Source organism: Dipteris shenzhenensis, chromosome 3 (assembly GCF_047967505.1).
Source record: "Dipteris shenzhenensis isolate YYH24624 ecotype China chromosome 3, Dip_SZ_1.0, whole genome shotgun sequence".
In the NCBI taxonomy this organism is placed as follows: Eukaryota; Viridiplantae; Streptophyta; class Polypodiopsida; order Gleicheniales; family Dipteridaceae; genus Dipteris; species Dipteris shenzhenensis.
Window position 1 is genome coordinate 26127307 of NC_141598.1, and position 72089 is coordinate 26199395.

At 40.6% G+C, this 72089-nt stretch overlaps 1 protein-coding gene and 1 pseudogene across 2 annotated transcripts; one reads left to right on the top strand and one right to left on the bottom strand.

Moving 5' to 3' along the window:
- Positions 1-3672: 3672 nt before the first annotated feature.
- On the top strand, positions 3673-16139 carry LOC147903569 (ABC transporter F family member 4 pseudogene; annotated as a pseudogene).
- Positions 16140-24388: 8249 nt separating this feature from the next.
- LOC147903570 (putative polygalacturonase) lies at positions 24389-42136 on the bottom strand. 2 transcript variants are annotated; one of them, XR_015543798.1, is made up of 7 exons: positions 41314-42136; positions 26554-26674; positions 26234-26408; positions 26027-26097; positions 25166-25864; positions 24982-25047; positions 24389-24942 (listed from the first exon to the last, which is right to left on the bottom strand). XR_015543798.1 is itself a non-coding variant. In XM_087399905.1 (5 exons), exons 1-5 carry the CDS (start codon positions 41740-41742, stop codon positions 25209-25211), a joined length of 1452 nt encoding a protein of 483 aa, XP_087256031.1. In that variant the 5' UTR covers positions 41743-42136; the 3' UTR covers positions 24389-25208. The 2 variants fall into 2 exon arrangements, 1 of the variants encoding a protein (XP_087256031.1); XM_087399905.1 differs by having other exon boundaries at positions 24389-25864.
- Between the last annotated feature and the right edge of the window lie 29953 nt (positions 42137-72089).

Consider the following 72089-nt stretch of genomic DNA (forward strand, 5'->3'; position numbering starts at 1 on the left):
TGAATGATGACATGCTAGGTGCTAAACATGGTCATCAAACAATTGTGTGAAGCTAGCAATCAAACCCTACTACAACCATTCAAGAAAAAGAAAATGCTCTCGTTTGAAGACATGGCACTACCACCTGTTTGCAATGCAAGGTTCTAAAGAATTAATACTGTTGACAATAGTGCCATAATAGTAACTTGAGTTTTTTAGGCAATTGCTGCCTTCTCATTCCTCCAAATATCCATACACCATCTTGAAGATCCGACATATGTTGAATTCCCTAACATTCTCAAAACATGATAGCCTAGTGAAGAAGAGTTCCAGTAATACTACTTAGGTAATTTCATCATCGATATACAACTATAATTTGTATACATCAAAATGACACATGCTACTACAAGGAGCTCATTCTTCAGTGCAAGAGAAATTGTGCGATCATTGTAACTTTGAATGTAGAGGACATAATCAAATTACAAGAATTATGGCTATTTCCACTCAATATAGCAAATCATAGTTGGAGCACAAATTATGATTACTAAAAACATTGTGATTGCAATAGTCATTGCATTAGATGCTAACAATGAAATGGGCAATGTGATGAAAAATCCATGATTATCACGGCAGAATATGGTGTATTACCATTGTCAACATGTGAATGATAACCTCCTCTAGTTGGGTCAATTAGTGATGAGGTTAAGGTGATAGTTTTCTCCTTTTGGGTTACCCATACCCATGTGTTACCCAACAAAAAAGATGTTTGTCAAAAGCGACTCAGAAGAAAATCTTGGATCAAGCACCCTATGCACCTCCTTGACGAGACTCAACTGCTCACAATGATCATGATTCTTTCATTCTTTGGGCTACTACTATACCCCAACCTTGTATTACTTTGATACTGATATTGTCATGCTCACTCAGGTGGTAGGTTGCAATTTATCACATTTCTTTCAATCATTCATTACGAAGAAAATAGTTACTTAATGATGTTGTAGAGGTATTACTAGAAAACTGGTATCATTATATGAATGTGTGGTAGTATGGACAGGTTTTACACTAGCTGCTCTGATATCTTATGGAGGAAATCACTTTTCTACGAGTATTGCATTAGCAAGATACCTACGTAGTAGAATAGGAGTAGAATGCAATGTGACATACTACTTTTAGGTGGTTGTAGTAAGTTCCTCTTCCATAGTGAGGTGGAAATGCTAGTTCAACAGTACCAGTATAAAAGTAAGGATATGTGTACTCGTGGAAAAGGAAAAATTGGTAGCACAAGATACTCATGATTTGTAGTAATGTTGTGTGCTATCCTGGAAATTTACTTTACTTGAAACCAGTGGTAACACAACAAAAAGGATCAGCCTCCACATACAACACAAAGATTTTGTGACAACCATGATTTCATGGCAAATGGTCGGCAATAGTTTTTATTCAAATAAATAGGGTCCCTATTCTTGCAAGAATAGGCTTGGAAGAAGAGGTTTGATGAATTTGGTGACAAATCCTTCATTGCACAAGGTAAGAGCAAGGGCATAGGAAAGAAGAAGCCTAGCAACAACAAGCCCAACAAGAAGAGAAATGACAAATCTAATAATGGAGAGGATTCTTCAAGCAGTGGAAGTAAGAGAAAGCAGAAATGCTTCTACTATGATCAACAAGGGCATTTTGCAGAGGATTGTAGAAAGAAGAAGCCAATCTAAAGAGAAAGAAAAGTGTCCAATCAAGAATCATAGGAGTCAAAGCCAATAGCAAATGTGGTAAGAAGAATAGGAGAGATTTCGTTGGTGACAACTCTGAGTGTTGTCAAGATTAGCTATATAGGTAAAGTACACCATATTAGCAATATGAACACTTTGCATGGAGCATTGATACGCATCACATTTTGTATCATGTAATGTACCTCACAAGCTCGCCCATCTTGTAAATACAATCCTTCACATCCTTTGATGCACTACGAGAAATGCTAGTAGGTAGTATGAACTGAACACACGAGGAATGGTTGATTAGTGGTTGATTAGTCGCTTCTAATTCACTCACAAATTTGAAAGGAAAAAGATATTATGCACATAAAATACTTACTTGGAGCATCTTGTGCCAATCATGAGATTTCAAGCCATATTTTACTAAAAATGTGGGTATATACCAATATTACCATTGGGAAGGAAATATCGGTTTATATTGGTATCATGTAAGTAATCTATCTATTTAATTGATGTTGTAGGTGAAGATTTATCTCTATTTTAAGGAAATGCACCCAAAGATCGAGATTTAATAATGGGCATTTGAGAACTTAAAGCCTTATTTCATGCATAAGCTCAAGGATCACTACACATGTTGTTGCATTGGACACCTTCAGATGTAATTTTTAAAAGATTCCTTGAATCACATGAGAAGTCCTGCTTTTGGATTGCATGGATGTGCATGGCAATATGCTTGTGATATTTGCATGGTGGATGGACATTCAAAAGGATGCAAGTCTACAAATAAGTCCTACAAGGGTGTCACATTAGTTTGGGAGTCTATTTTGCTCCTATTTTGTGTGCAAAACTAGTAACTTCTGCCTTCCATGCTCTGAAGTGTGTCATGGGAGAATGCACAGATTGTGGACCTTAGAAGTTGCCAGTATGTACAATTGAGAAACCATTCAGCAAACACCCATTTGAAGACATAGAAGTAGGATTTAAGAAGCAAGATTTACTATTGATGGGAAGAAGAAGAAAAGGAAGGTTTTAACACACAAAGACATGTCTACTAGGGTACTGATTGATTGGAATTTTCACCTGGTGGATTTTATCGAACACAATTTTTTATACAAATGGCAAGCAAAGTGATATAAAGAATGTTTGACAAGGTTCCACAAAGATGTGGTTGTATCATCGGTAGATTTCATTGAAAACTATAGCTTCAAGGAGCAGAATGAGATATAGTCCATGCACTAGTATTCCACCCAAGTAACAATCTTTGTTCACATTTCTAATTGTTGTATTGTAGTTGACATCCACAAAACCCATCACTTCTATATATTTGATGATAAGTAGCATGATGCTCTTGTTGTGTAGCATTGTTTCATGATGCATCATGAATGATTGAAGGATTTTGGTCTAATGCTTAAATGACATTGGGTATGGTATGATGGAGTACCTCCCAATTCAAAGATAAAAGGCCTTTCTACTTTGTAGCTTGGTGCATCTACAAGACTGGATTGCAAATGATGTGGAACTTCTTTGGCTTCAGTCACGGGAAGGGTGAGCATGGTGGTGTAGGAGCTATTGTTAAAAGATCATTGACTCACAAGCAACTAAAGGTGGATGGTGTAAAGCTGCAAAGTGTTGCTGATGTAGTGTGATTTTTGAAGCAAAACCTACTTGTGTAGCTGAATGCTCATATAATTCCTAGGCTCATGAGGTGACTAGATTGTTTTGGGAAATAAAACCTAGTGATGTGAACAGAGAGAAGAAATCGAACTACAAAGCTATACCAGAGTCATGATCAATACATTTAGTTTTAGCGTTTTGAGATTGTGATGACATAGCTCTAAGAACTAGGAAACTATCATGCTTTTGTAGTGATTGTATGTAGCAACTTGGGGGGAGATGCACCAGTCAATCACATATCCACTTGGAATTACATTAATTTTGAACCATTGACAGATGAATCAGTGTTAGTATTGAGAATGATTTTGACATGGGTGTTATTGATGATGCGACATATGGGGGGCATTATGACACACTTGGTGATGCGTTGCTAGTTGGAGATAATTTTGAAGTTAGTGCAAAAAATAACAATGCAGAGAATGATGACTTTTACATTATCCAGTGCACAAAAGAGAAGAAAATTACCATGAGAGTTGTTAAAAATCTTGGGGAAACATCATTGCCCGAGGCTCCTTCATAGTGAAAGGACTCTTCTATGAAAGGAAGTATGTGCAAACCTATGAATTGTTGTATACCAAGCTCGAGGTATTTATATACTTGCATCTAGTTTGGGACATCAAGTCCCCAATGGTCTAGGACAAAAGCAATAGCAACTTATTGAGCTTCTCACCTAAGGTACATGAATGCGTGTATAACAACATGCCTGACACTTGTGTCCATCCTTTGCTGACTCATGGATTGAGGGCCACATTGACATGAGCTAAAGGAATTTGATCCATATCCACATAACTAAAGAAATGTGAGCTACTATAGATAACAAGCTATAGAATCATACAATATAATTAGAAAATGTCCATCAAATTATAAAGTCCAACCTGATGAAGCAAAGGTATCCAAGGATGGATAAATGCAAAGGCAAATTATTACTTTAAAACTCAAGTTATATAGAAAAGACAAATGTATAGTCAGCCCCTAAAGTCATATACCCGGGTAGTATACAACCAAGTTTTACTCTTCTACATTTCGAAAAGAGACCACCATTGTATCTAAGGATGGATAAATTCAAAGAAAATTTACTACTTAAAGCTCAAGTTCTATTGAAAAGACGACTGTATTAGAGGGGTGGTCAACCTCTAAAAAAGACTCGGGTATAATATATCCAAGATTTACTCTTATGCATTTCCAATTGGCTTCATGCAGAATCGAAAAGTGGTTTTGAGGTTGAACTCAAAGCCAAAAAAAGACTGGTGAAAAAAAAAAAACAGAGTAGCCGAAGTTCCAAGAGGTCAAGTTCAAGATCTCTAAAGAACTTTATATTTGCACAAGGCTTCCAGGATAGTGGCTCAACACAAAGCATAGTAACAGGAGCATTCAACAACATACTTCACAAACTATGGATTAAAATTTGAAGGCCTTCCCACAATTTCTGCTGAAATAGATCCATCTTGCGAATGACACTCTCGGGTCGACATTGTGGAACACTATGTTCCTCCTCCAAGCAATCAATCTCATGTACAATAATCTTGGGTTACCGAGAGACCCATTGCAAAACGGCTTCATCTTCCTGAGACAATAGACAAAAGAAATGTCATTGCTACCATTGCTTTCCATCTCTGTTCCTTCATTGGTTTTGCATGCAAATTTCAGCGAGCTTTGTACAACATCACTTCGATCAATTTGGAAATATTTATAATATTGGATATATATAGATATTCGAAAAGAAATGATGTGGCATAGCACAGATCATAGATGATGGCACAGTGAATGGGGGTAGACACATGGCGATCAATGTAGGGGGACAGAGGCGATTAGACAGTGTGCATGATGACATGGCATCACATAGACCAATGATATAGCATGGCACATCGCACAGATGACATGGCACAAACTGCACCAAGTTGACGGCCACGATGAAACATGTGGCAAAAATTGCTCCCCTCTCTTTCACACACATACGTGCAATCGGGCCAAAACCAACATGGTGCGCATTGAGCAGACTGGCAGTTCACAGTCTGAGTAGACCGGTAGTTCGTGAGACAGAGCTTGGATTCTCTATGAATTACATGGTATGGGTTCATGTCCTTCATGGGGGGGGTTGCGCAGCTCTACAGTCTACTGCCGTGCCAATGCTAGAGTTGTGACCACCCAGGGTAGTTGTGAGTAAAGACAAAACCACCCTGCAGTCTACCATGATGTCACGCCACTTGTCATAGCGTAAGTAGGCTACTATTGAAAATATTTAATAATGATGGTCAATGCTTGATTGGGTGTAGCCAATCGAAAACTATTTTTGGGGCCACGACATGATGTGTTGGTGGGTGAGATTTTGAATTTTGTGCGCACCCGCGCTTGTCGAAAGTTTTCCTAGCATCATGATTGCCATGCTGGCATAATAATGAGACATAATCTTATCATTGTCAACAGCGCAGAGTTCAACACATGGCACTACATCCATTTACTTATGAGACAGAGACTGTTGATCTACCCTCCTTTGCATAAGTCTTTGGCCTGACTACTATTAGCCGGAAAAGAAATCAAGATAAGAGGCTAGAAGATAGGTATGGTGACGCTCGAGGGCCATAGAGGAATAGGGAACGTGAGGGGAGAAGTGTTAACCTGGGTGGGGAAAAGGGATTACACTCATATTTATGCCTTCTTACTTTGGTCAAATTTACAGTTCCCCCCCCAGGCAGGGAATGCATAGCATTTCCATGCCTGGGACCATCACACACAAAGAAGGGCTTGAGATAATGCTTGTTGATCACCTTCTTGCCATATGGTTCATGTAGCTCCTGAACTTGTATAGACCCATTGCTACGTTCCTTGATGACTTTGTATGGACTAGTCCATAGTGGCAGAAACTTCTTATCCATTTGGTGGTCCAATCTATTATCAAAGCATAGCACAACATCCCCCTTAGCAAAGTGTCTTTCCCATCCCTTGCAAATCTTAGCATCCAAGCAGGACTTTTGTCAATTCTTTTGGATCTCTGTTTGGTGTAGTGCAAGGCATCGGGTTTCATCTAACTTCTCAAGATGTACCAATCTGGCCTCTACATGTTCATCTTCTCTCATCCTCAGTTCTTGTGCCAATCTCAAAGCCGAAATCTCTATCTGTAATGGTAAAACGGCCTCAGTAGTGTACACTAACTCAAAAGGAGTGTGACCTATAAACGTTTTATGAGTGATGTTGTAAGCCCACATGGCTTCAGTGACCTTCTGATCCCACTGGCTCCTATTCCCTGCGGCCATTTTTCCCATGGGTTTACAAAGGAGGCCATTGGTCTGCTTCGTTTGACCCATGGATGCTGGATAATAGATGCTAGAAGTGTGCTGATCAATACCCATGCGATCCATGAGCAATTCCACTGCTTCATTTAGGAATGGACTCCCATGGTCAGATACTATTTTCGTGCGTGTCCCAAACCTTGTGCAGATACATTCAAATATGAAATTTGAAACTGCCTTACCATTTGCACCGGGGAGGGCGATAGCTTCAGCCCACTTAGTGACATATTGAGTGGCTACCAAAAGATACTTCTTTTTGCAAGTAGTCATGGGCAAGGGCCCGACAAAATCTATTCCCCACTTCTGAAACAGATGGATGGACATCACTGGGTGAAGTTGCCTAGGATGCAAATCCTTCCTACCAAAGAATTGGCTTGGTTCACAAGTTTTGCAATACAAAGTGACATCCTTGAACAAGGTCGGCCAATAGTATCCAGCATGTAAAATCTTCTTAGCTGTATAGTCACTAGCATAGTGGCCTCCACAAAATCTATCATGATAATGCTTCAATACCTTGGGTACTTCATCTGCATCAATGGTCCATCTTAGTACCCCATCCATGCCTTGACGGTACAACACCCCATCAAAGAGGGTGTAGTGCCTACTATCTTTGCGGATCTTCTTTCTCTCATAGCTAGTACTTTCTGAAGGAAAGGAGAAAGCAGTCAGAAACTTGTAGATACCGCCATACCATGGATCCCCAACTTCTATGGCTACTACAAGGGTTACATCAAGGCACTACTCTAAATCAATCAAAGCATTCTTCAAGTTGGAACAACCTCCTTATACAATTTTGAAAGAAAAATCATATTCTTGTAAAATTGCCAACCATTTGGCCAACCGGCCCATGGGATTTGCTGATTGAAGAACCTGCTTTGCAAGACCAGTGCTAGTGAGCATAATGAAGGACTTTCCAGCCACATAATGCTTAAATTTCTGAATGCAGAACACCAAAGACAAGGCATGCTTGTTAGCCTCTGAGTAGCGTCGTTCGGTGTCGAGCAATTATTGAGAAGCAAATCGAATGGGATACATAACCGATCCTCCCCTTGCTAGAGAAGAATACCTGCCAGAGTGTGCTCACCAAACCTAGGATTGATATAGAAAGTCTTTGGCCAATTTGGATTGCGTAGAATGGGTTTTGAAGCTAGAACATTCTTGATTTGTGCAAACCCATGATCACAATCCTCATTCCAAGAGAAATCAGCCATCTTTCAATAGCATAGTCATGGGTCATGTCAAAGTAGCATATTGATCAATGAAGCGGTGATAGTATCCTGATAGATTGACAAATGAGCATATCTAATGTTTGGTTGTTGGTGGGGAGAGCTTGAGGATGGCTTCTACCTTCTCGGGGTCAGGCTTGACACCCTCAGATGAGACAATATGTCCAAGTAACCTCCCTTGAGTGGCTCCAATGGTGCATTTCTCAAGGTTAAGACTACCATTCGCATCATTGACCCTTTGGAAGGCCAACCTAACCTTCATGACGTGCTCCTTGCATGACGAGAATATACAAAAATCATCTAAAAACACCTCCAAGAGATCCCCCAAATAAGGAGCGAACACCATCTGCATAAGTCTTTGAAAGGTGGCAGGAGCATTGGTGAGGCCAAATGGCATTACTTTGAATGCAAATGTCCCCCAGGGTGTGGCAAATGTGGTTTTAAGCACATCTCTTTCGGCAATTCTGATTTGAAAAAACCCGGAGTAACCATCATAGAAAGTATACATCTCATGACCACTTACCTTCTCAAGAATGAGGTCTTGAAAGGGCAGAAGAAGATGATCCCTCTTGGTGGCCGCATTGAGTTTCTTATAGTCGATGTAGACCCACCACTTGTTGTTTTTCTTTGGGGTGACTACCACTAGTGAAACCCATTCAGTAGTGTGAACCAGAACAATAAACCCAGCTTCTACAAGTTTTTGCAACTCTGAGCACAAAGCATCGGTCTGTAGGGGCCCTAATCTCCGATACTTCTGAGCCACAGGCTTTGCATCACAGGCTTCAGCTCTATCTTGTGCTCTATGGCAGTCACATGGCAAAGGTGGTGGTAGCTTGTTGCAAAGAGGTCAGGGAAACCTTTGAACATTTCTAGAAACTCATCTTTCTCACTTGGAGTGAGGTCTGGGGAAAGCATAGATTCAAGCTGTTGAGGACTTGCTGTTACCTTTTCTGCAGGTGGCAAGGTCGAAGACACCCCCATCATGTAAACTTCCTCTCCTATAAGAACTCCTCCCCCCTATCTAATTCTTCCATTGATTCAGACACCGAGGACGAGAGAGTATCACTGTCTTTCTCCTCTTCTTCTTCTGGTTCTGTGGCACCTAGTTGCACCGGGATCTTCTCCTTTCCTTAGAAGCACCAAAAGACATGTGTCCTATCTTCCAATAGCTGACTGCATCACTCTTTCTCAACCATGGTGTCCCGAGTATGGCTGGGTAACTCCTGCCTATATCTTCGATGTCCACAACATAGAAATTGACGGTGGTGGTCAACCCATTGACAGTGATGGGCAAATCCTCAATGACTCCCAGGGTGGTGAGTCATAGACCATCTGCTACCTTGATTCGAGTGGAGGAATGCCTTGTGCATTTCAAATTCAATTTCTTCATGATTCGGGGCACCATGATATTACATGCGGCTCGCCCATCAACACACACACTTTTGACACGATAATTATCTATGATGACATCTACTGTATATGGGTGCGGATCAATTTCTTTAGAGATAGAAGAGACCTCTCGTACCTTTACCTTTTTCTTACTCCTCCTTGTTGAGAGCCCTTGCTATAGTTCCGGTGGACTCAAGAGGTCCTAAAACTTCTATGTTGCTCATCATTCGCACTCTGGTGGAGTTTACAAATAGTTCTGTTTCCAAAAACGTTCTTCAGTCCGTGTGTTGGACCCAGTGAGACCACGGTTTTCAAAACCGTTTGTTCCATTGCATTCCGGATGCTTAAAAACCCTTACCTATCAATTCTTGCACGATTCGGTGGAGTATTTTTAGAGTTATAGATCTCTGTGTATTGGATTTCATCTCTCTGTTATGCATTTTTCATTCTAAGGTTTTGAAACCTTAGATTTATGCCACATGGCTATGGATAAGTGTTGACTCCCATTTCTCACTCATCGGTTGAGATTTTGGAGTTCCAGCAGAAGAGAAATATTTGCGGATTGTCTTGCTAAGTTCGATTATGCAATGACACCCATATTTTGAGGCATCCCAGGTTCTATTTTCAGTTGCGGTCATTGCCATGGGACCATGATTTCTTGAGCATACCTTACGTAGATCACTCTGGTTGCAGTTTGAGCTGTGTGCACTCATTCATGGTGTGCATTGGGTTGCAGTGGATGATTTATAGGCCATTTGGATGCATTGTGATCCTTATTGGATGCGCTGATAGGCCCAGATTGACTTGTGGGATGCTATTTTTTATGGACGCTTTGCACATGGATGCTATTTTATGCTGAGGGATAGCTTTGACACATTGTAGGTGATGCATTGATAGCATTATGCTCTCTTATTATTGATGTATATGCCCGTGGATAGTGTTTATGCTTGAGCCATTTGGCACTTATTGGCATTTTGGATTGCCATTGCAGTTGGCATTTTCTTTTGGGCTAGATTTGCTCATATGGATGCATAGTACATGCACATGAGTCAGTTGCATCTTTTGATGCTTTGAGCTTTGAGTTTTGGTGATATTTCACTCTATTGTGGCATACACATTTGGGTGCACCTAGTATTTGGTGTGATTCTCTCTTGCAGGCACTAGCAATTGGGATTTTGCTTCGTTTGCATCATGGCATCCTCTTCCATGTCTGAAAAGGAGTTTTTCAGCATTAAAAAGTTTGATGGAACAAAATTTTCTTTGTGGAAAGAATAGATAAGGGATGTGCTTATTCAAAAGAAACAGATTAAAGCCTTGGCAGGTATTGAAGCTAAGCCTAAGCTAAGCCTATAGATATGTCTGAGGATGATTGGAATGAGTTGGATTCATTAGCAAAGTCTACTATTAGACTTCATCTTGTAGAGTCAGTTTATTTCACAATAGTAAATGAGCAGACTATGGAAGATTTGTGGAAGAAACTGTGTGCCACTTATGAGAAGGAAACTGCCTCTAATAAAGTTTACCTCATGAAGAGGTTGTTTGAGCTACAGATGAAGGAAGGGGTCTCCATTGCTTCTCACTTGAATGAATTCAATATTATTTTAAGCTAGCTTTAGGCTCAGAAGATAAATTTTGATGCGGACACTAAGGCAATATTTCTTTTATGTTCATTGCCATCCTCATGGGATACCCTCCGTATAGCTGTCAGTACCTCTGCACCTGGTGGAGTATTGAAGTTTGATGATGTTGTGGGTAGCTTGTTGGCCAAGGAGATTAGACGAAAGTCTATGGATGGCAACAAGCAAGATGCAGCCTTAAATGTGCAAAGGGCAAATCATAGTTCAAGGGGAAGTCCCAAGAAAAAGGAAAGTCTTGTAGCAAATCCAGGGCACGAAACATTGAGTGTTACCACTGTGGCAAGAAGGGCCAGATGAAAAAGGATTGCTACAAGCTAAAAAGAGAGCAAAAGGACAACAAAAAGAATGCAAATTGGGGTGCAAATCAGAAGGAAGAGAGTCCAAGGGAGGACAAAGGAAAAAAGAAGATCGAGGACATCAATGCAGTCAAACATGATAGTGACAATGACATTCTCTTCATGTCTAGTTTATATGTAGAGTTGCTTACCACTTCAGATGATGCATATTCCCAGGATCGGATTTTGGATTCTGGTGCTTCATTCCATGTTACTTCCCATAGGGAATAGTTCTCCATATATGATAGTGGAAAGATAGGTTGTGTGCATCTTGGAAATGACTATGCATGTGACATAGCAGGAGTAGGTGACATAAAGTTTTCTTTTGCAAATGGGTCTGCATTTATTTTGAAAAATGTGAGACATGTGCCAAAGTTGACCAAGAGTCTCATTTCAATGGGTCAGCTAGATGATGCTGGTTTTCAGACCATTTTTGGTTTTGGGAGTTGGAAAATTCAGAAGGGCTCTATGCTTTTGGCCAGGGGTGCCAAGTGTGGGACTTTGTATCCCTTACATGTATCAGGGATATTTGATCATGTTGTTGCAATAACTGAGTAGCCAAGCACTTCTTTATGGCATTGCCGGTTGGGCCATATGAGCCAAAATGGGATGAAACTCTTATGCCGTTTGGGTTATGTACCGCATTTGAGTTTCTCTGATTTTGAATTTTATGAGCACTGTCTCTATGGGAAGCAGACTAAATCAGCCCATAAAAGAAGGGGAAAGAAAGAGTTTGAAAAGCTTGATTTGGTGCATTCAAACGTATGTGGTCCCATGCCTACACGGTCATTAGGCAGGGCTGAATACTATCTGACATTCATTGATGATGCAACTAGGAAAGTGTGGGCTTATGCCATAGCTCAGAAGAGTGATGTGTTCTAGGTATCTCAAAAATGGCTGGCCTTGGTTGAGAATCAGTCAGGTAGAACGCTTAAATGCCTACGAACTGACAATGGTGGAGAGTACCTGTCTCATGGCTTTCAGCATTTCTGTGATACACGTGGGATTAAGAGGGAGCTCACATCCCCTCGTACTCCAGAGCAAAATCTAGTTGCAGAAAAGATGAACCGTACCATTCAAGAAAGGTTGCAATGCATGCTTTCCAATGCAAGTCTTTCTGGTGGTTTTTGGGCTGAGGCAATGAAGACTGCAGTGCATGTGATCAATAGATCACCTAGTAAGAGTTTGGATGGTGGTATTCTTGAAGAGGCATGGAGTGGCAAGAAGCCCTCTTACTCTCATTTGCGTATATTTCGGTGTGATGCATATGCACATGTGCTAAAAGAGCTTCAAAAGAAGCTAGATCCTAAGTCTAGAAAATGCATCTTTCTAGGTTATGGTGAAAGTGGAGAGATGGTCTATCGTCTCTGGGATCTAGAAGCAAAGAAGATAATATGCAACCATGATGTAGTCTTCAATGAGAAGAAGATGCATAAGGCACCCATGAGGGATGTGGAAATGAGGAGAATCACTTTCTAGGATGTGAATCCACCTGCATATGTTGATAGACAGCAAGCTGTCCATGCACCAAATGTGCAAGAAATGGTACCACCAAGTACTCCCACAGATATACAATTAAGGGTAGATGATGGATCATCTATTAGTGGAAATGATGAGCCAAATGTGGTTGATATGTAGGTGGGATAGCAAGTTGAAATGCCCTTGAGAAGATCATCTAGAGTGTCTAGACCGCCTGATAGGTTTGTTCCAGGGGTACACTATGTGATGCTTACTGATTGCAGGGAGCCTTCTTGCTATAGAGAGGCTATGATGCACGAGGATCAACACAAGTGGGAGTATGCTATGCAATCAGAGATGAGTTCACTTATGAAGAATAGGACTTGGGACTTGGTTTCTTTGCCACATGGAACGAAAGCATTACCATGTAAATGGGTCTACAAAATGAAGGTCACAAGTGATGATGTGCCTAGGTACAAGGCCCGTTTGGTCGTTAAAGGGTTCACGCAAGAGAAGGGTGTGGACTTTGATGAGATATTCTCTCCGGTTGTGAAGATAACCACACTTAGATGCATGCTTGGACTTGTCTCGCACACAGAAGTGCGTTGCTTTGTCTACCACAAAGGCTGAGTATGTGAAATTGAAGGATTTGAGTTGCATGAGGCCTTTGATATGAAGGATTTGGGACTTGCAGGTCATATTCTTGGTATGCGCATCACATGTGATCGGAGTAGGAAACTCCTTTGGCTTTCATAGAAGGAGTATGTTACAAAAGTATTGTAGCATTTCAATATGGAGGGGGGGAAGGCAATGAGTACTCCATTGCCTCCATATGTGAAACTGAGTCATACAGATAGTCCCAAATTGGATGAGGAAAGGGCCATGATGGCCAAGGTTCCTTATGTATTAGCAGTTGGGAGTCTTACGTATGCTATGATAGCTACTAGACCAGACATTTCATTTGCAGTGGGAGTTGTTAGCCGGTATATGGCTAATCCAGGAAAGAGACATTGGGAGGTAATTAAGTGCATCATGAGGTACATGAAGGGTACCAAGGAGATGTGCATCTGCTTTGGTAGAGGAGACATGCGTGTACTTGGGTACACAGATTTAGACTATGCAGGGCATGTGGATAGTAGGAGATCCACTTCTGGTTATGTGTTCACCTTTGCAAGTGGTGTAGTGTCGTGGATGTCTCGCCCACAGAAGTGCATTGCTTTGTCTACCACAGAGGCTGAGTATGTTGCAGCCACAGAGGGTTGCAAGGAGGTTGTATGGCTTGATCGGCTAGTGGGAGATTTGGGGATTCATATAGGTGCACCGACATTGCATAGTGATTCCATGAGTGCTATTCAGCTAGCACGGAATTTAGTCTTTCATGCAAAGACCAAACACATTGAGGTCAGGTACCATTTCATCAGGGAGGTACTTCACAAGCGCATAGAGCTTGTCAAGGTTCATACAGATGATAACCCTACAGATATGCTGATGAAGTGTCTACTTAGTTAGCGGTTTGAGTATTGTCATGTATTGATGGGCATAGGATAGTATGCTCACTGGTTCTTCTCCCTTAAAGGCACATTATCCTTTAAGTGGGAGGTTGTGGGGGTTAAAGGTCACTGTGCCTTTACCTTGGTTATGTACAATACTCAAACACATATATAAATGAATGAAAATGCCTCTTCAGGAATACCACCATCCAAACTCTTACTAGGTGATCTATTGATCACATGTACTGTAGTCTTCATTGCCTCAGCCCAAAAACCACCAGAAAGACTTGCATCGGAAAGCATGCATTGCAACCTTTCTTGAATGGTGCGGTTCATCTTTTTGAAATTGGATTTTGCTCTGGAGTACGAGGGGATGTGAGCTCCCTCTTAATCCCACGTGTATCACAGAAATGCTGAACTTCATGAGAGAGACACTCTCCACCATTGTCAGTCCGTAGGCATTTAAGCGTTCTACCTGACTGATTTTCTACCAAGGCCAGCCATTTCTAAAATACCTGGAACACATCACTCTTCCGAGCTATAGCATAAGCCCACACTTTCCTGGTTGCATCATCAATGAATGTCACATAGTATTCAGCTCTGCCTAAGAAGATTAGGGTGTTTTGCACCCACCAAAACTTGTGTGGCTCTCTATTTCTCTTTCTCCTCTTCCGTTCTTGCTTCCATTGAGAGCATTCTCAAGTTGGGATTCACCAAGGAGATGCAAACACGAGGCACTAAGTCTTTCAATGGAGGTTGGAGGATGAAAATTTCATTGGACGGGGCTCTAGGGCTGGGTTCTATTTGTGTAGCCGACCTTGTTGGATGAACCGACCAACCATTTGGACCTGAGGGCTGTGTTGTGGGTGGATGAATATCTCTCCAAGTGGAAAAAAACACTTGTGAACCTGTCACACGATTGGGATTTCCTAAACTCTGTTTGCACTGATATCATCTACCTCCATGATGAAAAGTTGCACTATGACCAAGGGAATTCAGATGCATTTGAAGCTGGGTATGAGTAGAAATGCAAGGAGAAAAACAAAAAACATAATATCTATGAAAAGCAGTTGAAGGTAGCAAAGCATAGTGGAAACAGAGTGCAGTAAGAAAAATGAAGGATAGGGTGAAGATGGTTGCTGGGAGGGAAACTGGTGCAAAAGGGAAAGGCAATGCTGGTGGGGTGGACAATGAATAGTCAATTCAAGAAGCACCCAAAAAGTGGAGAGATTACCGCATGAAGTTTCATTTCCCTGAGCCCACAGAGCGTACAACATCCCTTCTTCTCATTGAGGTTAGTTTCAGCTATCCTAGTTGGGAGGATTTTGCTCTAAAGGGAATCGATGTGGGCATAGATATGGGCATGTGCGTTGCTATAGTTGGCCCCAATGGTGCTGGTAAATCTATGCTTCTAAAATTACGGGTAGGAGACTTGCGGCCTCTAGAGTGGGAATCTAGGGAAATCCAAAAACTCAAAATTGGTTGGTATTCTCAGCACTTTGTTGTTTTGCTTACAATGGGTGAGACTGCGGTCTAGTATTTGCTATGTTTGTATCCAAACTAAGAAGGCCTAGGAGGCAGTGCAAAGCTGGGAAAGTTTGGCTTACTTAGTCATAATCATCTCACACTCATTGTGAAACTTTCTTGAGGATAGAAGGTGCGTGTAGTTTTTACTGCAATATCCATGGCTCCAGTCTCATATTCTACTTCTCAATGAGCCCACCAACCATTTGGATATGTAGAGCATTGATGCTTTAGCAGATGCCCTAGATGAATTTTCAGGTGGAGTGGTGCTAGGGAGTCATGATTCTCATTTGATATCTCATGTATGTGAAGATGAAGAAAGAAGTGAGATATGGGTTGTGGAAGATCGTCGCATAAGAAAGTATGTAGGTAGCTTTGAGGAGCACAAGACTGAGTTGCAGAGAGAGATACGTGCCGAGGTTGATGAGTAGGTTTTGTTGTGCAGAGCAAGGTTCGTGTTCGGAATTCTCTCTTCTGAATTATGAAAATGGCCCTGGTATTGTGTTAATGGATTTCTTTAGCTGCAACTAGATTTTACCTATTGGTAGTGAAAGTCAACCGGCCTCATATTTCGTTTCATGATACCTTCTTGTTTTATTCATTCACACAAATGTTAGAGAGTTAGAATACAACCCTATCAACTGCTAGTTAACAATGCCCCTTTTTGCATCAAATTTTTTTGACGTTAGGAGATTTAAAAAAAGTATCAATATGTTGGTTCACTTTTGAGCTCTAGTATTTGGATCAGTTTCTCTCAGTCCAAGGCTCTTGTAAAATACTAGTTGTGGAGTCAATGTAAGGGTTGTATGTCTAAGCATATCATGACGAGTAGTGCCAAGTGTGATTTAGCTAGGATTGCGGAGCTGTAGCTGGCCTCGAAAAATTTTCCTTTGTTTTCATATCTCTGTATAAATTATATATTTCTTTAAGTAGTTCCTCACTGGCCGCTTATCTTGCATGTTAACAGTCTAGCAAAAACCATTAAAGTCTGTGCTTTGCAGGTAGACACAGTACTTTGGAAGAGCACATGGAATCGTATTGCTTGGTCTCAACTAGGCATATGAGGCTCAAGGGCGATTTGACAGTAACTTAGTTAATATTTGAGAAGTGACTTCAGATTCCTTAATTTTGGTTTAACAATGTTAGATCCAAGTGCACACCCACATGCACATTGAGGCCAAGAGGCCTTTTTGAAATTGAGTTTTGGGTAAACTTTAGCAAGCAGCAAGAATAAGACAACAATAATAAAACAACATAGATTATGATTTTACTTTATTTCATGAGAATGATAACATTTATTTATTTTATAATGAAATAATATCAATTACCATAGAAAGGGCAAGTACAAGCAACCTCCATTGGGGAGCCAAAATATAGTGTCTACAAAAGGACACACTATAATATAATAGGTGTCCTCTAAAGGAAAAGAACACATACAAAACAGATGAATGTTGATGGGTATAGTGGTAAATGCTAAAGAATGACCACTTCCATCAGGTTGAAGAAGATTCTTCCCTCTACCTTTGATTGCCTCAATGTTCTATTCATCCATGCTCAAGTTCCTTGAAATCTAATCAAGATTACTTCCACATATTTGAAAAGATTTGAATAATATTTATCCAATAAGCTACATGGAGAAGGTAGTTCATAATCCCTAGACGTAACCCTCATGCATCATGTAGCTTGCACCCTTTGATTGATTGCTTCCTCCACCGCAACCTGCCAAGAACACATTTTGTCACATGCGCTTATAACTCAGGAAACACTTCTACTTCTTGTTGGTAACATTGAAATGGAACAATGAGAGATGTGAGAAAATAGATTTGAGGGTGGACTTCTTGCACATGGTGGGGATCCTCCAAGTGGGAGAGGGAGGTGCACTTTTTGGGACCACCAAAAGCCTAGGGAGGTGTACTTTGGACTCATATAGGGGTGATGGGGCCCTTTATAGACCTTATTAGTTCTTAATCCATTTTGCTAGTCCACTCCTTATGAGGCCCTTTTTTAGTCCAAAATTCCCCTAATGCATATTACCAAAACTAGAGAAGGAAAGGGAAAAGTGTCCCATTATTGATATTTACCGTCCATAGCACCTGTGCAATGACTGGAAGAGGGTCTTTGTACCAATGCAGTTTCATAGCTACCTTCTTCCTGTGGGCATCCAGCCACTCTTTCTGCTTAGTTCAATGGATTGCCTGCTTAGTTGTCAATCTTCAATGGGTTGCCACATCTGATATAGCACCCAACACTCTAGCCTCGCAAATGAGGTCCAGAAAAGTGGTGGTGACAACCCCCTTTTGTGCTAGCTTGGTATGCAACATATTAAACAATCCTTTAGCAAGGGTGAGGTAGCTAAAGACAAAGTGTGCTCGTCAGGAATCATCAAACTCACCTGTTCGTCCTTGATAATGCAAACAACATTTCTCCTTCATATTTTGAGGGCATTGGAACTAAACGGCATTGGACGTGTATATGCCGATGCTCATCATTAGGAAAGACTGGCACTCAAGAAAAAAAAGAATTCATGAATTGAAAACAAATGAAACATGGCTACTAATGTTGAATCACCAAAATCAATGGACTACAATACTTACATGTCCTTATCTCGGTCATCCACCCTGTGTGGCGATGGTTCCCATCCCAAATGTAAAACAAGGAATTGGACAAGAACGCCCGCTCAGTATTCCTAATTTCTTCCTGGAATTCTTCGTGCTTCTGGAGCCAGTGCGCATTCCACTCCCTTTTCACACCTCATCCACGTCTCTCTTTTGCATCTTTGGTGTGGTGGTGGAGATGATGAAGACACCTAAACCCAACAAGTACCCACTTGAGAAGAATGTTTCCTACATCTTTTGGGGGCAGGATGTGATCTGGCGGATAGTGGGCATTGGGAGCAATCAACACAAGGGGATCAAGGGTAGAGGGATAGTTTTTTCAATCTACAAAGTAAAATTTTTAATATAGCCCAAACATTCATTCTCACTTCGTGCCTTGAGATTATAGACCTTCAAAAGGCCGAACTACTCACAGTGAATGATTGTAGCTAGTCCTCGATACACTCCTGCATGATTGTCTTGTCACAAGAGGGGCTCAATGCCGTCTCTCCAAGCACACCCTCCTCGTCTCATCATCCTTGGACTCCTCTCTAGTCAATTGCTTTGGTGCACGTTGACCTCTGCCTTTGCCACATTGCCCCCGAGAAGAGGGTGTGCTCACAATTTTGCTATGCTCGCTGGGGGAACTATCCTTTTTTTCCTCCTCCTCCTCTTCTTCAATTGAACTCTCTTGCATCACAAGTTTCCTCTTTCCTTTGGAATCTTGCTTAGAAGCACCAGTGCTAGTCCCATTAGATGTCGCCAAGGTTCCGCGGAGTTCCGAGGACTCACGGGGTGCACTACTACGAAACCCTATGTATCATGTGCATTCAAGAGGTATTTAAAAAACTCCTCAACTAAAAGCTCGCCTAATAAATTTAAACCACCCCTCTTTACATGTGATCTAATAGGAATTTTTCTAAAATGGAATTAAAAAACCCCTCTTGTTATTGTAATCCTGTTAAAATTTTTTCAAAAGGTGAATTAAAATATCCCTCCTTTTGAATGCACGTGGTACACTAAATTTTTTGAGGTGAACCCCCCCAGTCCGAGGAAAGGCCTCCCATCGATGATGCACTGATAAGAGCCTACACGTACAAGGGATTGAGCCAAATTGTCCTTCTTCGTCTACCTCCCCCTTGTAGAATCCCATAGGATAGAATAGATGCATCTTGAAAGAGGTGTGAGAGCACAATGAAACAAAATGGTAGTTCTCTATTATGGATTGTGAGAGAGAGGACTCTCTCTTATAGAAAGGGGGAGAAGGTAATACCTTCCCTACATAAGTGGCAATCAGCCCCTACATCAGTGGGAATCAGTCCCTACATTAGTGGAACTGGCCTAAATCAAAGGTACCTCCCATGTGGGGGCCTTTGGCTTACATCATCACTTAGGTCACACACTAGACACATCATAGCACTTGATGTGCCTTTACAACACACACAAACACACATGTGACTCCCCTAGATGCACACATGCACCATAGAGCAAGCCCTTGGTCATACTTATCCCAACATACCCCCCCCTCAAGGGGTTGCCTCTTGTAGTGTCAAGGATATATCTAGTGTCATAGTTTCTCATGCCATCTCATGGTGGTCAAGGATAAATCTATGGCTAGGATCTCATGCTAGCAAGGGTTCCCAAGGATGTGAGGTTCATAGAAATGGGATAGTCAAAACACATATCACATGGTCTACATTATATGGTGACCAGAGGTGATTTACAAAAGACATAACATATGATATTATTTTTGGAGTACTACTCTAGGCAGAGAACCTCAAAATTTGACCAACTGATGATAAAAAATTCAAAGACAAAGTGTTAAAAAGCATAGTCTTCATAGGAGGCCTCATCTTGTAGAGGCACATCAACTGAAAGTAAATTGGCAGTTTCTGGCTTTGTAGTTGCTTCCTTTTTGGCTTTACAATACTTTTCATGGTGATTTTTTTTTGCCATAATGTTTGTAAGGATTGATCTTGAAGCAATCTTTTGAGAGGTGATTAGTCTTCCCGCAATGTCTGCAAGGTGAAAACTTGCCCTTTTGAGTTTTTATGGCATAGGCTGTGTCATTGCCTCTCCGGAGTTCCATGTGCCTTTCTTCTTCTTGAAGAGCTTTTTTTTCCCCTTTAATTCTTTTATCTTACTTTTAAACAAGCGGCCATGTTTGGCACCAAGAGGAGGGCATTGGTGCCCTCCACCAAACATGGCCCCTTTTTTTTTAAATCTAAAAAAAGAGAAGAATTTTTTTTAAAGAACTAAATTATTATTTTTTTAATCCCCAAAAAAGGGGTGAAGTTGGCACCCAAAGGAGGGTTCCGATGCATTCCGCTGAGCACCAGTGTCGCCCTTATTTTGGGGATTTTTTTGCAAAGAAAAAATCTATTTTTAAAAATAACAAAAAAAAGGGCCCTCAAAAAGGACCGACAAAGCAAGGTGGTAAAAAATTTAGTGCAAATTTTTTTATTTTTGAAAAGGGCAAAGTTGGCACCCTCAGAAGGGCTCTGGCGACCTCTTGTGGGTGCCAATTTTGCCCTTTTTTTTCCCCTTGCACTCAACCCTTGTCCTCAATCTTGTTAGAGCTATATAGTTGTTAGAGCTATATATAGCTTGCTCGCACTCAACACTTGACCTCAACTATATATATTTCTCTAGCACATGAATGCACTAACTTCCGGGAGCAATCATGTGTTGTGTCATCTACTCTTTCCTCTTCCTCTCTCTTTCGAATAGATATGGTTTGTATGGTTTGGGCTGACTGTATAGGGATTAGAGTTTAGGCTATAGAGGTTAGGGCTTAGGATAGAGTGTTCACGGTTTATGTTCCCCTCCCCCTCACTCCTCCCTTCCCTTCCCTTCCTCTTCCCTTACCTCTCCCCTTCCCTTCCCCGTCCCCTTTCCTTCCTTCCCCTCTATCCCCCTCCCCCCCCCTTCCCCTCTCTCTCTCTCTCTCTCTCTCTCTCTCTCTCCCTCCCCCCCCCCACTCCTTCACGTCCGTCATCAATAGCCAATAGCCATAATGTGAATCCCACACCGATGTGGATGAACTAAAATCCCCATAGGCATGTCCATGCCATGTGCACAAGTGCACCACATTCATGCCACCATATGTACCAATGACCTTCCATCGATGAGCCAAGGGCATGTTCATGCCATGTGTTCATGTGCAGTGTCTTTCAGAGTTTTGAAACTCTGAAAAGTGTTTATTAATATTGCTCTAATATCTTGGAGATTTTAGAGGACTCTTATGGTAAATGAATGTCATGGGCCATACATACATATATACGTACGTATGTACATATGTACATACATATGTTTTAAATTGGGACTAACCATAGCTGTACTTCGAGTATCCGATTCCTTGTTCTCATCTTATTGGGATGTAAAATTTAACAGCAGTAAAATTTGATGATTAACATTGTATTAATTAATTTTGGACTATTTTGATGTATATGGACTTTGCTTTAAAATCCCTCCCAAATAAAAGTTTCTTTCATGACAATATCCTTTCCACATAAAAATTTTATTTACTCACACAATCATTTTGCTCTAATAATGGTAAAGACAACAACTATAATTGGCATCTTACTCTAGTATAAATTTATATTTTCAAGAATCTTCCTTTAAAAACTTAACTTATCAAATGTAAACGACTCAAATGAAACTGGTACTATCACCATCACATCGTGACAATTTGCCACCAAGGTATGTTGGATGAAGAAAGTGTGAGAAGCAGATAAGTAGCTACACCACTAGATGAGACACACCGCACAGTGCAGGAGCCCCTACAAGTATTCTGGCAAGGCCCCTTCTTGCATCCAACACAGGATAACTTGCAATCGACTACTTCAAAATTTTCACGAAAATAATATCACAAGGATTCTAGTATATTCAAATATTCTACGATGGTAATCCCTCAGATTGTAGCATCCAAAATCTATATCCATGCTAAAGAATAAAAAATCTACATCCCTACCAAAGAATTCAACTTTTTGCAAGAACCTTTCTGTAGCCATGGGCTTCATCTCCTTTACTGAGCACTGTTGTTGAAGGAACAGTAGTCTCCCAAGGGCCATGAAATTACTCACCCTTGGCTCAATTTTGATTCCTTCACCAAGAGAAATTCTTGGAAATTGGAGACATGAAGCATTGTTTTTGCTGGATGAGTCAACCCACCATATCAATTGCATAAATCAGAAAGCTGGTTGACAACTTCCAAATTCAAATGCCACTCAACAAAGAAGCCAACCTGGCTCACTTAAAGATTTCCATTATAGCAAAGGTTGCAGTCTCATTGAGGATTACCCTATGAGAGAGAATCAAGCAACTCTTTGCCATTTAGAAGGTTGAAGGATTATTGATTGTCAAAGAGAATAGGAGGGTGAATGTCCAAGGTGGTTGTGCCATTAGAATTTAGACACACTTGCAAAAGTGATTGGGAGAAACGAAGAGCTAAGTGGGATTGTTGATGCTATCACTAAGAGAGCTACAATGGGCGATGCCAATCATATGAGCACCTGAAATTCGACCAAAATGATGGTTGATCACAATGTGGTTAATACGTTTGTGGTTGATCATTTGTGGTAGAATGTCTATGAGTTCAATACCTTTTGGCATTGTACGTTGCTACTAATGTTATTTGTGGAACTCATAATACATAAATAATCTTAAATGAGAGTTGGATTGTGTAACATATACAATATTGTGATAGGTAAGTAGGCTCTAATTAGAGGAGTTGTGAGTGCCTGTGCTCTTTCAGTACTGAGAATTGCTAAGCAAATAGTAGTTGCAGAAAACTGTGCGCTTTGGGCAAGCTTGATGAGCTGCATGATCCTCTATATGAGCACCCTCTCTATGGGAGAATTGTGGTCAAATTTTCATCCGTCATATTAAACATTTTGAAAGAATACTTTGTCATAGATTATCTAAGAACACTTTGTACCGATTCATTTTTTGTCAAAATCCTAGGATCTAAATATCCCATTACCCACAGGTCAAATGATGTGATTCTCTCTCTCTCTCTCTCTCTCTCTCTCTCTCTCTTTCTCTCTCTCTCTCTTTCGACTATTGGAGACAATGGAGAGAAGGTGAGGGGGGCTAGCCCATAAGTATTGGGAAGGACAAGGTTGAGAGAGCAATTGTGTGAGGAGGGGTGGTAAGCAAGGTGAAGAATTGAGGGAGCATCCATGAAAAGAGGGGAGGTGAGGGGAAGCAAGAAACCGAAAAGTGGGAGAAGGTGATAAAGCAAAGGTGAGGGGGGCTAAGAAATAGCCACAATGATGGGTGGTGAGCAAAGGTGGAGGGGTCTAAAACAGAAGCTACAAGGTGGGGTTGGTGGGAGGAGAGTGTGGAGGAGTGAAGCAAGGGGAAGCAAATGCAAGGAGAGGGGAGGGGAAAGGGGAGGTAGATGAGAAAGTAACTTGGAGGGGCTAAGGAACAACCATAAGGAGGAGTTGGAGAAAAGGTGAGAGGGTCTAAGAGAGCAGCAGCAGCAAGGAAAGGGGTTGAGGGAGACTCTTGTAAGGAAGGGAGAGGGGGAGGGGATGGTTAAAAAAGGTGAGGGTCTAAGGGAGCAACCTTGAGGAGAGGGGAAATGAGGTAGTAGCCCGGTAGTAGCCACCACAAGGAGGGGGGAGTTGAGGGGATAGAGCATCAACCATGAGGAGAGCGGTCTTGAAGGAGTAGCCACCATAAAGAGATGGGATGTGATGAAGGGCAAGGCAAAGTGAGGTGAATTAAGGTGCTAAGAGAGTAGCTACTGCAAGGAGAAGTGAAGGTCATGAAGGGGAGAGAGACTAGAGGGATGGTAGGGGGACTATGAACCTATGAGGGGAATCAAGAAAGAAAGAGAGGAGGGGGGGGGGGGGGGCAGGGGACTATAAAGCTATGAGAGGAATCAAGAGAGAGAGAGAGAGAGAGAGAGAGAGAGAGAGAGAGAGAGAGAGAAGGGGGAGGGGGGGAGGGGAAGGAGGGCGAGGGAGGGGGGGGACAGGGGGCTAGGAAGGGTGCATAGAAAGTATATAGGGGAAGAGAGAACTTCATATTATTGTGGCACAAGCAAAATAAGAAATAAGTTCATGGTAGTTTGAGAAAGGTCTGTGAAAGGTCCTTAACACATCGGAGACGGATCACACTACTAGTCATTACTATAGCTAAGAGGGGCTCTCATTGACAAGCTCCTTCAATATTACAAACTTAATCATTAATGCATGTACAAAGAGGTTAAGGCAATGTACAACCTTCTACAACATCTCCCAATCTTCCAACTCTCTAAAACCGTTACATTTAGGCACAACAGATGCCTCTTAGACTTAGAAGTCTGAATGGGATCCCCCTTTTGAAGTTTTGAAAAGCATGGAATGATGACGTGTCCTTGTCCCCAACTTTTAAAACATGAAATGATGCCATGTGCCCTCTTCCACCTAACCCATCCCTAGTTCGTTTGACTCTTCGCACATAATGGGAAGGAAATAAGATGTGGGACCACTTTTTCCCATTCCCATCCTATTTTCTCACATGTGGTAAGACCCATACATATGGGGAAGACTTAGCAAAGGGAAGCCCCACGCCCCACTAGCATTGAGGTAGTTGGAGGTGAGAGACTACGCTCGATCATCGGGTCAAATCTCTTTCATCATGCATGTGACCAAACATCCAAACATCAATTCATTTGCTGAGCTCTTAGGGTGCCACAAGCTGCATCGATCGTGTAAGTAGTCTTTGTTTCCTCGGTTGCTAACTGCCTCCCCTGAAAAGAGCATAGGTTGCGGGATCAAAAATTAGTCGACCAGGTTGATCATAGGTTGCCAAAGCAACCTCGGAGAAGGCACATATTTTCAAAATGTCCCTCAGGATAGGCATCTCACTTCAGCTTCCAAATTTGCGCAGTCCAATTCGTAGCCTGACCGATCACGGATTTTCAATTTGGCAAGAATTAGAGTAGCCGTTTGAGGTTGAATTTTGCAGGAACTCCGGACAAAGAATTGGAGAAACAGAGGATGATGAGCCGTGTACGTTCGTGCAAGACCACAATCTGTCATGCTTAGAGGACAGATTGAGCGAGATATTGAACATGCAAATATCCCAAAACGGTGCCTCTGGCACACTCACAAATTTTCCGGGGACCTTGATGTGCTCCCCCAGCACCCCTTTCAGGACGATTCTTTTCACAACAGAGAATGCGCTGCGATTGTAGCCCTCATCCGGATGCTCTCCGGCGTCTCCACTGAATTCGATAGCCCACTTTACGTTCTCCAAAGTCATACCTGAAATAGTGATGTTTGTGATGTAACCCCCCCTTCCTGGCGCTGTTTTCAGTCGTATACCAGCAGATGCGTTGAACACATGCACGTCTTCCACGGTTACATTCGTGATACCACCAGAGATTTCACTTCCAAATGCGATACCAGAGCATGTGGGCGTTGTGCCCGTCACTCGTCTGATGGTGATATTAGAGCTTGGACGGGCTGTCTTCATGCCATACTGATCCCAACCGCTCTTGATTGCAATAAGGTCGTCACCATTGCTGATGTAGCAGTCTTCTATGCAGACGTTCGAGCTGGAATCTGGCGTTCAGAGAAAATAAAGATATATACGTTTGCTTCAGTAACTCATGAGCGAAACCGAAATACCTCAAAATTGAGTATAGTATCAACATACAACCGAGAGCATGGCAAGCTAGGTGCAGAGCGAACTGGGCTTCGCGGGGTAATTGGACATGAATTTACCTGGGTCAATCCCGTCCGTGTTGGGTGCATTGGAAGGAGCCAAGATTGTAACGTTCTTCACGATCACGTTGCTGCAAATCAGATGACAGACAGCATCGTCGTAATGAGCCTAGGATATGTCTGTATTGCATATGCAAACTATGCTGGGCTAAGGCTCGATGCTGACAAAGCCGAGATCTAGTCTAGAATCGTAAATGAGAAACATACTTGCAATACACAGGATGAACAGTCCAAAATGGAGAATTCCGTAGGACAATGTTGGACATAGTAATGTCTTTGGAGCTGATAAACTCTACAAGGTGACCCCTTGTGTGCTGCAAACTTCGATTCCTCCACATGTTCCACCAGACCGAACCTTGCCCATCAATTGTTCCATTTTCACCTGAAAAGACGACTTCCTTCGATCTATCAGCGAAACGATCACAAGCTTGTCAACAAATACCCGCATATTCTCTCTGCGTCGAGTAGAGTACTCTGCCTCGCTCTGAATTTAGATGGTGCAGAGTAAATCATGTTGTAACTCTCACCTGTGATTACTATGTCCTCTAGATTTTGTCCGTGAACAAGGCTGCTGTACCTCCTCCCGGGGCATTCTCTGCCGCGACCATAAGAAGGCAAAGGATCGATAAGGGGCCAATGCTGGGGGTCCTGGTATTTACCGAAATTCAATACGGAAAAAAAAGTATAAATAAAATAACTGCGCTTTAGGGGAACACCCACATTTAATCAAACAAATTAGTCACGAGGAATAGAGCGCCATGACCATCTCACTAATCTTGAGTGTCTCCTCGCATGACATGCGCATGATCATAAGTTCAAAAGAATGAATTCACCAAGGCCTTTCCAAAAAGAATGGACGTTTAAAGTAGTAAAGGTATTCAATGCAACACGTGTAAGTCTAAAATTGAGCTTAAGGAGGTAAAAAAAAGTTACACTAAGTTTGACTTAGTCGCAATAAGGCCATAAATGAGACGAGTAGCATGACCCGTCTATGACAGGTTAAAGACCCGCTCCGCTGGGTCTCAAAGTGAGATCTTAAAATGTTAGTAATTTCTAGCAATAGAATTTCAAATTTCAAAATCCTCCACCATAGGCACCACTTGGCTTGGCTCTATGCTCAGTTTTACTGAACTATTCAGTTAGAAGAGCGACCATGTGATGATGGAGAGGCAAAGCATTCGCACAACCCCCACCCCCCTTCTTGCACACACACAAATGCTCTCTCTCTCTTTCTCTCTCTCTCTCTTCCGTTGATTGTGTCCCTCATGATGCACACGCACATGCACTAAACTCTCTCTCTCTATCTATATATATATATCTCCATTGCAAGTTTGCTAGAATTCTCGGTCAAAGCAAGCAACATCTCAGTTTGTCAAAGGAAAATAAGAGTTCTATGTTAGCAATAATCCATGCACTATCTTAGAACATAATAACGATTAATGCAAAAGGAATGACAACCAAAAAGAGAAATAGCAATTTTATGTTTCTTAACTCGATGGAGCCCATAGCAATATAATAAGACAACCGTTAGGCTGCTAGGCTACCTAATAAAAGCATCGCATGAATGCTCTACTCGAGTAGGAATAGTGGCTCAAATAGAGAAAGGTTAAGTGGATGATTTAAGAATGTATGGAAGGTCCCCTCATGAAACATGAAAAGACTATAACATCCGAAGATCTTAAGAGCTAAGTATGAACTATATATAGCCTATGTTATCCCTCAAAAGTGCTCATAAGTGACCTAATGTTTTGGGGATCTGCAATACCTCGAGCTACATGTAGCTTCACTCTCAAGAGTACCCACACTATATCACGCCTAGAGTACTCACATTCTTACAACATTCTCTTTGTTGCATTGTGTCTCTCCATCTTCACTTGTTACAACTCAAAATGCTTAAGGATTCTCCGAGTAGTGAACTTGCACATTGATGTGGGTCATTAGAGAGGGAAAGCTAGCATCCTTCCCTCTAGCACCCTTCATTAGAAGAAGCTCCTCTTGCATTGATGTGCTCCTTGGAAGCAAACATGTGCAATGGATAATCAAAATGCCCAAGTCACCATAAGCGATGCTCGCGCAATAAGATGAAGTGGAAAGCTTCAATTATGAGAGATCTAGCATGAATTCTAGGATTTCGGTTGAGATTCAAGGGCGAAAGCCCATAGGAGAAGACTATGGTGAGAGAGCATGGCAATGGTAGTGGCAAATGCCCACAAATCTATCAAATGCTTTTATGAATCCTACCTGCATAGCATCATGCCCATGCTACTATTGTCCATCAAGCATAGGAGAAATCACCTCGTTCATGTGCAGTTAGAGAAAGTGAAATTTCTGAGTCTTCCCTTGGGGTCCATCCTTCACCACAGACCTCCCTCCATCGCCACATCTTTGCTTCAGAGCTTCCTCCATAAAAAAGTATAGGTTTAAGCCTAGCAAGTGCACATAGAGGTGTTCTAAGTGCCGTTCCCCTAGTAGCAAGCCAATAGCTTGCTTCATTTCTTCTTCACTTATTTGAGCTTGAGTGTACCACTCTATAGCTGGCTTCTATTGCTCCCTTGCTTGAAGAAAGCAACACCAAACATGCTACATGCAAATCAAAGAGAGAGGATGCTAAATCATTGCAAACATAGAGCTACAAACATGCAATACCTAATGATCATTTTGTGGCAACAACATCCCCTTGGAAGCGGGAATATTCTTTAAGAGATCCTCTACTAAAGAAGCAAAACTCTTGGGAAGAAGGGAGTAGGAGGGACGATTCTTGAAAGTAGAGGTAGTGGAGGGTTTGGATTTGGTCTGGAGGCGAGAGAGAGGAGAGAGAGGAGGCAACGGCAAAGCAGAGCAAGATCGACTTCATGCCAAGGCCAATTAGACCACTCAAAATGGGAATTTTGAAAGCTGAAGTGTGGGCAGCAAGGCATCATGTTGAAAGGGTGAGGTTAGAAAGGGCTTGTCAAGGAGACATTAAGAAAGCACGACGTGTCACGTCTCCCAACTCTACCTCCACTTGAGCTCCTCATGACACGTGGCATAACTCCTCCTTAAAAATAGAATAGAAATAGATATATAGTGACACAAATCTAGATAGATTTAGAACTAAATATAGAAGCCCCACTCCAAAGGCATTAGCATCGTCATGAATATGAAGTCAACAATGAAGTAACCCCAGGTGCAAAGTCCAAAGGTTCGACTTAAGAAAAAGCTCAAGAAAAGATGGGTTCTATATTGACCATCACTTAAATGTTTTGTGTGAATGCTTTCACACAACATGTAAAGGTGAAGTACACATGACAATTTTAGGAGCTATTTATATTTTACTTCAAAAAATAAGATCAGAATGGTTCCAATGATTTTTAATAAAGTGTGCACTAAGGCTAACACTTCATATTTATTGAGTAAAACTTCAAAGAAGTAGGACTGAACATGATGGACTATGTTTAGGAGAGTGCTATTAATCCACTTTTCCTTTAGTACACAACTAAAAAGTATTGATAAACCTCAAAACATAAAGCATACATCCCAAAAACTTTGCTAAGCCATTCCCAAATCCGGCAAAAAACATTTTGGAAATAACCCTTCCAAAATCTTAGAGGCCAAGCCATTATATTTGCACGTTCCTCTTAACCTTTACAGATGAATGTCAAAATCTGAGTGATATCTTCAAACACACAAAGATAAAGTAGTAAAGTAATTGAGTCTTTGAATATGAGAGCCATCATCAATTTGTCAAGCAATATTATAACCTATACTAATTCTTAGATGTGAAGAATGAATGCAGTAAATCAAACTATAGGGCATAACTTCCTAAAGAAATTAAAGTCCGGCTTGCCAAGGAGAGATGGAAAAAGTGCATATCTAGAAATAAAAACTCACTCTAAAACCTAGGTAAAGGTGCTTTAAATCCATATAATTATAAATAAGAGAGAAGGGCTTCTCTCCCTCATAAATAGCAAAAATCCGCATTAAAATTCATTCTCTTCACCTCCCCCTTACTCCACTTTTTTCATAAACATTCCATCCATAATTTAACAGCCCGCCCAAAGTTTGATATAGTGGTTTGAACATCTCCTCAAAATTCACTCTATTATCTATCCCATCTAAAGTTCTCAACCTATTCATTCCACGTCATGGACTCTAAAAGTATGAGATAGCAAACATAATGGAATCCATGAGATAATCAACTTAATGATTCAAACAAAAAAGACCACTTCAAATGTCTTGAAGTAGTACTAATCAAATGTAGGAAGCAATGCCTCAGTACCTCCTAGTCATATTTAACTCATCAATACATATTGCTCAGTTTTCTTTGTAATAACATCACTGGCTGTTGCTTCAGAGGTCCCTGATCTTCGTTCCATTTGCAAAATCTTAGCAAGAGCCATACTGCTCCTTCAGCAATAGGAGACCATACCGAGTTGCACATCGGCGGGTAGGAACTGTGCCTGTGCTTTCAATGACTGTCTCTTCCCCTCCCTGCTTCCCAGGAGCTGCGCTTCTTCAATAGAGGATTTGCTTAAGAATATTAGGGGATGTTGCTACCATAGAATGATCATTAGGGTATTGTATGGCTATAGCTCTATGTCTGTAATGATTTAACATCCTCTCTCTTCTATTTGCATGTAGCATGTTTGGTGTTGTTTTGTTCAAGCATGGGAGGAACGAAAGCTAGCTACAACGTGGTGCACTCAATCTCAAATGAGTGAAGAAGTGTTAGTGCTTGGGAAGGCACGCATTCCACTTCTATGTGGATGGAGCTTCTATCCTAACATTTTTTGACAAGCACGGACAATAATTGGCGGTCATCATCTTGAACCACCACTGCTCAAGGCAAGGACCATAAATACAACTACCATGGCCATAGGTCCGGGCAAGAACCACAACCAAACACAAGATGAAGGCAGGTCTGTATTCTCTTCTAACTCTTCTATATAATCAAAGTCGGAATGCGATCGATAAAGGTAGGAGGTTTTGAAATTTGGTTTCAAAGCTAGACTGCGATTGATAAAAGTCAGAGATTTTGAAATTTTCTGGCAAAGCGGTCAATAAAAGTAGAAGTTCCACACTGGATGGCTGAAATGGCTCTCCTGATGCCCTCCTTGTTGCCCCCGAGGAAACTGAAGGGTGTTGATCCTCATGAGCACTTTGTCTACGGGTCTCATGGCCACCTTCTTTGTCCATGTATTCGTCCTTGAGGGAGGCTCCATGCAGCTCCAATCTACCCCTCAAATGGACTCCTTGTAAGTGAGTAGTGAGGCCCCAAAAGGCCCCTTTATATAGCAGAGATCCCCCTCCAAAGGTGGCCAACCCAACAGCCCTAGTGAGCTAGCCTATGTTGTCTTGAAAGTCGCTGGGGCATGGCCGTGATTAGCACAGTCTCTACCAGTGGACATGCAAGTTGTCTTGGTCAACTGGCTCTACCTGGCCTATAAGCAAGCCTTCATGGCCTACCTCAGAACAATACAAAACTCTCCCAGGACAACCTCAGCTAGATAGGCGAGTATATGAGGCTCTTCCTGGCCCAAATCTGGTGCGCCATATCCTAAAACTCGTTTACATTTTTCTAGGGCATAATCTAACCCTAAATTTCATCCACCTTGTGTTGCTTTTTAGCTTGGCCAATCTGCCCTTGTTCTTATTGTTTCTTGGGCCTTTCAGCATCCAACCACTTCGTACACCTTGTGTAGATAGCACATAAATTACTTACCTATCTTGCACTCTATCTGGTCCACTCTCAGTCGCAAATCTGGTCCTTTACTTGCTGTGAAGGGTTGCATGTGTCTTGCAATCATTTTACCTCCGATCTATGTTGATCTATCCCTCCAAAGAGCCTTTGACATGCCAAGTATGTCCTTTATTGTGCTACCTACATGGCAGCGTGTTTGCAGCAGCACCTAGGATGCCATGTTGGCAGCAAGATTTTAGAGAGAACCATAGAGAAGGGGCTACAAATGGACCCATGTGATAGCCCCTCTTCATGCTTTTACTTTTGACTTTTCTTCCCCAATGGCAACCAAAGTGCTGCCCATGTGTCCTCCTCCCCCACGCACTCCTCATATGGGGGCTTATAGTTGGGTAGGTGACTTCTCCAACACCCCCTCTCATAGACACATCTCATCCCAATCCTAACTCTCAATGAAGAATCTCCAATCGATTCCATATTGAAAACCTCTTGAACAAAAATGAGCCCCAAAAACCGACCAAGAGGTCCCCTACTAGATGACCTACACAATCCCTACCAACTGACATGCAAGTTGGCCTAGTTGGTTGCCTCTGCCTTGCTTATAAGCAAGCCGTCATTGCCGTGCCTAGCCACATGGGTTGTTGCCACTCTACCACTCCTACCTTAGCCAGATGCGTGTGTACATAAGACCTTTCCTTGCACAAATGTGGCATGCCATATACTTCCACGACATATTCTAGCACTAAATTTGATCCAAATTTTACTCCATGGAGATGCCTATAATTTGGAAAATCCACCCCTTTTTTGAATGTTTCTCGGGCCTCTCCAACCTCCAACAGCTCTATACACGTTGAGTAGATTGCCCGTAAAATACCCACCTATCTTGCCCTCTATCTGGACTACTCTCAATCTCAAAGTTGGTCCTTTACCTATTGCAAATGGTCCATGTGTCTTGCAATCATTCTAGCTTTGTCTAAAAGCTTGCTGCCTACATGGCAACCTAGGTGCTACCCAACTTCATCCATTACAAACCACTTTAGGTAAAGAAATTTGAAAGAAAAAAGAGCAACCCATCGTTTCAATGAGTGCTCAACCCAAAATTAAAGCTCAGAGTTGGTAAACCATCCTCTTCAAGGATTGTCAAAGCCACTTTCCAATTGGTCTTCCCAAAGATTTGATGGGAAAACCCAATAAGAAATCCCATGTTTGGTCAAAGGGAAGCAAGGTGTCCTTAGACCTTTGCAGAATCAAGCCCACGATCAAAGCTTAGGGATTGTAGAGGGAAAATCTTGGCCCAAAGAAAAAGCGAACAATGAGTAATGTGAGATTTATCGTCTTGGCATCAAATTCATCATCTTTGCCTTAGCAAGTTTGCTCTTCCTTGCCACAATTGACAACCTACACACCCTTCTCTTTCCCTTCCCATCTGCTTTACTCTTGTCTTGCCTCCCTGCTCTGCTCCTTATCGCTTCAATTCCAAGGTATTTGCCCCCCCATCACAGCCACCCCATCCAAAAAGTCTAAGAGTTGCCTTATTCCTTTTGGTTTGGGTCAAAGAATTCCAATAGAATTTACAGTAGCATATCTATGATTGGGTACTATTACTCCTATTTGTTTGAAATATGACTTCTACTATTTCCTGTCACCTCCTTATCTCCCCTTTGTAGCTTGTACTTTATTGCCACCTCTCCTCCAACCATGTTTTGCATTTACAAACTCCCTCCCACTACTCTCTCTAAATCTCCCATCTTCTAGTTCTCCTAGAACCCCATGTGACAACAATTCAGCCATTGTTGGCTTCCCTACACAATTGAAAAGAGCATCTAAGTGGGATTGAATGCATATACTCAACATGCAATGGAAGGTGATTGACTCTTGAGAGAGGCCTTAGATATGAAACATTTAAGTGGTCCTCATTGAGCACACTTACCACCCTCCAAGAGACTACATCCCAAATAGAAAGCTTGATGATAGCTTGTGCTTCTACAATGCACCGCATTTACTGTATGTACCCACCACTGCAGTCCTAGCCATTGTCATCACACATCATCCCTCATCTTATTCCACAACATACCATCTCATAAAAAAATCATGTCAAGCACTTTGTGGTTTGTAGCCACCTCACAAATGCTTACTGTCCGCTCACCTCTATGTGCCACTGAAGTTTTTCATCTCCTAAGCTCACCACCTCAACTCTCAACTTTGTGCAGTGCTGAAGCATAACTCTATGACTAAATCTTACCACGTCACTCTCAAGCCTTTCAATGTCCATCTTATTTGTCTCAATGCCGCTTACTCTCGTCATCTTTAGCAAGCTATTGTTGACACGATCGTTGCTGGGAAGCAAAAGAGTCTCCTTGCAAGCATCCTATCTAGTCTCTTCCTTAGAGACCTGCAAGTACTTAAAATTTGCAAGATCATCATAACAAATACAAATGCATCTTTCATAGATCAAGTAGAGGTTAGAGGCAATTTTGCATCATCGAAGGAGCAGAACACCTAAGGATCGACAAAAGTAATGGCTTTTGTATCAAAAAGTAAATTCCCATGGCAAACGGCCGTCTGTCCAAGCTTTTTATTACACTAATTTGAACCGCTGTGAATTTAACGTTCAAGAACATGGAAAGGTATGAATTTCGTTACTTATATAGTTTGTGTTGCTTGATCAATCGCCTTCCGGTATACACGATTCTGTTTAAGCTGTTGCCCAAGTTTACAACATCAATCCGAGCCAATGATTGCCCCAAGTGGATGATCTAGCCAACAAAGCCACTATCTATCATCGATCCAAGACTTCGCATTTTCCCTTTGTGCTCTTCCTTGAATTTCTTGATTCAATGCTTCTCCCTCCTTTCCCAAATCTCAACACTTTGACTTTCCTCATCTGCAAAGTAAAAAGCTACTGTGTCGCCAAGTTTGGGATGATGAAAATTAGTTGAGCGTAGAAGGGTGGGTAGGTGAGAGGAAGATGGGAAAGGTGGAAGGGAAAGGATTAGGGGAGGACAGGGTGAGAGGAGTAGGATCGTCAAGAGTAGGCTCAAAATAAAAGTCAGCTCCATTTTGTTAATAGCACTCAAATCAAGCTTCCCTAACGCCAACTCAAGCCTATGCATAGTAGTCAACAAGCTGAATTTTGAGCCATCAAAGCCCTGCAGCCAAGAGCCCACTAACGGCAAAAAACTTTTGCAGAAGAACAAAAATACCTCATCGTAAACTCCAGCCAGTCATTCGGACGCCTTCGTAAAGTCTCTACTAACGGGCTGAAAAGAGCTGCACTAACGGCCATAGGTTTGCTAGCATCCAAGCTACCGCGTGGGTTTTGAATGTTCCAAGCCAAGCTCCACTGCAAACTAACATTTTCAGCGCAAACTAACATTTTTGGGGCATTGAACAAGAGGCAACTAAACGAAATAAGCACATAACTTCCTGCAGATGGGTAATCGTGTAGCTCCCCTGGGAATGGTCGAGTATGTGCAAAAGACTCTTGCTAATATCGAGAAGGATGGAATCTCTGTTTGCTGAACTCGTCGAGAAACACATGCATGAAAGGACTGCGAGAAGAAGTTACCTTCCCTGCAATTTAAATCTGCATCTTGGCGGGATGCAGATCTTTGTGATGACCACCGTAGAGGGAAAACCCTCCACAATGACACAAAACTAAGAGAGCTTCAGTTCCATGCCTACGATAGGCCCAAAGCAAGGTGGAGGAACTTGCACTACTCTTGATTCTGGTTTTCACATGAGGAGGATGTCACCTCTAGCAAGATGAACCCTCCGGCTATCTCCAAGAACTAAAATAGCCTCAGGTTCACTACTTCCGACCACCCTTGATCATTCATCCTCCGTATCCATTCCGGGCGAGTGGCATGAAGATGGTCATCCATGCAAGAGTCTTCATGGCTTGGAGGACTTTGCTTGTTCTTTATTGTTGCTACAATGAGTCAAAATCTAAAGGGGCTGAATTTTGTCGAAGAGGCTGTAGGCGATTTATCAACTACAGAGGGCGAGTGGGCATGGTAGACTCGAAGCCCAGAGAGAGAGAGAGATGACTCACTGCGATGTTTGGGATGGCTATCATGGGAGGAGCATGTCTGAGGAGCCTGAGCTGAAGGGGGGTGGGGGATTCAAATCAAATGAGCTGATGGGCGGAGGAGGTAACTGGCAAACTTTAGGGAACTATGGGACGTAACGGGTGAGCTCCTTCAGGAGAGAGGAGGATTCAAATTTCAAATCCAAGAGCATAATTGCTGCCACAGCAGGATGCATTTATGCCAAGGGAGAGCAGCACTAAGCAGCAGCATTTGGGTTTCAAGAGGAAGAGTTGCTGTAGATGCAACCTAGCGCTCCCCCTTCACATGACACGTGGCAATCTATTGGCCTCCCACTCTCCTTAATATATAGTATAGAGGTAAACAATGAAGGAAAAATGTAAGAGAATAATTATTATATTTGGCCCATATTCACCACCATTTATTAAATCAAAATGTGAAAAACTATGATCTCAATTGTGTCGATGGATTCATAGGAAGCACATACACTATACATTCATCGGAAGCACATACACTATAGGTACATAAGGGGTTTTTTAATCAAAAAGTAAAAACTCTCAATAGAAGGGGTACTTTATCATCTCAAAATATATAAGAGAAATGTAAATAGGTTATACAAATATGTAGGTAGAGAGTTTCATAAATACCCCTTGAACACATGTGCTATATGGGTTTCTTAATACCCCATGGTTATAAGCTACGATATTATGAGGAATGAGAGGTTCTTGAAATTGAGAAGCACCCACGTGGTAAAGAGGACATGACAATGAACATCCAAAAGCATCCAATTTAAAAAATCTTGCAAATGTGTGACTTTAAAAGTGCTAGTAATGTGTCAACATGGAGGATTGAAATATTAAAATAGCATTACAAGACTAGTAATAGAGCACTTTTCAACAAATTTATTATAGTCAACTCCTATATAGAACTAAAAGTGTTGGTGTATGAGTGAGATGAGTACTGAACCTATGCTTTGCACATGCAAAGATACATGACCATCCTCAACCATCTGAAGGTGGATCTTCCATCAACCAAGCAATAGAAAGCATTTGTTTCAAGGAGTTAAGTTTCCATTGTTCGATCAATTTCTTATGTGAATGATCTTATAGTTGGCTATGGCTTAAGAGTAACGCAAGCGGATGCAAGAGATCCACTTTGTGACCATCATCTCAACATCAGGCAGAGTTCAATACAACTCTATTCTTCTACAGATTACTTCTAGAGCTAAACTTCCATGTCCTCCATTCCATTGACCTTCTATCTCCTCCTTCCTCCCAAAGCTACCTCTTGTCTTTCCACCTTCCCACTCAAAACCTGCCTCTTGTCTTTCCACCTCCTTCTATCTCCTCCTTCCTCGCAAAGCTACCTCTTGTCTTTCCACCTCCTCCCCACTCAAAGCCTGCCTCTTGTCTTTCCACCTCCTCCCCTCTCCAAGCCTCCATCCATCTTTGTGACATGTGGCCGGTTCTTCTCCTCCAAGCTACCACGTGTCCTCTTTTTTTTCCCCCTCGTGTCCATGGTTAATAGGTTAAAGATAAAAAGACGAGTCATCTACCTACTACTAATTGGATCCTCTACCTTGATTACGTAACTCTTTTTTGCTATTAACCTCCAACCCATCTATTTCTTGGAGAAAAAAGTGAAAATTATGTTGAAAACATCCAATATGGGTTGCAAGGTTTCATGAATTTGTTTAAAAACGATTTGTGATCAACGAAGTCTTTGACCCACCTCCACAACATAGCTTGCTTTCTCGAGTGGTAGGCCTACATAGAGATCCTATCCTTTTATTACGTAGTATTGGAATATAGATAAGACTAATAATCTTTACACACACTTATGTACACAAGGATCTAGATGTGAATTGGTATACTAACCAATCACTATAGATAAGACTAATAATCTTTACACACACTTATGTACACAAGGATCTAGATGTGAATCGGGATACTAACCAATCACTAACGGAATGGCTCTATATGATGTAACTATCTCTCTCGACTCAGCACGATCAATTCTTTGTGTGTATCTTGTCTTCTCACACTCTCCATGGCTTTCTTGCTTAGCGGGCCTCAAGCCTCTTGGCTTTCTCTCTGTTTCTGACAGAGTATTAGAGTCAACCCATCACTTCATCTACTTAGCATCTCTCTGCTAGTTAGTCTCTCTAGCTGCACGCCTTGCTTCCTCTCCAAAGTCCTTGCCACTTCAGTTTGGCCTTGTGTCTAAAATGTCTATGCGATGGCAAGTCCTTAGGGACTGCTCCTTTCCTACTGCACTAATCTAACCTAAACCGTGTCAACGATGACTCTCTCCTCCGTCAACAATGTCAACGGCCCAAATGCTATACATTCTATGCTCAGAAATCGCCCCTCGCCCAATTTACGGACCTATTTTGGTGATCACCGCCACACCCCCTTCTATCCCAGTTCCGCACCGCGATCCTCATAACGCCGACCACTTTCTCTTGTGCAGTGATGTGTCCACCTCCATCGACATATCCACCGGCCCGATGACATACTCCGAAGCAGTTCAAGTCACATTCGATGGCCACGCCGTCGCGGCCCCTTCTGGAAAATACTCTGCCTCTCACATGCCGGTGCTCTCCTACCTTTTTGTCAACAGCCTAAGTTCCATCACTAGTCACACTGTAGCATCAGCAAAGCGACATTCATACTCGGCTATATAACAACGACACGACCGGCAAGTCTTCAAGAGTTGAAGGCCTGTCTGTCGCTCTGTCGCTCTACCCCTACATGAGCACCCTTATTACGGAATCTTCGTCCAAGATCTCTAGATGGAACCTTCTCTTGGAGCTCCTTCAATTGATCGTAGCGCTAGATCCCGTCTAGATGATCTTCATGCAATCGACGTTTCTTCTCTGCTGTAGCACAAGACTCTCGACGGACATCTTGACGACATTCTCCTCACATAATCTGGTGTCTCTCACATCGACACTGATCGCATTTTATGTAGAGCCTTAACTAAGGTTAATGAAGCTGTACAAGGTTCTCATGTCATCACCAACAAAATCTCCCATTCCGTCTATGAGCATATCCTGAACATCGGATTTCTTGAGGATGTTTTCTTGATTCATCACGTTTCTCCTGGCATTTATGTCTTACTACAGAGCAAGACACCCCAACTTCCAATTCGTTGGCTCTCTCAAGACCCTCATTCCACCTTCCAACGACCAAGAAAGGTTCATGTTCAATGGTCAAGCCTCTATTAACACCGACAACCAATTATCTACATTTCTACTCGGCAACGTCACCATTCCCGCTACAAATGGCAACTTATAGTTCGCCTCTCCTATCATGGGACCTGATGATCGTCCAATGCCTTTTCTTTGAAGTGATAAGACTTTTAGTCTTATCAGAGAAGTATTGGAATATATAGATAAGACTAACAGTCTTTACACATACTTATGTGCAAAAGGATCCAGATGTGAATCGGCTTACTAACTAATCACTAATGGAAATGGCGCTATAAAATATAACGATCTCTCTTGATTCAACACGATCAATTCTTTGCGTGTATCTCGTCTTCTCGCACTCTCCATGGCTTTCTTGCTCAGCCTCCTCAAGACTCTTCGCTTTTCGTCTGTTTCTGACACATAGATCCCCCTTACATATTTTCAGGAGATGTGCATGCTTGCAAAATACATGCTGAAGAGCGGTATTCCGGAAGCTATCCCAAGGTGGATCTCGGATAATCTCACATCTTTGGTCAGAATAGTCAATGACACTATTAATATCGGTGCTTCCATGTGTGAAAAGGCAGTAATACTTCCCCCATCTCAGTGTATTTGAGACATCGAATCAGGACATGTTCCTCCCGCTCCGCTCATGTGTGGCACAAAGTACGTAGAGTTCTCATGTCTCTACGGTGTCGATTAGCCGCAACCTCATTCCCTGCCTCGATTTGAAAGTTGTGGGATGAGGTCCTAAGTTAGCCCATGGTGATCCATATGCATGAGGAAGGTGAGTCCCAAGGCTGGAAACACTATTAAAATCTCCGTTCAGCACCAATTCAACGGCCCTTCGTGGGGAAATAGAGAGTTAGCAGAGCAGGGATCCAAAGTCTTTTAAACAGCCAATTGTGTAACAGTGTAGGGAGTAACGGACAGGCCTTACTTTGGGAAGGTTGCATTAGAGTGACTCCCCAGAAAGCTTCACGTCACGCATTCTCAGCATAAGAACGGGCGTGGGGTGATCCGGGGGGCATAGTCGCAAGCGCCTCGCTGAACGCAGCTTTAGAAAACTTGATAATGAAATTGCATGCAAAAAGTCGTGTAAAGGGCCTCCATGGCGAAGTGCCACCTGTTGAGAGAGAGAGAGAGAGATAGAGCGACTTATAGCAGGGATCCCCAGTTGCATGGGGACCTGCTGTTACTAAATTAATACGTGTGACAGTCTAGAACCGGCTTTACTTTGGGAAGGTTTCATTTCACTTCACGCATTCTTAGCGTAGGCGGGCGTGCGAACGGGTATATGACGGGGGGCCGGTACCAAAAGGAGCTTATTGCAGTTTTATATGAAATTACATACAAAACATGATGTAAGGTAGCATAAAACTGATCAGAGCGTGATCAGAATGCGTAGCATGATAGAGAAGGATCCTTTTATCGACAGAGACAGAGACAGAGACAAAGAGAGAGAGAGAGAGAGAAAAGCGGTGATGGAATCTGGATTGGAGAGTTCTTATCTGGAGCTCGCGATCAAAGGAAGCACCACATGGGTCGAGGTGCACTATCAAAGATGGCACCTCAATTTTTGCCTTGGTTTATGAATATTTTGAGCACACAAGAATCGGACATATCAAATACAAGAAGATAACGATCTCAATAAGGACGTAAATGATGATCAAATACAAGAAGATACGATCTCCACAAGGACGTAAATAGAAGATAAAAATCTGCGGATTATCTGCCTACCTGCGATTGCAGTGCATGTGAAAAAGAATTATCTAATATCGAGTATCTACCGTGAAAGTCGATGATCCTGACCAGTTAGGAGCTGGATCATAAAAGCCGTTCCTCCCTAGCCTTTATGAAACCTCTTTATTCATAGCCAACCGTAAGGTCTAACGTTCAACTAAGAGATGGCCCTCCCCAGAATTATTCAACGCGAACTTTGTGAAATTGTACACATGGGCCATGGCGCTCTCCATCTACCCAACTCTCCGGGCACGGGTCCCGGCGACCACACATGCTGGCCATCCGTTACGCTTTGCGTCGAACGGCTGGCTCCCTGTTGCCGTCACGATGACTATCGGATCGATGGAGTCTATCCGGAAGAGGTTCTCAGGTGAAGGGAACTGAACGCAGGAGGCAAACGCGAGTCGCTACGACAGTCACGATGCGGTAGACTAAAACGTCTACAACAGATTTAATTTGCGCCACAGAATGAAGCATCCGGATTCTTTGAACATAATTCAGAACATCACGATTTGTGGAAGGAATAAAGAACCGGAATAAGGATCGTAAACAGGACGGATTTCGTTGCCTCAGTTCCAGCACTCAAAACTGAAAAAGAGGTGCACATAGCCTATAGGGCGAATACCTGAGAGCCAAGAATCATCGCTCCTCGCTCGAGATACAATGTGAGATGACTTGTGAGGTTGAAGCAACCCGTGAGCCAGTTGCCGGCGGGAATGTTGAGTTGCGCCCCTCCTTGCTGGCGAAAGCTCTGCAGGTCGTCCATGGCTCTTTCGAATGCGCGAGTGTTAAGAGTGAGCCCATCACCAACCCCTCCATAATCCGTGAGCTGTGCAGTGTGCGCTCGCTTGGGCAGCGCCCAGCTCCCGTCCAAACAGTTGAAGTCTTTCTGCGGTGCGGCCGACGACTGATCAGAAGTCCGCAACGAAGGGATGAGGGAGCGCCAATCTGGCTGCCGGGTAAGGGCGTAGCAAAAGAGGAGCAAGCCCAGGAGCGCTAAGATGTTGGAACGAGAAGCCATTTTGTGCCGGATCAAGCTCCAGTGCTCCATCATGAGATGAAAGGCAGAGTGGATGATCACTGCGATATGATACTCTCTAAGGATTCAAACTATGAAATCTTGGCCAAAACCAATGGCACCTTCCCACTAAAACCGATGCCTCCCCCCGATTCCTATCTGTGAGCTCGTGCATGTGCTCTGCTAAACCCTAATTCGCAGAGCTTTCTATTTGATTTCGAACAGATCGGAAGCTTGCTGCTGAACCCTTAGGAGAAGGTTTCCTCGAGAGGCTGATCCGAAGAAGTTTGGCCTCAGAACTACCTAGGAAATGAGTTTGGATCGATGTACCAGGACCTTTCCTGTAACTTATTGATTGGGCTACCGGTCCCTGGGCCATACATTTTGTCTTTGGGAGCATAGGTCTCCCACGTAGCACGCTCCACCTCGTTGGAACTTCGAAGGGAACAAAAGGACACGGCTACTCAGTGGTCCGCTTGGTCTCAAGGTGAGATTTTAAAAGCTTTAATTTCAAGAAATAAAATTTCAAGTGAACACTTAGACAGAAAGAATATCAAAATCAAATGTGACCTACCTGAACAAGCATGGCACATAATTTATGAAAAAGAAAGACTTTCCAAGACATGGCACATAATTTATGAAAAAGAAAGACTTTCCAAGACATGGCACATATTCATCTAACAAGAGTGCATGTATGCAGAAAAGCATTGGCTTCTGCTATGAGGCTCTATCAATTAAGGCTCTATCTAATTAAAATTAAAAAAATAATTTTCACACCCATGTAGTTGGAAAAACGCAATAAGGTTACTTCAAAGTGGGTAGCTTCTACTTAACCCTCGCTTATTGTTATCAGTGATAGCTCTCTAAATTTGAAAGTCCTTGGTATGTCTTTATTAATCCATTCATTGCTCACTTGCTATGCTTTAGAGTTCCTTCTTTTGTCATGGAGTACATAGCTAATACCTTAAAATGAAACTTGGATATTACCGTTAATGAAAATTTCCTACAAGAAAAAAAAGAGCAAAAGAAAAAAGAAAAAAGTATGAACATGAGACACGACATAGGATCCATTAGGACCTAATCCTCCCTGCAAATATCAGAGGTAGTGCTTTATTATTGCCTTGGTGACGTGCAAAGATTTATGCCTTTTGAGAATTGAAGTCCAATGAATACATGAATAAGATTGCTCACAAGAGCTCATAACTCATCCTTGGTTGCAACCTAAATAATATTGTGTCATGGATTACAATCATATGAAATGTCATCCTTCCACCTTGTACCCAACTCGGCTATCTCTACTGCTAATTCCAAATCTTTACCTCCCGTCGAGAACATGCATCAAAAGAGAGGAATGTTGTAAGAAATCAGATTGAAGCAACATCAAGAATATTAAAGTCCAATAGTATCGCAAAGGAGTCTTCTGAATAGATAGAACACTAGCATATTGCCTGAATACCAGTACTTGTATTCGTATTGCAATTTGAGAAAGCAATATCTTACATGTGCAAGTCATATAGTTTTCTTTGACTTCCTGCAAGCATGAAAAAATACATTACATATAGAAGGTAAAAAATCCACGATTTGGATGAAGGTCGAAGAAGAAGCTTTTAGAGTAAAAGGAATGACTAAAAATTGGCAAAGAATGAGAATAAATAAAAGCTAATGCCTGGAATGGCAAGAACCATGACTGAAAGATAGGACTTATTGCACTTTGGGACTGGTTGGATGAGATGGCTACCGGCACATTATCGATATGTAACGTTGCAAGATAACTGGCATAATAGATTTTTTGACAGAATAGCTTTTTGGTAGAGTAGCTTTTTTGGCACTATATAGTTTTTAGAAATAGCTTTTTCGGAAGAATAGTTTGGTAGAACAATCCTTTTTTTTTGTAGAACTGCTTTTTTTCTCTTTTTTTATTTTTCTATCCAGTAGATAATAATATTTTCACCAGTAGGCATAAAGTCTGTTAGGCAGGCATAAAGCCCGTTTGGCAGGCATAAAGCCTATTTGGAAGGCAAAAGCCCTTTCGGTAGGCAAAGCCCTTTTTGATGGAATAAAGTATATATTTTTGCAAAATAGCTATTCTGGCAGAAGAGCTTTTTTGGCAATTAGAAATACAACTTTTTCTGGCAATTGGCAAATCAGAGTGAGCAAGGAACTGTAGTAACTTTCAACATTTCGAAACCCCATCTACAGAAAACACACTATTCAAAATTTTTAGACTTGTGTAAAGTCCAATTTGAGAAATGGACTAAAAAACAGTCCAAAATTTTTGAATATACTAGTAATGTTGTTTTTTGAACTAGATTTGAGAACTCCAAACAAAAGATTTGGTGATTAAGTCCTAAGAACATCAATGCATAACCAAATCTCTTACAGAGGTAGTCTACATAAACATCTTCATAACTTCTTATGAATTGAGCTACTATCACCTAAGAACATCAATAGATGACCAATTCTCTTAGAAAGGTGGTGTAAATAAACACCTTTATGTATAAGTGGTGTGCACACACCTTTATGACCATTTCTTTTAGAAAGGTGGTGTACATAAACCCCTTAGAAAGGTAGTGTACATAGATCCTTTTATGTGTAAGTGGTGTACATATACACCTCACTTGGTATTAAAAAACACCCTTAACTATAAAAATACATTGACATAAAGTTTAAAATACCCCATTAAGTATAAAATGGATCTCATAAACAATCTTTATACACAATAATGAGAGTAAAGAAATCAAAAAAGTAGTTTACTTGTTATTAGATATTCACTTTACATAGAAGTTCAAAACTTGCGAAGTTCAAAACTTGTGATTACAAAGCCGTCAGCCATCATGTTCCTCAGTACCAATGTCCTCAATGCCATGCATGCCCTTGACTACCAGGGTCCTGACTAATAGGCAGTACCAATGTCCTCAATGTGCCCTTGACTACCAGGGTCCTGACTAATAGGTTGCTCTAAGACTGGAGTCTCAGTAGTTTGCTCTTCAGTTCCAAGCACCTGACTAGTAGGCTGCTCTAAAGTCTCATTTCCAAGTTCTTGGTGAGTAGGGCCCTAGCTACTAGGTTCCTGACTAGTAGGTTGCTCTAGAGTCTGTAAGGTCATGGTTGAAGAACCATCTATGCCTCCTAGTAACTCCTCCTGGTCATGCTTTGCCTCGTCCATACCTTCTTTGGGTAAGGCTTCCTTGCTTGATCCACTTGCATGTCCTTCACCCAAGATCAAAGGTGCCTTCCTCCCTTTTAATTTCAAGGGAAGTGCTTCCACCTCTATAGCCTTACCTTTTCCTATGACGTGCTGTACTACTACTTCTTGCTGTCGCGAGCCTTCCCGTATGATGAGTGGAACCTCCTTGACTCTAGTTGATAATTGATCACCCTTATTCTTTGTGCAAATTTCTTCTTGGCATAAGTCATCGGATGCAGAGCTTTCATCCTCATCATCACTTGAGCTAGAATCATCACCCTCAGACTCACTACCCTTGTCTTTGACATTTTCCTCACTACCCTCTTCTTTGACATTTTCCTCTTCAAAGAAGGTAGTGCAATTGTAATATGTGTCAAAGAACTCAATCTGATAGGAGGTATCAATGACATTTACATTTCTACCTTATCGTAGCAATTTCTTAGCAGCAAATCCCATTCGATACAATGCTACTTCCCACCCATCATTCAGTAAATTCTTTGTCATTTCTAGTGTCACATCAGGATCCATCAGCTTTTCGTAATCCACCATTGCTGCATCAAGTTTAACCTTATTGTCCTCAAAGTAATGAAGCTCGAGAGTCCTTAAAGGAATTTTGATTAGATTGCCACCACCCCTGGATAAGAAGCACATCAAGAAAGGCTGCAAGACTTGAATTGCAGTACCTTCCAAGACAGTCATATGATTGCGTACAACTATACCATGGTATAGTTTTGAAAGTAAATACCCAAATGCAGATGTCAAACTCACATACAAGGCATCCCTTTGTGATTCTGCCATGAACAGGACCAACGTTGATCTTTTCTTATCTGCCATAGGACCTTCTATGATAAACTGCACAAGTTCAACTATCCGTGACACTACAAGGTCTTGCAATTCATCTATGAAAAATACACATGGCTTCTCCCAAGCATGACCGCTCATTGTTATGAAATGCTCTGTATCAATGCCATTGATGTGTGCAAAATTTGTATCATTCTCTGATAGCAAGATATCATAGGAGAAGCTGAATGGAGAACCATCATCTAAACCACCAGTTGCTCTACCTTGGGCAGTGGACTGCAAGGCCTTTTTCTTGATGTCCATATATTCTATCTCAACAACCTTTGGCATTTTAGCTCTTAGATCCTTTGTTGGTGTGGCACCTGCATCCATTGAAGCCAACCACTTTCTAGCCCATGCCTTATCAAGGAGTTGACCTAGGCTAAATGCTTTCTTCTTGTCCACATTAATTGACTTACCAGCTAACTCATCATCAGATTTCAATAAAAACAATAGTGCCGAGAGAGCAGCCTCACTTTGAATCATTCGAGTGAGCATTTCATCCAAGTTGCTATGCTTGCTCTTCTTTCCAAAGAAGCAGTCACCGCTTAGGATCTTCTTGCATACTTCTTCTATTATTGCATCTGGAACAAACCTTAATGCTCTCCACCAAACAATAGACATCGGTTTCATTATGTCTTTCCTCTAAGTTGTAGTGTGCTCTGGTGCCTCAAAGGATATCTTTCCCGTTTCATATGCTTGGCAAACATCCACCATGCTCTGAAACACTGAGTCCTCATGGAAGACAATGCAAGTAACATCCCTGCATCTTGCAACGGCACTGTTCAGATCCTTTGCCTCAATCTTATTACTTGGTATGCCTTGCAATACTGCAAACGAAAAACAGCATCGAACTCGACAACAATCTATCACTGTTAGTGATGACATGTAACTAGAGTTTTTTTTAGTTCTTTTGGGTTCACTATAAGTAGAATGTTCTTCATTCTCTCTTTCATTCAAAGTTCATTCTTTCATACTCCACGCTTCTCTCCTCTCATCAACCTGTTGCAGGATTCTCAAAATTTTCAAAATGTTGCAAGAGGTGAGTTCATTTCCGACCTATTGCGTATGCAAGAACTTCTAAGAATCAAGTTTTTGTAAATTTGAATTTATTTTCAAATCCGATTCTTTTCTCAAAAACTTGTTGCGTATGCAATAACTTCAAAAAACCATCTTTTGCATTAATTTTTTTTTTCACAAATTTCCCTCTTTACCTCAAACTCTCACAACCTATTGTCACAAATTTCTCTCAAACTCAAACTCTCCCAACCTATTGGGCACGCAATAATTTTTTTTAAAAAATAAAGTAGAAAACAATCTATTACAAATTTCTCTCTCAACCTCAAAACCACTCAAACCTCCCTACTTGTCACATACGCAAAAACTTCAAAACAAAATTTAACCATAAATCTCTCCAAAAACTCTTCTCATGACACTTTATTAATATAACAAATCCATATAGAATAGTTTTACTCTATAATATAATAAATTTTTACTAAATAATATTAAAATTTAATTTTGCTAAAAATATATATTGGTAATCTATAAATTAATATAGATATATATAAAAATGTATTAATTAAAAAAATATAACAATGAAAATATTTTTGAATGGGAGGTCTTCTAGCATATGTGCTTTATATAATAGTTATGCTTAAAACAATGAAGAATTAGTGAATGTATTTGTAAGGTAGTTCTTAATATGAAAAATCTCTACAATATTCTTCCTGCTATTAACTAGATATTAAATTTTAGTTTCTACCAAAAGATATTTGGAATTGTTACATAACTAGAGTTTGGCAAAATTTTCGTGAATAACCAAAATGACTTTACCATGATGGTATTTAATATATGCTAAAAAGATGGCATTGAAATTTAACAAGATCTGAAATAGTTAAAATGGCCTTTCCATGTAAAAATTGCAAAATTACTACGAATAACCAAAATGACTTCATCATGATGGTATTTGATATATGCTAAAAATATGGCATTGAAAATTTACCAAGATTTGAAATAGTTGAAATGGCTTCTCAACCTAAAAATAGGATTTATGGCATCAAATGTTATAAATAACATATGCTTTATGTATGTAAAACCTTGGTTCAAATTGGGTACAACTTGGATGCAAATCCACCAAACTATATGTAGTCCTTTAAAAATGTGTATTTCTAGGCTTTTGGAAGCAAACTTGATTGGGGCACCTATCTATCACCATAATCAAAGTTATAGGTATGAGATTTTTTGAAGCATCACTAGTGTATGGGTCACTTCATAGTTAACTTCTACCTGCAATCATTACATACCAAAGAGTTGATGGGTTGCCAATTAAGCAAGTAGTGGAATATGAGGGCTACTTGACCCAGATGCCCTCTTCCATAGATAAGAGGAGATCTTATTCAAGAATGCTCGAATAGAGCACTTAGGACCCAAGAAAGCCAACATCACAAGGGTAGATGAAAAGGGTATGCATGATAGCGATGCTCATGATAGTAGAGACAAAGGACTCATAGGGATCTGTAGAGGGAACCATGAGCTCCCATGGGTCCTCAAGTATAGCATCAACAATAGAGATAGAGGAATCACAAGGCTTTGAGAAATCAACAAAGGGACCAGACTACATAACAAATTTTACGAGTAGAGTAATAGCCAAGCACCCACATCAAAGAGAGATGGACCATAAGGCTCAAAGGGATCAGCATAGGAATTTGAGAGATCCTAAGGATTCTTAGGTACTATTAGCAAAGACTTGGGTCAAGAGACTCAACATAAAATCTAGATGGATGTCAATGCTCTTATTCTTTCCTAAGCTAGGATGCTAGCAATGATATGAAATATAAATATAATGTAGTTATTGTATAAGTTTAAATAAATATATAAATTATTAATATTATACATTAATAACATTTAAAATTATGTATATTATATACTAATAACCTCTAAATTTTAAAAAGGTAGTCAATCAAAGAATTGAATCAATTTAAAAATAAGGAAATATTAAAATTTATAGAAGTGCTTTTAGCATATATGCTTTTCTTCCATGTGTATAATACTTGTTAGTCAAAGAATGAAGAATTAGATAATGTATTTGTAAGGTAGGTATTTAAAACCATAGAATCTGGAAGAGGTCTAGCATACTTGCTTATCTTTGTTACAATATGTAATACTTTGCAAAAGCCTTAAACTTTGTTTAAGACTTTGCACAAAACTACAATATCATCGGAATCCATATCATTTTTCTACTTTAGCAACCACCAAATATCCATGGTATGAATCCATGATATGGAATACATATTTCTTATCCCATACTTCTTCATTTCTTCAGATACACCATGCAGCATGAATGTAAGAAAATATGAATCGGTGTGCTTTTAGCCTATGTGTTTGTCCCTAATAAGTAGGATACTTTAACTAGGTAGACTTATTATTGCTTAAAGTAAAGCCTTTGCAAAGGATCATACCTAGTATTGGATATATCCAACCTATTGTACAAATCAAGAAAATTGCACAAATCAAGAATTTCTTGATTTGTGCAACAAATTGGATATACGGTTGGTTGGATAAAATTTAAACAATTAATACCAAAACATATTAACCACCGTAAATCAATACCAAAACATATTAACCACCGTAAATCCTAAACTTTAAACATTTAATTCCTAAACCCTAAATCCTAAACTCCTAAACAATAAATCATAAACCCTAAACCCTAAACCCTAAACCCTAAACTCTAAATCCTAAATGCTAAACCCTAAATCCTAAACCCTAAACCCTAACCCTGAAATACAACCAAAATTTTTTGATTTGTGCAACAGGTTGGATATATCCCCCAATCTGTTGCTATTGATTGGGGAAATATCCAACCTATTGCACAAATCAAAAAAATTGCACAAATCAAGAATTTTCTTGATTTGTGCAATAGATTAGATATACGGTTGGGGGATATATCCAACCTGTTCCACAAGTCAAGAATTTTCTTAATTTGTGCAATAGGTTGGATTGAGCAACAGGTTGGGGGATATATCCAACCTGTTGCACAAATCAAGAAAATTCCCTGATTTATGCAATAGATTGGATATACCTCCCAATCTGTTGCAACATGTTGGGGGTGCACCCCCAACCTGTTGCTTGAGCAATAGGTTGGGGGATATATAAAGTCTTGACTTGTGGAACAGGTAGGTTTGGGGATATATCTAACCTATTACACAAATCAATAATTTTCTTGATTTGTGCAACATATTGGATATATCCCCCAACCTGTTCCTCAAGCAATAGGTTGGGGGATATATCCAACCTATTCTATAAGTTAAGAAATTTCTTGATTTGTGCAACATGTTGATATACCCCCAAAACCTGTTGCTTGAGCAACAAGTTGGGGGATGTATCCAACCTGTAAATATCTTACATGGACATGTGAAATAGGTGGATATCTCAAAAAGAGATCTCCATATCGAGCATCGAGAAGGCTAGGGTGGAATCCATTGAAGCCGTATGCTTGCTTGAGAAGCACTTTCCCTCGAGCATTATGACAACTCAAGTCCACTTGCTTGTGCACATAGTTGATGAGGTGGCTATTGCAGGTACTGTTCATAGTCGATGGATGTTTTTTCTTGAGCGGTTTATGAGAACTTTGAAAGGATTTGTAAGACAAAGAGCAAGACCAAAAGCAAGCATGGCAGAGGGATGGCTTGTGCAAGAGTCATTAGTATATATCACAGAGTTTCTTGCATCCACGGATCCCGATATGCCGCAAGCTTGGCATAACAAGGATGATGATCGCATCATTGGCGAGGTTCCCCAAGGAAAAGGGATTGAAAGAAAGATGAGCGAAGAGCAAATGGAGAAATTCAATAAGTTTTGTATCCTCAATAGCCCTGAGATGCAGAAGTGGATTGAGAGATATGAAGTGGCCAAAGCAGAAAGAATAAATGCAAGGACGAGATTCAGAATAATGTACAGGCGATTTCAACCATATCCATGGGATCTGGCTCTTCTCCCCACTCACATGTCACTTGATTGGCTACAACTGGCTCTACGTAAAGCCGAACGCGATGGAGAGACAATAAACTAGCGCGAGCGAGAGTTATCATTTAGATGTATGATGCATGTAAGTTTCTTACCTCTTGATGTAATTAAGTAATTATTTGTGGCAATATACGCTATAAAATAGATGCATCTTCATTGTTTTAATGATGCTCTTTTACAGTACAAAAAGTACAGTGCATTATGGTCATATGAACGACATTTTCACGTGAAACGCATCGATTCAAAGAGAGTCACGTATGATTATGGAGTCATGCCTAACTTCACACAAGATAGCTGAGCAAGTGCTTCGGATACCAATCTTCTCTCCTCACAATTAGATTATTGTGAAACCATATGCGAAATCTATGAAGTTGATTTCATACGATTTAGTATTTTCATTCTTGATGTAAAATGGTTTAGAACTATTTACAACGGTTTCCATGCGACAGTGAGAAAAGATAGTAGAGGTTTCTTTGCAATAGACTCCACCAAACATTGGACCGATGAAAGTGATACTTTTAGGTGGTTTTTCATCTGGATCGTTCTAATCCAAGATGGTGGTACGTGATCCAAGTTGCACCACGAAGTAAGCAAATTTTTGAAGATAGAGATGTGGATATGGAGATGCCACTACCAATGCCGGATCCAATTGATCCCGATGAATCTAGCGAAGAAGATAAAGATCACAATGTGAGCTAAGAGGAAGATGCACATAATGACATCGCACGGGAGGAAGATGCAGGTCACGATATTGAGGAAGAAGACAACGATCATCAAGAATCACCACACTTTATTGAAGAAGATGATCAAGTACTTTTAGGTGAATGTACGATGCTAGAGTACGATGATGATATAAGAGATCAACTCGGTATAGAGTTAGAGATAGACTTGTTTGGTGCCTTAGACTTAGCTCAAAATGAAACAGTTGATGTAAAGGCTCTTCATTGATTTTTTTCATCTCAAACTTGGACATGAATATATGAGCTTTAAAGGCTTGATGTACATGCTCTCATATTTTTATTCTCTCTCAAAAAATTATCATTGGAAAAAACTAACTTTTAAGGCCTATATGAGTAAAAAACCTCTCTGGAAAACGTCGCTATAAAATAATATCTCAGTGTCGCTATATAGCGATACTTAAAAGTCACTATATAGCGACTTTTGTAATAGTTGCTATATAGTGACGCTTGCCTAAATTCGCTATATAGCAATGCTTTACGGGACGCACTTCCCATAACAATGATTAGTGCCCCGTGCACGCTAAACATCGGTACTTAAACGTCACAATAGGATCTGTGTGTAGTAGTGTCTCTACCCTATCGAGATCACTTTTGATTCCACCTCCCCCACCTCCCACATCTATGGAGCCTCCCAAATCTACACCACCTCACACATGTGCACCACCTCCCACATCTACACCGCCTCAGCATGAGTTGGATACTTGAGATGCACGGATTGCAGAGTTGGAGGCATTGTTGGATGAGTTTACCAACGAGGTTAGTTATTTTGATTATTTTAGTTTATTTTTTTGTTGTGTGTTTTGAACTAAAGTTTTTTGGTTCATTCTCACCTAGGCACATCTATTGCGACAGGATATGGAGTCTTGTGTACAACAGTTGGAGGCGAATTTGGAGGACCAAAGGATTCAGACACGCATAGCCTACCATCGAGCCGAGCACTATATTTTGCAGTTGAGACATATTAGTCGTGATCCATCTCGCCATAGGATCCACCCCAATGTGGCCCTGCACCCTGCCCCTCCTGTAGATGTGCCAACTAGGACACCCGTAGATGCATCAGTCATAGCCAGGCTTCCCACGGCCACTTGCGTCCTTTGCCACGAGGATTTTGACACCATAGCATGGTTTGGAAGAGGGTGCGGCCACATCGCACATCTCCATTGCATGACCTGCCACATGGTGGCACGATCAGTGTGCCTTGTAGGCGTTACTGACATTGATGTGGCCACTTACAGAGGACTTGGCATGGATGATCTGTATCTTGGTCATCGTCAGGCCATTGATCCATTTGCCCATGTGGTCTTGACAAAGCACTACAGGGAGGAGGCATAGAGAGCTTTGCTGCAACAGGAGGGTGTTGATACTTCAGTGGTTGCAGCATGTGTTCCGCGACACTTCTCATATGGGGATTTCATGCCAGGTGACAAGGCACAAGTAGAGGAGGCACGTCGTATTGAGCAAGAGGTAGAGCAAGCATTAAAAGATACAACTTAAGCTAACCGGCTTTGAATGGAATGTTGTACACACATCAGCTTATGGGTTGATGGGAGTCTCTACCCAATCAATCCCTCAACACGGTGGATGAGTTTCAATCCTTTTCAATTTTCATGACATGATTCAATTTGTAGGATATGGTATCAATGGTCTTTTTGGATAACGAACCGACCTTGGCTGTTCGTGCATCAGAGCCTCTGGAGTCTGGTCGGCTATGGAACGAGCTCCTGCAGCGTAAGCTTCTACCTAGTACTCGTCGTCACAAGCTGGCTACGTACCACTCCGTTTAGGGAGCGGCAGATGCAGCAAAAAACCTTAAATGCCAGCAGTGGGTGAAGTAGCAACTTGGGCGACTAGCATCTTCTACATGTAGAGACGATTGCTTGAGCTGGATTTGAGGTACGGGTATTTGCAGATGCACGACTTTGGGAGCTGAGGCATGCATACATAGAGGAGGTGAGGGAGGTAGAGATGGTAGTGGTGGCTTGTGCAGCATGCCCTCATCAGCAAGATGAGGCTGGCCCATCTGATCCAAGAGATGAGGCTTTGCCTGAGGGTACACAGCGGATGGTTGGGCAATAGGTCATGTAGGAGCCACATCAAAGGACGATTGGAGGATCATATGTGGACTTATCAGATTCTGATTTAGGATGATTGTTCCTGCTTCATGCCATATCTTGTTTAGGGATGCACTTCTGCACGATGATAATGATGATGTACATATTCACTTTAATACTTTCATGATGTTGTTCTTACTTTTATGATGTATGAACATTTTGGTACTTTCATGATGTTATTCTTACTTGTAGAGGATCATATTTACTCTCTCTCTCTCTCTCTCTCTCTCTCTCTCTCTCTTTGGAACTCTCTCTCGTGCTATGAAATTTGTAATATAGTCAATAGTTTGCTTATCTCAGTTTATAGTTTGTTCAAATCTCACATATACATTTAAAATTAGGAGTATCATTTTGAATTTCAAATATCTCAATTCTTAAAGCTAATATACACGGTATTTTAAAAATAATGCCGTGTGAAGTAATTCTAAACATTAAGCATTGAAAAGGTGTTCAAGTATAAGGTATCTCTCTCTCTCTCTCTCTCTCTCTCTCTCTCTCTCTCTCTCTTGCTATGAACTCTATCATTTTGAATATCATATTGAATTTTGTATATATCAATGCTTGCAATTATTACACTAATATTGTCACTAATTTTTGTAAATTGTAGATTAAGAAAAAAATGTCAATGTTTAGCATGGAATGGTGCTGAATGGTAGTAACATGTGTCTAACATTAATACATGATTATGTACAATTGGTCCAAAATCATATAATACGTATATAATAATTCTCTCTTGGGGTAACCAAATCTTGCATGGACATATATCTAGGGTAGCCTAAGGTCCGTACAAAGTCATCCCCAACAGATAAGTCCACATGTGTATTTGGTTAGTACGTGCGCCATTTTTCATACATAGTCACTAGTAGTGAGTGCATGCAAAAATGTACGCATTATACCTTTCACACGGCACATACGAAATCTATTGGCAACCAAATCTTGCATGGATGTATATCTAGGGTAGCCTAAGAGCCGTGCAAAGTTTCATCCCCAACAGATAAGTCCACATGTGTATTTGGTTAGTACGTGTGCCATTTTTCATACGTAGTCACTAGTAGTGAGTGCATGCAAAAATGTGCACATTATACCTTTCACGTGGCACATAAGAAATCGATTGGCAACCAAATATTGCATGGATGTAGGTCTAAGGTAGATTAAGCACCGTGCAAAGATTCATCCACAATAGATAAGTCCACATGTGTATTTGGTTCGTACATGCGCCATTTTTCATACATAGTGACTAGTAGTGAGTGCTTGCAAAAATGTATGCATTATACCTTCCATGAGGCACATACGAAATTAGTTGGCAACCAAATGTTGCATGGATGTAGATCTAGGGCAGCCTAAGATCCATGAAAAGTTTCATCCCCAACAGATAAGTCCACATGCGTATTTGGTTAGTATGTGTGCCATTTTTCATACATAGTCACTAGTAGTGAGTGCATGCAAAAATGTACACATTATACCTTCTACATGGTACATACAAAATCATTTGGCAACCAAATCTTGCATGAATGTAGGTATAGGGTAGCCTAAGAGCCGTGCAAAGTTTCATCCCCAGCGTATAAGCCCACATGCCTATTTGGTCAATAGGTGCGCCATTTTTCATACATAGTCACTAGTAGTGAGTGCTTGCAAAAATGTACGCATTATACCTTCCACGCGGCACATACCAAATCAGTTGGCAACCAAATATTGCATGGATGTAGTTCTAGAGTAGATTAAGTGCCATGCAAAGATTCATCCCCAACAGATAAGTGCACATGCGTATTTGGTTCGTACATGCGCCATTTTTCATACGTAGTCACTAGTAGTGAGTACATGAAAAAATGTATGCATTATACCTTCCACGCGACACATATCAAATTAGTTGGTAACCAAATCTTCCATGGATTTAAGTCTAAGATAGATTAAGGATTGTGCAAAGTTTTTTCCCCAATAGATAATTCCACATGCCTATTTGGTTAGTACGTGCACCATTTTTCATATGTAGTCACTAGTAGTGAGTGCTTGCAAAAATGTACACATTATACCTTCCACACGGCACATACAAAATCATTTGGCAACTAAATCTTGCATGGATTTATATCTTGGGTAGCCTAAGGTCCGTGCAAAGTTTCATCCCCAACAGATAAATCCACACATAAGTATTTGGTTAGTATGTGCGCCATTTTTCATACGTAGTCACTAGTAGTGAGTGCTTGCAAAAATGTACGCATTATACCTTCCACGCGGCACATATGAAATCGTTTGATAAAGAAATATTTCATGGATGTAGGTCTAGGGTAGCCTAAGAGCCGTGCAAAGTTTAATCCCAAACAGATAAGTCCACATCCGTATTTGGTCAATAGGTGTGCCATTTTTCATACGTAGTCACTAGTAGTGAGTGCTTGCAAAAATGTAGCTATATATATCAAATATAGAAATATGTAATCAACTAGTGATACCCAATAAAAATCTATCTAATCAACTGATGATCCCCAAACTATGATATGTAATGTGCTACTCCTCAGGATCAGCTCTCATGCTAATAGTCGCAAGTATGCTCTCGTGATCCTCCACTACAAGGTGCCATCGTGGAGTGGTCGCTTTGCGAGTGCGAACACGACTCAAAGTAATCTTGATCACAACAAAAAGATGAGAATACATGTCTGCCTCATGATCCACCATCTACTCCTGGAACTCAATATAATGACCACACCTCTGTATCTGCTGAAAATAGTAGCCACCTACGATCATGCTATGAGCATTGAAGTGCATCCCATGCTCATCCACTGTATCCTCATTCAGCACACTCTTCACATAGAGCATCGCAACAAATAATAATTCACACCCTCCTCATCGCCCTTCGAAGCAATGACCGTGAAGATATCACCAATACACAACATATCTGTCAGCTAGTCGTAATCTCTAGAGAAACTAAATCCCGCATCCTGATCATCATGTACCTCCTCCCAAGGCTAGAAGGGAGAAAGCACTCACCGTGCCCATGGATCAGCCCATGGTATCATGGAGCACCCTCCCCAATCATCATCAATGCATGCGGAGCAAAAACATGCGAACCATCGAGAAAAGATCATGGGGTCAGACTCACCTATGCTCCTGATGGAATGGAAATCAAGAGTGCCAGACATTGAACAATAATCAAATGGCCTAGACCGATCAATACTCCCAATGTCCACACACCAAACATACTAGCTTACCACCCTATCATCACGCAACTGAAATGATGAGATAGCACTAGTGAATAAGTGCTGGTTGCACCACCACACCACATCATGTGCATCCTTGAAGCGATCGGCACTGTGATGCAACTAGTATTGATGCAAAGCATGCTTCATGCAAGCACTTGCACCATCATGCTCTCCCTTACCATGCCCTGTCTCGAAGTAGCTCCATGTGATACTCTTAGACAATGACGCGTGAGTTCATGGTGCTATCAATGCCATCCACATGAGCTTGTGCATGACGATAGCTAATGTGCACAAATATAGCAACCTACAAAATGGCACAAAAAAAAAGCTATTGAAATAATTCAATATAATGAGGCCATAAAAAAACCGATAACTCAATCACATGTCACCTATTTGGAGAAATAATACTCTGATTGGACCTCATGTTGTGGTGCAAAGGTATGATTCTCCACAAAGTCCACCACTGAGGCAACCACCCCTATAGGAAATGTGCTCAAACATGCATGGAACTGACGATCCTCCCACTTTGCAGTGTGCGAGTGGCGTATGTAGTGGTATAGCTTCCCTTGGAAACTATCAATGAATACAACACGTGGAGTCTCCTTCCCCACAAGCTGCAACCTCCTCGGCTATGCACCACCATCTAATGTCAGGGTATTGTAGTACTCATACTGCTGCCAACGAACCATCTGCACGTCACAAGTATCTAGTGCAACTCATGGCACTCTGACAAAGTCACCACACAAAGAACACCTACCTTCCACACAATCAAGGGAGTGGAATAAAGCATCACCATCTCGTGTATACAATATGGAATGAATGAAGGCATGAGGGCTAGTAGGAACCACTCCCCTATGACCATCAAGGGAATGGAATACGTCATACATCAATCCAAAATCCACATTGTGGTGACAACAGCATGTGTCACGCTCCTCAGAGCATCGCACAAACCATGGCCCACATCACTCAAATGACCTCTACCCAATCCTGAACTCCGGGTGTGCCTCTACAAACTGAGTGTACAACTCAATCTTGGTACACTCCAAAAAACATGCACCATGCTCAATGTACACACCGCATGACACCCTCTTTTGCAATGCCTTCTTGAACACCGGGGATGCTCTACAATGCTCCTCCCAAAACTGTTGTATGAAGGACCTAGTGGAATCATCCAATAATCGATCGCTGCTGTGAGGTGCATGACCACTCGAAGCCCAAAGAGCATCAGTTTCACTATTCTCTAGACTCTGCCTCCTAATCATGCCTGCTCGCAATGTGCGCGGTGCAATTTGAAGAAGACTTGAAGTGGTACACACATGGCCTGTCATTTAAGGTCTACTAATGGAAACCACAATAGCATGACGTGCTGCCAAGGCATCAGTGGAGTTCCTATTCTTAATAGAAGCATAAGAATGTCGAACACTGCTAAGGACCTCGCTACATACAACCCTATCTCTATGTGCACCAAGACTAGCAAGCCTCCTACACTCTACCAAGTCAAGGTGATGAATCAGGGACATGAGAAGAGCAGATTGCAAAGTTGGCATAATGTCACTAAAAAAAGACTGCACAATCTTGCTAGTTTGACAATGGATAGTGGACTTCGGCAAGTTGCATCGTGAAGCAACACTGCTGCTGCAAGGTGGGGCAAGGGGATCAATGGGAGATGGTAGGGTGGAGGGGGGAAGGGAGGCACCGAGGGGAAGGGGGGGAGGGGGAGGGGGGAGGGTGGAGGGGGAAGAGGTAGTGGTGGAGGGAAAAATGTCAGTGGCTAGGGGAAGGGGGGGAGGCTGGAGGTAGGGGAGCGCATGAGGATGTGGAGGGGGGGATAATGGAGGTGGGGGTGGGGGGTGGGGGTAGAGGTGGAGGTGGAGGTGGATCGGTGGTGGTAGCATGAGCTCTAGCTCTAGAGGCTCTCTTGCACTCACGAGCCTTTTGCTTACACTCCTCGTTAACGAGATTTGGGGGGGTTTCCTACATCTTTCACATCTAATATCTACGGCTTTGAGAACCCATTCTCAATGAAAGTAGGATGGAAGGGGGATGGAAGGTGTGACAAAGTGATGGGGAGGCAAGAATGGGTGAAACGGAACCAAAATGTGGTGTCTTATAGAAAGCATGCACTCATCCACTAGATTGCTCGGAGAAGGTGCTAAGATTGAAAATAAGTGTCTATTAAAATTTAGTAAATTGATTTTAAAAAAAAACTAATTTTTGTGGTCTATTGAAATAAGTTGATTATAATCATATTATATATACATGGAATCCAATGTTATTTTTGAATATTTTCATTGTTTGATTTTATTTCAATTTAATATTCACATAACATATGTGCCTATCTTGATTAATATTTTTGTTAATGCAATTTGAGAATAACCTATGTGATAAACCATAATAATTTGATTATTTTGCAACTTTCAAATACCTCGATCGTGGTCATAAACCATGACAATTTGATTATTTGATAAGCCATGATAATTTTCCACTTTCAAATACCTTGATAGTGGTATTTGCCATGCCTCTATGTTAAAAATTAAAGCATTGATTATTTGATAAAGCATGATAATTTGCCACTTTCAAATACCTCTATTGTGGTATTTGCCATGTCTCTATGTTAAAATTCAAGCGTTGATTATTTGATAAACCATAATAATTTTCCATTTCCAAAAACCTCGATCGTGGTATTCTATGTTTAAAATTGAAGTGTTGATTACTTGATAAACCATGATGATTTGCCACTTCCAAAAACCTCAATCATGGTATTTGCTATGTTTAAAATTCAATCATTCAAAATACCTTGATTGAGGTAATTGCCATGCCTCCATGCCTCCATGTTTAAAATTCAAAAAGTTTCACACACTCAAATCACATGCATGTATAACTTCACCATGCATGTTGATGATGGGGCTCGCCATCATCATGATGTGTATACATGTGGCTAATGTGGCACCATGTGACAAAATATGAAGAGGAGAGAGGAGAAGAGTGGAGATGAGGAGAGAGGGCACAGCTAGAGAGCACACCACAAATGACTAACTGTACACTAGATTTAGTTGAAAAAATAGAATATATACAAACCCATTTAGGGTTAGGGTTAGGGGATCTAACCCTTTCTGTTAGAGCACTCTATAAGGTTAGTGCTATGCACATATGATCGCGTGATGGTGCTATGCACACGTGATCACATGATGTTGAGTGTGAACTCTCAACACCTTCCCTCAAGATCAACATCATGAAGTAGTAGGCCTTCCCTCAAGATGATGATTCTGGGGAATCGAAGAAGGACTGAGCATTACATTCCATCACACTCCTTTAGTGGAAATGTCCTTCCTCTGTGTCACTAGTCAGTGTTTCTCGAATAGCTCTTTATCGAGTGGTTTGGTAAAGATGTCTGCAACATTTTCTTTGCTATCACAATGCTGCAGTGTGATGTCACCAAGTAACACTCTTTCTCTGATGAAGTGCTCTCTGACATCAATGTGCTTTGTCCTGGAGTGATATACTAGATTCTTGGCCAATGATTGGGCCGATTGATTATCACAGTATATTGTTGTTGGCTTTGACTCATCAAAGTAATCTGTTTCTAATGATAGTCTTCTCAGCCATATAGCCTCACATGCACCTGTAGTGAGTGCTCTATATTTTGCTTTAGTCAAAGACAAAGAAACAGTTGGTTGTTTGTTTGACAACCATGATATAGCACCTTGACCAAGGAAAAATGCATATCCCTGTGTTGATCTCCTGGTCTCATGATCTCTGGCATAGTCACTGTCATAGTATCCATGCAACCATGGATGACTTCCTCTATATTCTATCCCAAACTGTCTTGTACCTCTGATGTATCTCAAGACTCTTTTGGCTGCATTCCAATGAGACTGTTTTGGATTTTCCATAAACTATGCTTGGTGAGCTTACTGCATAACAAATATCTAGCCGTGTGATTGTCACATATATAAGAGATCTGATGAGCTGCTTGTAGTATCTGTCATTGACTGCAGGCTTTTCTGAATCTTTAGTAAGTTTCAAACTCTATTCCATGGGAGTGGCTACAATCTTGCAATCTGCCATATGAAACTTCTTCAGGAGATTGTCTCAACATACTTGAGTTGACTCATGAATGTGCTATCTGAATCTCTCTAGAACTCAATTCCAAGACAATAGTGCATAAGTCCAAGATCTTTCATATCGAACTCTGCAGATAAGTCTTGTTTCAATTTTCTGATGAAGCTATCCTTGCTTCCTGTCACAATCAGATCATCTTCATACAAAAGTGCAATAGTAATGTCTTCCCCTTGAACTTTGTAGTAGAGAGTATGATTTGCATTGGACTTCATGTATCCCAGATCAGTAAAATACTTGTCGATTCTATTGTACCAACTTTTGGGTGCTTGCTTTCAGCCGTAGAGACTTTTCTTGAGATGACAAACCTTATTCTCCTTTCCTGGTTCAACATAACCTACTGGTTGTTGCATGTAGACTTCCTCAGCTAGATAACGTCCATTGAGAAATGCATTCTTAACATCGAGTTGATACACATTCCATCTGCTGAGTGTCGCTAGTGATATCAAGAACTGTATGGAATCCATCTTTGCTACTGGAGCATAAGTCTCATCATAGTCCTGACCATATCGTTGTTAAATCCTTTTGCAACTAGTCTGGCTTTGTATCTTTGAATACTGCCATCTGGATTGTACTTCACTTTGTATACCCATTTGTTTGCTATGGCCTTCTTTCCTGGTGGAAGGTCACATAATTCCCAAGTATTATTCTTATACAAAGCATCCATTTCTTCATTCATAGCAGTTTGCCATTCTGGCTTGTCTACTGCATCTTCGAAGTACACTGGCTCTTCTGTAGCCATGATGGTAGTCATAAGAGGATAGTTGGTGGTTTCCACCTAAATTGCTTTGCCTTTCTAAGCATATGTCAATCTGGCTAGTGGTCTACTTTCCTTAATAGACCGTCTGAGCTGCTATGGCTCTGTTTGGGGTGTTGTTAGTAATTCTTGCTCTTCTTTTGTAGATGACTGTGAAGTCGATGCTTCTATCTCTTCTGTAGGTGAGGTTTTCCATTCTGATTCCTCATCAAAGATTACATCTCTAGAGATAATGACTTTGCGGTTGATGGGATCATACAATTTGTATGCTTTGCTTTCTTCACTGTAGCCAACCATGATGCATTTGCGTGACTTCGCATCCAATTTCCTACAATGATCATCATGTATGTGGGCATATGCTATGCAACCAAATATGCGGAGATGCCCAATGTGTGGCTTGTGTCCAGTGAATGCTTCATAAGGAGTCATACCTTGTATCGGTTTAGTAGGAAGCCGATTAAGCAAATAGTTTGCAATGGCTATTGCTTCTATCCAATATTGATTCGGAAGATGCTTCTCACTAAGAATTGCTCTAGCACTGTCTGCTAAAGTCCCATTCTTCCTTTCTGCTCTAGCATTCTACTGAGGAGTATCTGCACATGTGAATTGTCTTCAAATGCCGTGACTTCTGCAAAGTTCATGAATGCTGAAGACAAGTATTCACCTCCTCTATCTAATCTCATGACTTTGATCTTTCTGCCTGTTTGGTTTTCTACCATGGCTTTGAATTCTTGAAATCTGAAAAACACTTTAGATTTCTCTTTCAAAAAGTAGACCCAACAATATTTGTTGTAGTCGTCAATGAAAGTCAAGTAGTAAAGTGAACCATTGATGCTGCGGGTTTGGGTGTAACCCCATACATGTGTATGTATCAAATCAAGAATTCCTCGTACACAAGAGGTACTTCTGACAAAGTTGGTTCGCTTTTGTTTGCCAAAGCAGCATGCTTCACAAACTTTTCCAAGAAACTATAGTTTCAGAATCCCAATTTCCATATTCTGATTCCTGAGATCTAACAAGTACTTAAAATTGACATGACCATATCTCTTGTGCCATTTTGCAAATAGTGGCATCTATTGCGGTTGAACTGACATGGCATGCTTATCTGGTACTATATAAGCATCCTTCCTTGACACCTTTTGCTACTAGTTGACATCTTTTGGATTTGTCTCTGATAGTGCATTCATCACCGTCGAAGATGACTTTGTAATTGTGTTCCATCATTTGACCTACTGAAAAAAGCTTATTGCTGAGCTTCGGAATATAGAGCACATCTTTCACTAATCCTTTCGTACTTGTGAAATTGTTCATAGGGATAACACATGTCCCTTGAACCGGATGTGGTGTATTGTCTGTTGTGTAGATGACATTTTTTTGTTCTAATGGCTTCATTTCTTTGAACCATTCCTGATGATTTGTCATGTGAGATGATTCACCACTGTCGATGTACCAAGGATCCTGTTCCACTTGGTTGACTTAATGGCTGTAATCCTCTTTGGGATTGAAATTAGTGTCTAGGTACACTGTATCAGTTTGATGCATTTCCTTGCTTGCAAGAAACATATTTCCATGTTCATTTGCAAAATGACTGTGACTAGAATGTCCACCAATGATGATTTCCTTTGCCTCGGGAATTCCCCCATTACTGCTAGATTGACTGCCTTGGTTGTATTGCTTCTTGCGGCAATCTCTTTCATAGTGTCCAAACATGTAACAGTAGTTGCATTGGATGTTTGACACATTGGTGGATGCATTCCCTCATCCTTGGAATTTTCCTCGGTTGGAATGATTTCCTCTTTGATGATTCTGATGTTGCTGAGGATGATGCTGATGCTGATTCTGATTTTGTTAATGATGACCACTTTTTTGATATGATCTACCTCTGCCTTTGCCTCTGCCTCTGCTTTGGTCTAAAGCTATGAATGCCTGATCATTAGAATGACATTTTTGTGCTTAAATAGCTTGAGTTTTGAGTTCTTCACCAAGTAGGACTGATTGAAGTTCCTCTAGCATCAGAATTTGCTGTTAGATGGCAATACTCTAGACTAGATTCGTGTATCCCTCTCCTAGTCCATTCAGAATGACTTGAACCATCTCTGCGGGGTTCATAGTCTCTCTTGTTGCTGCAAGTTGATTGCTGTTGTCTTTTATGCGAAGTACATAAGCATGACCGGTTTTGCTGCTGTTGCAGAAACTTTGGTTAATCTAGTTTCTTAGTGTGAGAATCTTGGATGTGTTCTTGGACTCGTAGAGAGCTGCGAACATATCCCATGCTTCTTTTGATGTCTTGACTATGTTGAGTTGTCCTAGCATGACATCTTGCACATTCTGCTTAATCAGGTGATAGGCATACTTGTCTTTCTCATCCCATTCTGCTGAGCTCGGGCAATGGCAGGATCTGCTACTGGTGCAAAAACTATTTGTGTAGTTGTAGATCTCGTTGTTGGTGTTGTGACAACAGGTGGAGTAGAGGTACTGGTGGGTAGATCGTTCAATGGTCTAGGTGTAGACCCATCGACATACTCCCATTTGTCCTGAAGTACAAGAATGGTCTCCATTCGATATTTCCATGTACCATAATTGGAGTTGTCTAACTTAGTAGATGCCTCCAGATTGAGGTTGCTAGGTGTAGACATGGTGTAAGAAATGTACTCAAAAGTGTTGTGAAAATCTCTGTATGAATCAACTGCAAATACACTGACTGTACCAAGTGAAATCTCTAAACCATTGGTGAAGATAGAACTGCAATATATAAAATTTGATTTGTATTACAAGGCTTGTGGCAATGATGCTGGGAATAGCCAAGAGGCTTTACAAGGCTAAAATGATGTGCACGATGCCATGAGATACCTGAACAGGCTTTACAATGGTGGCATGTGTGTGTGAAATCAAGTGATATCTGCCCACTGAAACAATCTGCAATGCCTCTATACTCTCTGATGATGAACGTAAGGTTTTAGGTAATGTAATGATGTGAAACCGTATGTGAGCATATGGACTGACTCTGAGTAGGTCCTAGTCGAGAATTTCGAGCATGGCTTAGATTGGCAACTTGGGGAAATTCAAAGCGTCCCCTTTATGGCGATCTAGTCTACTCTGATCTAGATCTATACCAACCATCAATCGATGAAAGAACAACAAATAATTCCTTTTCTTTTGTTCTTTTTAAGTGCTGGGTTAGATGCGTCGATGTAGAGGCAAATGTGTGTGAAGGAAGTGGTTTTGTTGGCAAGGCTCAAAATAGCCAAATTGGACTTCTTGGCTCTATGGTGTAATTTACGACAATGTCAACAACATGAACCTAACAGCTATGAGATATGAATTTTTGAATTATAGTGAATGACCATGGTTTCCCTTCTTCATCCATGCAAATCACCAAATTGGACTTCCTTTTGCAGTGCACCTACCCCTTCCCTTCTTACCCTTGCCCCATGCCCTTTCCCTTTGCCCCTGCCGACTCCCCCCACCAAACAATCGTAGTGAGGCCTCAAATGTTCAAAAATTGAAAAAAACAAAAGGAAAAATGGCATTCTAGCAAGCTTGACGTTGTGGATTATGACATGCACTCATCTTTAACATGTTCTATTGGCCCCAGTGTAAGGAAGTGCATAGAAAAGATGGTAATGAAAAATGATACATAATATTGAATTTGTTCTAAGAGGATTGCATATGCCACTAAAACATGAACGGATAACAATTCAAATGGAAAATGGACTTATGTAGGCTACTAGCCTCAATGATGATTATGAAAGGAGTGTGCATCATTAGTTTTTGCATGTAGCATGAGTTAGGCATCCAAATAAATATTAAACTTGCAACTTGACACACTAAATACTATGAGGAGAGGGTTATATTTGCCTATATGCCTTTATCTTTCTACATTGATAGCTATTCACTATTTGTTCATACTAAAATACATTATTGTGCCCATACCAAAACCTTTAAAAAGTTAAAAGTATGATATATTTTTAAAATATTACTCAAGTTAGAGGCTTGATGACCAATGAAGGTGCAATATACTTTAGTTTATATAATATGTTTCAATAATAAAATGGTAATATGTGATAAAGTGATTGGATCATTATACCTACTTTTTCTTATTTTAGTGATGATGGAAGAATGAAGACAAAGATGCAAGGCCATTATACTTTGAAAGTGTTTGCATAATTTTCTAAAAGTATTTTATCAGCTACTTGTTGCTAAGTTTGAAATTCAAGATCTTGATAGCTCATAGTCACACCGACCTCTATAAAATTTGAAACCATTTTCTCATTGAAAGGCTAGGCTTAAGAGAGAGAAAACACATCCTATGGTTCACATATATGGTGTAATTGTAAGGGATAGTACATTTTGTAATTATATGTGCAAAGAAAAATGTGTTCCAAACAAGAAAGAAGGCCTAAAATACTCTTGTAAATATGAATAAGGATTACTTTTTATAAACTAAAAAGAGACAATCGAAACCATTGGTATAATTAATATGACCACCTAGTGACATTGTGGTGATACAATTCATATTATGATTGATGGAACCTATAACCTCCTAGTCTCAAATCATGATCCCAACCTATTCACTCGTGCTTATGTAATTTAAACTATCGACCACCATTATTTTGTATATCCTTGTAAAGTAACTCAAATTCTTTATTTAAATATGTTGAATGTGACGCTTGCAATGCGTTTGAAGCATATGGTGTAGTGCTTGTGGAGAGAACTAATATACTGTAGTGTGTGTTTGCTTGTGTGTTACACGTATCTTTGTGCACACATGTGTGTGGAAGGGGGGGGGAGAGAGAGAGAGAGAGAGAGAGAGAGAGAGAGAGATGTGGATATTAGATCCTAGGCTTAAAAGTAGCACAAATGCGCCATATTTACAATGTTTCAAAATAATAAATCACATGTATACGAATTATACCATGTTTCAAAATAATAAACGTTTAGTGCATTACACACGCTTGTGATAAGTTGGCCCCTGGTCTACTATAACTTGATTATGCACGGAGAAGTACAAATGACAAAGATACAGGCTTAGCACTTAAGAAGAAATGCAACATGCGAGCATCTCATTGGGAGTCGCAGCTAAATTCCTTACTATATGGAAAACATCTGGAGGCTATGAAAGAATTAAGTCAGCTGAGGATTTAAATCACGTAAGGTTTTTTGCTCAGGATTGGGAGTTCTGAAACTCACGAATAAGATTGCGGGTCTAGGTATCTATACATATCGTCCCTCAATACACATAGAGCCTTTATACACGCGCGCGCGACAAAGAAAGTTAAACATTTACATGGCAGAGGAATCTACTTCGTCCCAAAAAGAGTTTTCCCATTGATACTCAATGGGAGCTGGCAGCTGCTTCTCATCCACCACGTCCATCAGAGCTGGTAAACTAGTTAGATCCCAGAGAAAGAGCTCTGGATTCTCTTCCGCTCCGTTTTGACCATACATCCTATTGCATTTATCGGAAGGAGAACCTGCGCATTGACTCACTTGTACTGGATCCAATGTAGAATCGTTAACTATCATAGTTCTGGGAGCAGGTAGGAGCTCCTCATGCGGCGACAACCAATCATAAGCTACAGCTTTCACGTCGGGTTTTGTTGTTGGAGAAAGATCACCTCTTGAATTCCTTGCTTGCGACCTCATCGCCGTGCTGTTTGGGATGTCAGAAGTGCGCGTCCGGCCTGTCAAACCTTGAACGACCGAACGGAAATCTTCTTGGGTGGTCTCGACAAAGAGCGGGGGCACCGTATGAACAATGGTGATGCAGAGCGGTTTTCTCATGCAATCCGGTGGCGGTTGTATGGGTTGATCTTTGGAGGAAGCAGCTTCTACACCAGCAGCTGCAGGAGAAGAAGCAATCTTCATGCTGTGTAATATAAGCGTACCGAGCACAATACTTTTACGGAATAGCAAAAATGCTAGCTCCACATAGTTACAGACAAGGCAGCAGACGCAATATATATAAATCATTGGCACAGATTTTGTGTGATGCCTGACATGAACAAGGCGCAAGCTCTGCGTAAGATTGAACTGGTCTTTCCGTTCTAAGCATATTCTAATCGGTCAGAGTCACCGATGAGTCTATAATCTAGCTGTGATCAAAACCTGTCTACGTCCATCTTGCCTACCACGCGTTTATATTTGATTTTGAGATAAGGCGTTAAAGCCTCACCTCCCATGGGACTTTTGCCCCACATGTCAAGTATTTAGTACATTCAAAGAGCTGTAATCCAGCTTTTCTAAAGTCACCTTAGGAGCTGTGCTCCCAACATTATCCCAAACTATGTCTTGACACTTTTTAATTTCGAGTAATATCCACCAAAGCTGGTGTGTTGGGTCTCGTCTCATTTGGAAGTCTCATTTGGGAGAATCCCCTCTTTTAAGTACAGGCATTCCCCGCCCCCCCCACCCATCCGCCCACCCATGCGTCGCGCACACACACAAATACACATTGAATTATTCTTTTATGCATCAAAACTTTCTTCTTAAAAGTGTCATTACTTTCTCCTGCATTTGTAACATATAAGGACTTGAATTGTATCTATATATTTGATGTCAATCTACTTAAACCTGATTGTGATCTTAAATGTATGCATCAATTTGCTTGCATTGTTACATATATTGATGACTCTATCTATATCACTAATGATTGCATGTACATTAATGTGATTCTGGTTTTCTTAAAGATATGCATCAATTTCTACAACATTGTTACACATATCGATAACTTTATCTATATCACCTCTCCTACCAAATTCAATTATTTAATTATATTTGGTTCATGGAGGCTTAATTAAGCTATGTTTATCTATGGCTTGATTTATTTATACTTTAATTAACCTATGTTTTTCTATGGCTTAATATATTCATGCAATACTTAACCTATGTCTCTCCATGGCTTAATTTATTTTATCCATAGACTATGTCTAAGGGGGGCTTCCCCAAATCTTCAAGAACTGAAAACCAAGATTTGAATCCAAAACCTTCTTTTCCTCAAGCGTGAATCCTACCTGGGATGTTCTTTCCCCTTTAATGCCTGTCATAAGTGGCAATCTCACAAGTTCCTCCTTTTTTAATGCCCCTTCCCCTCCCCCTTTTATTTAATTAATTTAGCTCTCTCCCTCCCCCACATGAGACTAATTATTGCCCCCCTCAAAATCCCCTCTCCCCCCCTCCCCCAACTATGATTTTTTCAATGTTAGGGTCACCTATATCACTGATGTAATTACGATCTTTAAAAAAATTACATGGAATTATCATTGAAAATTTGAAAATGTCTTCAAATGTAGAAAGAATTTGACATTGATTATCAGCTACATATTTGCAAATGTCTTCAAAATGTGGAAAGAATTTGACAATGATTGTCACCTACGTATACCTATATCGAATCACATAATTGATTGTTGAGAAAATGTTCTAGTATTGAAATATTCTTTTCACTTTGCTGATATAGCTGACTTGAGTTGAAGGTAAACACTTAGTCTTTTCAATTTCTTGTCCATTTTCATCAAAGAAATAAGATGATGTATATGCACTTTGGGGCATATCTACATCTCGATCATCAAGTATGTCACCTATTTTGCCATGAATTGGAATTTCTAATTCTAGTTCTCTTAAATCTCATCAAGTTGTTTGTAGCATATAAAAAATGATTGAATGAATGCTGAGAATTGAGCTATCTCATTTGTTGACTTTTCACAATGTTCCTTTTGTTTATTCACTACTACATAGGAGGCTATTTCCATCGCTTTTTTGCAATGCAGTTAGATACTTAAAAAGATTTTTTTGTTAGACAAGTAGTAGAGCATGAGTAACCAAATCGACGTCGATGTATCCATGGGAATAACCATCATGAATATTGTTGGCATTTACGTCGATATATTTGTTAGAATAGCCATCTATATTTTTGTCAATATTTGTCTCAAAATATGCCATGGTCACTCATTCTAATAGGCATCTATACTGACATTGAGACTGCAAAAAAATATACAGAAAGTGCTTTTGTATACCTCCCATTAAAAAACTAATTTGTACTTTTGATAGAGAACGGAAAAAATGTTGAGAAATTCCACACCAAGTTTGGGTTGAATACCCAATATAAGCATGAGATGTCGTTATACAAACAACTTGTTGCCATTACTTTGTGTCCACAAATCCCTCCTCTTTTCCACTTTTCTCAAGTCCTATTGTTCTCTCTTTGAATCTCTCTTACCAATCAAGTGCTCCAAGTGGTAAATAATGGATCCCAATTCCTGAAGATATGCATGGGATCTGAGGTAGCTCATGGAAGATTCATAGTCTTTTCATCCATGGGATGCTCTTTATTATCTCTCCATGCTTGTGGCCAATCGCTTGCCTTCAAATCCGGTTGGTTTGGGACCAATTAGCCCATCAAGTGTAGGATGGTCATGTGGAAGTTTCACATCATGAGATTCACATATCATCCTCCTTAGATGTCGAGAGTATCATCCTAACTATTTATCACCACCAACATGACAACATTGTACCTAGACTTATTGACAACCGTATATCTATATATAAAATTAAGTGCATGTTTGATCCATGCCAATAACCACATGCAACAAAAGGGGAGGTGAATCTCACTTAAGAACTCCCCAGATCTAGGGAAGTCATGCATGGTCCACATTAAAATTTTCCTAATCACATCATGGAGCCTTCATGTCAAGAAGGACTAAAATAGGCAACCATGTAGATGGAGAATTATAACTTTCACTGATGGAAGATCTATTAAAAATTTCAAAATAATCCCTCAAAACTTTCCCATAATCTTGGACGTGATCTCGACGTGATACATGTCAAAATGACACACATCAAATCTACAACCTACATGGTTTGCATGAACATGAATTCCTCTCACAAACCCACTTTGAGATCCCATACACTAGTTCTTTACTTGGTAAAGATCCACATTGTCTATCCACCATCGTTACACAATTCATCACAAGGCCAAAAATATGTTAGCATTTGAAATTACACCTTCAATTATAGAAAACACAACAAATGCTCTGTTTCATTGTTATATCCATCGGTATATTGTTTCTTTTCAGCAAATTCACCTATGTAAATACTGCTGGATTTTCTATGAGTTTCCAAAAGGAATACCAATGACAGTTGATGGAAAAAACATGAAAGCCTATATTTCAGTTTTTCTTTTCATCTTTTAAGATCTCTCTTCCATCCCTTTTTTTTTTAATTTTCCCCACCATTGAAATACTATCTTCCCCTCACATCCATCACTTTTTTTACCTTTTTCAACATTGCTACCCTATCCACTTCCCTTTGAAGGAGAAAAAATCTTGCATGTTAGCAAAGAAGGAGCTTCAAACATAACAGATTCCTCTTCTCCCTTCACTTTTGCAATACTCAATATATATGATACCAACTTTGGGTTAAAATACCTTCATATCATTATGCTGAAATAAGAATTGAAATGGAAATATAAAAATAAAAGTGAATTGGCAAAGTTAGAAGAGATCTATTCATGATAAATTATTCAAGAATGGGTATTTACATCAACATTTTCATCCTCAATCAAAATTCTATCTTTAATTCTATGCTAAGTCTCCTATATGATCAATGGGATCTATAGTACCTAAAGTTTGATCCTCTGAGGGACTCCAGTGAAGAAAATGATGTAATAGAAGTAGTAGAAGATGTGCTTTTATGGATCCCTCTAAAAATGATGAATCATATTCTAAGACTTCTTCTTAAGAAGTATATAGATCAATGTGAAACACTAGCAACTTTCTCTCCACATATCTATCTTCAAAAGATAATTTACTTTGGGTACAAACTTGGATTACATACCATCTTTGATCATAACAATTTGGATGATGATCACCTATGTTCAACGTGAAAATAGCATGTTATAATTAAGAAATAAATAAGAAATTCTTTAAAGAAGGGTCATGATCGGCTTATTTCATTTTGTACATATGTTCAAGAAGAACTATAGTATGAATTTCATTTGCTCAAATTTTGGTAAAGTCTATGGAAAAAATCCACTTTCATCTTTCCTCATCACTATAGCATTGGGACCATTATAAGTAGCTCTAAAACATTTACATAAAAAATAGGAATACTAAAACATATACTTATTTTATAGGTAACTCTAAAACATTTTACATAAAAAAGAAAAATACTAATGTGTCTAAATCTAACTTTTATGGTATAATCTTCTATGGTCCCACAATAATCCAACAATGAGGTAAGAAGATCATCATCAGAAGTACTCACTTGAATTTCTTGTATGAAGTTAGCCATGATCCACATGCAAATGTGGTCCACTTTGAATCAATGTGCTCCATCTGAAAGTGCTGACCATATGACAACACACACTATAATTATTGTACTACAATAAAAAATCATTGCAACTATAATATGCAGATCATA

What these genes read in the sequence shown, in the direction of transcription:
- LOC147903570 (XM_087399905.1), bottom strand. Translation starts at nt 41,742, where the DNA reads ATGATGGAGCACTGGAGCTTGATCCGGCACAAAATGGCTTCTCGTTCC. An exon ending in CGATGATTCTTGGCTCTCAG is followed by an intron (nt 26,675 to 41,313) that starts GTATTCGCCCTA and finishes GGTAAATACCAG; the next exon opens with GACCCCCAGCATTGGCCCCT. An exon ending in GTTCATCCTGTGTATTGCAA is followed by an intron (nt 26,098 to 26,233) that starts GTATGTTTCTCA and finishes TCTGATTTGCAG; the next exon opens with CAACGTGATCGTGAAGAACG.